The 68,025-nt window shown below is 49.7% G+C and overlaps 6 protein-coding genes across 15 annotated transcripts in view; all 6 read right to left on the bottom strand.

Annotated features, from left to right (window-relative positions):
* VCP (valosin containing protein) overlaps positions 1–8,846 on the bottom strand; it is a 16,843-nt gene extending 7,997 nt beyond the window's left edge. The window contains exons 1-5 of one of the 2 annotated variants that reach the window (XM_030920083.1): positions 7,824–8,846; positions 3,752–3,863; positions 3,382–3,554; positions 2,170–2,312; positions 767–897 (exon numbers count right to left, since the gene is read on the bottom strand). In XM_030920083.1, the coding sequence (XP_030775943.1) occupies positions 767–897; positions 2,170–2,312; positions 3,382–3,554; positions 3,752–3,863; positions 7,824–7,840 (576 nt within the window). In that variant the 5' untranslated portion in view covers positions 7,841–8,846. Of the gene's footprint in view, positions 1–766; positions 898–2,169; positions 2,313–3,381; positions 3,555–3,751; positions 3,864–7,244; positions 7,695–7,823 lie in introns of those variants that run through there. The other variant, XM_010385821.2, reaches the window with a different exon arrangement.
* Positions 8,847–9,311: 465 nt separating this feature from the next.
* Positions 9,312–15,569, bottom strand: FANCG (FA complementation group G). Its single transcript, XM_010385822.2, has 14 exons — positions 14,946–15,569; positions 14,656–14,746; positions 14,112–14,243; positions 13,648–13,850; positions 12,772–12,907; positions 12,481–12,611; positions 12,234–12,380; positions 11,942–12,093; positions 11,475–11,541; positions 10,937–11,226; positions 10,751–10,797; positions 10,399–10,554; positions 9,845–9,968; positions 9,312–9,690 (listed from the first exon to the last, which is right to left on the bottom strand). Exons 1-14 carry the CDS (start codon positions 15,027–15,029, stop codon positions 9,582–9,584), a joined length of 1,869 nt encoding a protein of 622 aa, XP_010384124.1. The 5' UTR covers positions 15,030–15,569; the 3' UTR covers positions 9,312–9,581.
* Positions 15,570–25,456: 9,887 nt separating this feature from the next.
* On the bottom strand, positions 25,457–33,380 carry PIGO (phosphatidylinositol glycan anchor biosynthesis class O). 2 transcript variants are annotated; one of them, XM_030920175.1, is made up of 12 exons: positions 33,301–33,380; positions 31,780–32,291; positions 30,993–31,136; positions 30,678–30,801; positions 30,186–30,345; positions 29,800–29,979; positions 29,313–29,537; positions 28,010–28,061; positions 27,236–27,442; positions 26,836–27,050; positions 26,149–26,219; positions 25,457–25,990 (listed from the first exon to the last, which is right to left on the bottom strand). In XM_030920175.1, exons 1-12 carry the CDS (start codon positions 33,351–33,353, stop codon positions 25,861–25,863), a joined length of 2,073 nt encoding a protein of 690 aa, XP_030776035.1. In that variant the 5' UTR covers positions 33,354–33,380; the 3' UTR covers positions 25,457–25,860. The 2 variants fall into 2 exon arrangements, with proteins under 2 accessions (XP_030776035.1, XP_010384125.2); XM_010385823.2 differs by having other exon boundaries at positions 28,010–29,537.
* Positions 33,381–38,399: 5,019 nt separating this feature from the next.
* On the bottom strand, positions 38,400–42,353 carry STOML2 (stomatin like 2). The gene is made up of 10 exons (XM_030919380.1): positions 41,543–42,353; positions 41,202–41,339; positions 40,610–40,709; positions 40,419–40,477; positions 40,225–40,326; positions 39,938–40,072; positions 39,647–39,791; positions 39,445–39,524; positions 39,109–39,237; positions 38,400–38,681 (listed from the first exon to the last, which is right to left on the bottom strand). Exons 1-10 carry the CDS (start codon positions 41,585–41,587, stop codon positions 38,544–38,546), a joined length of 1,071 nt encoding a protein of 356 aa, XP_030775240.1. The 5' UTR covers positions 41,588–42,353; the 3' UTR covers positions 38,400–38,543.
* Positions 42,354–42,602: 249 nt separating this feature from the next.
* FAM214B (family with sequence similarity 214 member B) lies at positions 42,603–55,137 on the bottom strand. Of its 8 annotated transcripts, XM_030919379.1 has the most exons (10): positions 54,579–54,752; positions 47,350–47,493; positions 46,461–47,118; positions 46,159–46,346; positions 45,312–45,370; positions 45,017–45,122; positions 44,731–44,889; positions 44,421–44,489; positions 44,162–44,337; positions 42,603–43,858 (listed from the first exon to the last, which is right to left on the bottom strand). In XM_030919379.1, exons 3-10 carry the CDS (start codon positions 47,050–47,052, stop codon positions 43,705–43,707), a joined length of 1,503 nt encoding a protein of 500 aa, XP_030775239.1. In that variant the 5' UTR covers positions 47,053–47,118; positions 47,350–47,493; positions 54,579–54,752; the 3' UTR covers positions 42,603–43,704. The 8 variants fall into 8 exon arrangements, with proteins under 8 accessions (XP_030775239.1, XP_030775235.1, XP_030775237.1 ...); XM_030919375.1 differs by lacking the exon at positions 54,579–54,752 and adding an exon at positions 55,037–55,137 and having other exon boundaries at positions 46,159–47,118; XM_030919377.1 differs by having other exon boundaries at positions 46,159–47,118; positions 54,733–54,771.
* An 11,921-nt stretch (positions 55,138–67,058) lies between these two features.
* LOC115893979 (60S ribosomal protein L19) lies at positions 67,059–67,707 on the bottom strand. Its single transcript, XM_030920078.1, has one exon. It carries the CDS (start codon positions 67,678–67,680, stop codon positions 67,090–67,092), a length of 591 nt encoding a protein of 196 aa, XP_030775938.1. The 5' UTR covers positions 67,681–67,707; the 3' UTR covers positions 67,059–67,089.
* Positions 67,708–68,025: the final 318 nt, after the last annotated feature.

The raw sequence follows: 68,025 nt of genomic DNA, 5'->3' as shown, positions 1-68,025 counted from the left end.
GAGTCCAGGAGTTCCTGGGCAATACAGCAAGATCCCATCTCATTAAAAATTAAATTTAAAAAAGAAGATTCTCCTCTAAAGGGATCCAGCCTCAAAGAACAACCACAAAAATCCCAAGGCAAAGATTTCCAGCACAGTCCTTGCCTCTCACATTACTCGTAGTCTTACTGAGAAGGGGTCTCTAAAATCTGAAGCTGGAAACCCTGGGAATGGGCAGAGGCCTGAAGCCACCATCAGCTTTACTTCAAAAATGGTTTCAATCACTTATATATTTTGGATTCAGTCTAGGTTTTAGAAATTCCTGACAGTAGGTACATCTAAGAAACAATTGGGCCCAGAAATGAATAGCTGGCAGGTCTCTCACCCTTGAAAGATGGTTAGTTCTCCAAAGAATACCCAGTCTCTTTTTTTTTTTTTTTGTCACCCAGGCTGGAGAGAAGTGGTACAAACTCAGCTCACTGCAACCTCCAATTCCTGGGTTCAAACGATTCTCCTGCCTCAGTCTCCTGAGTAGCTGGGATTCCAGATGTGCACCACCAGGCCCGGCTAATTTTTGTATTTTTAGTAGAGACGGGGTATCACCATGTTGCCCAGGCTGGTCTCGAACACCTAACCTCAAGTGATCTGCCCACCTCAGCCTCCCAAAGTACTGGGATTACAGGTGTGAGCCACCGCAGCCGGCCGAGCACCCAGTCTTGACAGTTACCACATGATGCCACACTGAGTAATCATGAAATCGGATACTAGAATCAGGGAGAAAACTCACCTCTCGTTTGATAGGCTCTCCTTCGCAGTGGATCACTGTGTCTGGAGCAACAATGCAATAAGGGCTAGGATCTGTTTCCACCACTTTGAACTCCACAGCACGCATCCCACCACGGACAAGAAAAATGTCTCCTATGAGAGCAAGCAGTACAAGCACAGTTAGGGGTGTCAACTACAAGACAAAGTGAGAACTCATCAGACCCTGGGGTCAAAATGCCAAACTCATTAGATATTGCCCTATCTCTCCCCAACTCCACCTGTGTTAATAAGCAGCAAGTAAGAGGAGAAAGGTAAACTGTGAAGAGTCCCTCTAATGCTCAAGAGGTCAGTCAACAAAACCCGACATGTCAGAAGACTATCGAGTTCTGACTTCTGCCATGTAAGTAGCCCAAGTTTTCACTACAACCACCAATGGTAGAACTGTGCACTCTGGACCCTGACCCAGCCAAAATGGACCACCTTCTCCTTCAGAGATCCATAAAGATAGCTTACTCTCCCAGAACAGAGAAGGGGAGAGATGGGAGCCAGGGAAGGATGGAGGAATGGAGCAGGGTAAGACATATGAATATGTGTGCAGAGTTTGCATGCGTGTGTATACAAATATATGAAAATGAGTCTAGTGGCCGGGCACAGTGGTTCACCTGAGGTCGAGTTCAAGACCAGCCTGACCAACACAGTGACACCCCATCTCTACTAAAAATACAAAAATTAGCCGGGCGTGGTGGCAGACGCCTATAATCCCAGCTACTCGGGAGGCTGAGGCAGGAGAACTGCTTGAACCCAGGAGGCGGAGGTTGCAGTGAGCCGAGATTGGACAACTGCACTCTAGCATGGGGGACAGAGCGAGACTCTGTCTCAAAAAAAAAAAAAGAAAAGAAAATGAGACTAGGCATGATGGCTCATGCCTGTAATCCCAGCACTTTGGGAGGCCATGGCAGGTGGATCACTTGAGCCCAGCAGTTTGAGACCAGCATGGGCATCACATTGAGATCCCGTTCCTTTTTTTTTTTTTGAGACAGAGTCTTGCTCTGCCACCCAGGCTGGAGTACAGTGGCCTGGTCTTGGCTCACTGCAACCTCCACCTCTTGGGTTCAAGCCATTCTCGTGCCTCAGCCCCCGAGGTAGCTGGGATTACAGGTTCCCACAATGGGGTTTTGCCATGTTGGCCAGGCTGGTCTCGAACTCCTGGCCTCAAGTGATCCACCTGTCTCAGCCTCCCAAATTGCTGGGGTTATAGGTGTGAACCACAGTGCCCAGCTGACCCCATCTCTTAAAAAAATAAATAAATAAATACAGGAGAAAAGCATAAAAGATTAAAAAAAAAAAAAAAAGAAAACGAGACGAAGATGTTCCAAGTTTTATTCCCTACAGTCAATAATCCTTAAGCTCAGAATTAGCTCTCACCTTTCCGAATGGGTCGATAAGCTTCCAGGAAGTACGGCTTAAGGTATACCTCAAAGAGATTACCAGTAATGCCTTCCACCGTGTCATCAATGGGCAGCACGTGGATACGTTTGCCGTACTTCACATCAGGGCATGGCTGGATGCTGAGGATGACAAGCAGACTCCATATTACCAACCACACTTCGGGCCCAAGCACTGGGTGTCCAAAAGGGCCTGGCTCAGATAGCTGATAGTAAGTGAAAAAGAAAAGGCAGGATGGCTTTAGGTGAAGAGAGGAAGGAGAACACGGTGGAAGTGAGGGCAAAGGAACAGCCCCACTCACTTCTAATCAGTGAGCCAAAATCAAGAGCCACACATTTAGAAACCCCACAAAGATATGCAAAGTCTTCAGTGAGATATCCAAGGATGATCCCCTTCTAGCTAATACTGGTGACCCAATATTCCAAGGGAAGGTCTTAAGCTAACAATTGTCAGAGTCAGTGAAACAGAAGTGAAAAAAACAAAATTATCTCAGCCAGGTGTTCAGAACACCTTGAGGAAGTGACTAAGCACCCCCAAGAAGAAAGCTACATGAAACTTAGACTCCATCAAAAAGAATCAAAAGCCTGAGATGATCCTGGCCAGCTGATGGTTGGTTGGGTAGGAGTGGCTAGAGATGACTCCAAGATGGGGTAACCTCTTGCCTAAAATTATGCAAGAACAAGCAAAATCACTCACACTGAGAACTATCCTGGGTCTGGCTCCAACTATTCCTCTCTCCCGGGTTCACTTAGGGGCTTAAAAGGCCTGCTAGCAGCTCACCTTCCATGTCCATATCCCCACCTCATTCCAACCCCAACACAAGCCATTAATTGGACATACTAGTGAGTAGTGAGGAGGTTATTTGGCAGATACATACACACCCTCGAGTGGTATCCTAAGCTAGGCTATAAGCATGATAAATTACACTTCTAGTAGGAAAAAATAAAGGCACCAAGAAAGTTACAGGAATGCCAATTTGTCTCAAGGGACCTGCAGAAATGGATTTTGAAGTCCCAGGAAGGCAGAACCAAAACCTAAAGACAATCCTGAAGCATAAGTCTTCCCATGACCAGGAGGCTTCCTGCATTGACAGGTTCCAAGAACTTGGTCCTCCCTGTAATACAAGGGTACTGCCTGTAATGCAGGCTATATCTGGCCTCCCATCCATGTGGAGCCAAAAACCCCACACACCTGATGACATCCCCCAGGCGTACACGAAGGTTATTCCGAACAACTCTATTCATCCGAATCTTCTCATCAGAACAAGTGTCATCAGAAAGGACGATGCAAACAGCTTCTCGTCTCTTCTTTCCTTTCAGCAACACTGTGTCACCTCGGAACAACTGCAATTCATCCATCTTGGGCTGAGGAAAGAAAGTTAAGGCCTTTGGGTCACTGGGCAGAAGGGGAGTAAGCAACAGCCCTGGAGATTGGGATTCCCAGTAAACCCCACTCTATCTGCAGTCTGCAAATAGAAATATCTGCAAAATGAGAAAAGAAACCTGGGCAAATCCCTCAAGTAAGTGCAGTAAAGAAAGACTAGTCTGTGGCCCCAGCTTACCTGGGACAAGGACACCACACTGTTGTCCTCATTGATGGCTTCATCAACAATTAACCGATTGGGACGGTTCTTCTGTTTGAGAATGGCTGTTGATAGGTCATCACCTTTTGAACTAGAAGCAGGAAATGGAGTCAGTCCCAGTAGATACTCCTGCCCCAAGGGCCTCACCAGTCTCTAAAACTCCTACTTAGGAAAGAAACAGTGAATAGATGAAGCTGTCCCTAGACCAGAGAGCTCAGATGAAGGAAAGGCAGCCAAGGTCACGAGGAGGAGTATCTAGTATACATTATTACAATACCCATTCCAGCAGCTCCTGGTATTTTGAGCATCAGTGTCCCAGCTATAAGGCTCCAAGTAAGTGATCCTGCCCCAAGAAGACATAATAGAAGTGGAGACTGAATAGTTATTAGAGAAATAAAAATAGTCTTAGACTTATAGAAGAGTTGTTAAGAGCAGGAACTCTATAATAGTCAGACCCATTGGGTCTGAATTCCAATTCTGCCACTGCTTAACTGTGATCTCGGGCAAGTTACCTAATCTCTGAACTTTGATGTCCTCCTCTATAAAAGAGAGACTATAACCCTTACCTCAGAGGCTTATTGTCTTAAGGGAGATAATGAATGTAAAATGCTTAACATAATAGCTGGCACATGGTATTAACAGTCACCATGATTAACAGTATAAAGCATAAGCTAACTTTCCAGGGAATGAAGTAAGCCAGACAACTTCCCTTGAGGCTCAGGGAGCTCTCAAGTCCTACCAAGCAAGCCTGGGGACAATGAAGCAGAATTACTGGCGCTACCCTCCTTATAGGCTAAACCTACTGATGCCAGGGCATTCCATAGTACCAAAGGAATGCCAAGCATAAAGACCATCATATTTGGAAACAACACTAACAGACATGAAACCGCCAGAAAGAGGCTCAAGGTCAAAAGGAACTTCACAGTAATTTCTGCAAAAGCACACAATTCCATAAAGTTGGCTCAAAAAACCAAAACCAAGAAATGCTGAAACATGGGGCAAATACAAATCCCTCTCACCCAAATCAAAGTTGACTGGGTCTATACTCAGTTTGTTATTTCCTACAAGACAGGGTCATTCACCAGACAGTGACACCAACTTATTACCTAGCCCATCTCCAGCTGTCACTTAGTAGACTCAAGTTCTCTCTTTTTTTTTTTTTTTTGAGATGGAGTTTCATTCTTGTTGTACAGGCTGGAATGCAATGAAGCGATCTCAGCTAACTGCAACCTCTGCTCTGCCTCCCAGGTTCAAGTGATTCTCCTGCCTCAGCCTTCCCAGTAGCTGGGATTACAGGCATGCGCCACCACGCCCAGCTAATTCTGCATTTTTACTAGAGATGGGGTTTCACCACCTTGGTCAGGCTGGTCTCGAACTCCTGACCTCAGGTGATCTGCCCACCTCGGCCTCCCAAAGTGCTGGGACTACAGGCGTGAGCCACCGCGCCCAGCGCTCTCTCTCTCTTTTTTAAGAGCTGCCTCCTGTTAGTAAGGCTCAGGAAAACATAAGCATTAACCAAAGTAGGAAGGCTAGACAATGAAGGAAGCCAAAGAAAATAAATTTTTAAAAGGAATTTCTTCATTCAACAAATTCATGAGTGTCAATTATGTGCCAGGCATTGTTCTAAGGGCTGGGGATACTGCAGTCAACAAAACAACACAAAATAGTATTCCCATTGGAAATATCCTCACAATTTCCAAGAGACAGAGAAAAGACACTGTGCTCAGCTAGGAAGCTGTGGGGTTCTTACATCTCTGGGTCCTGATACACCCAAGAGAAAAACAAACCCCATTCATCGAACAAAATGGTAGGCCTTCTGCTAACCCTCACACATAGGCTGCATTTTTAACCACTGCCTCTAAACTAGTTTCTAACGACAGTTTCCTCTGCTCAAATTTGCTTCCCCCATTCCAAAAGTGTGCCACTCTAGGCACGATGCTGCTGAGTAGGTAGACTTTTCCAATGCTTATCAACACACTGGAAGCCAAGCATGCTCAATGCGACAGCTGAGAGCAATGTAAACCCATGAGCTCTCCCACTCCTGTCCCATCAAAATACTCTTTCAGGGGTTGCCTTCTTCTTGCTTGACTTATAGAACTGGGACTGGAGAAAAATAAAATGCCAGATGCCTCTAGTCATCATAGTTTTTTATTTTTTGAAACGGAGTCTCCCTGTTGCCGAGGCTGGAGTGCAGTGGCGCCATCTCCCTCACTGTAACCTCTGCCTCCCTGGGTTCGAGTGATTCTCCTGCCTCAGCCTCCAGAGTGGCTGGGACTACAGGTGTGCGCCACCACCATGCCTGGCTAATTTTTGCATTTTAAGAGAGATGGGGTTTCTTCTCCTTGTTGCCCGGGTTGGTCTTGAACTCCCGACCTCAGGTGATCTGCCTGCCTCGGCCTCCCAAAATGCTGGGATTACAGGCCTGAGCCACTGTGACCAGCCAATAGTTTGTATTTTAATCTCAAAGTTGCATCCTAGGAAAACCTTCATTCTGCCTACCATCCCGTTAGGATGGGGATAGCCAGGACTCTGGCTCTGGAGATGAGTGGTATGCCCTTTTCTTAAGGTAAAGCCTCTAATTCCCCATCTATCTAGTGAGATCAGAGGTGTTAATCTCTAAAACAGTGAATTCGGCCTGACCATGGGCCAACAGCAGTTCTGGACACTCTTTGGGACCATTCTCCAGTCTTCTGTATGAGTCAATCCCTTTCCAGAACTGCACAGGGGACTCCAAGGGACTTGGAGGGGGTTCCGCTAAGAGTCATCAAGGTGACCAAGAAGTTAGAAACAGCTGGTGATTCCAGGTTCCAAGAATTTTAGATTTTTACTTTTGAAAATAAAGGCTGACTGCATATAAACCAAAAGAACACTTTCAGAATAAGTGACCCTTTTAAATAAGCAACTGAGTAATACTTTATCCCAATTCAGAAACTTGAGAAAAAGGAACACACTTCAAAAAACTACTCTCTTCAAGGAAGGAAGATAATTTGCATAGAAGAGTTTCCTTGGGCTGGTTGTTTTTTTTTTTTTTTTTTTAGCCTCTAAAAGCTCTATTCTAAATTGAATCGGCTGAGGTAGGTAGCCAAGTTTTATCTGACGCTTTCCTGGAGGATGGAGGTGGGGTCAGAAAGCCCCATAGCCCGGATAATTTCTCAATACAGCTAGCTGGGGAAAGCGGTGCGCGCACGTTTGTTTTTGAAGAGTTGGTGCAACTCAAAACTGCACATCACGAAAGCTGGAAATCTGGAAAGGCGCACAAAACACGAACTGAGATTCCAACTTTAGCAAGAAGCTAAAATGTTAAAGAAAAATTCTTTTCTCCCCACCCACTAATCATAACATTAAGGAAAACTGGCTCAAACTTTCTAATATGAACAACAGGCCTAAAGTAAGAACACCAGAAGCGAAAGGTAGGGCTCGCCCTCTCCCTAACAGTCCCTCACTACTCAGATCACACACAGAGGATGCCCACCTTGTACCGGCCGACATGGCTCCAAAAAGGCGGCTGTGAGCTTCCCTGAGCTCGCCGGGCCTTCCCCGACCCCGGCCTCCGCCTAGGTGGCAGGGCTCCTGAGGCCTTCACATGGCGCAAAGTCCACGCCCACCGGGCCCGGTTGGGGCCTCGGGCTCGTGGGGCCTGCTCTCTCCAGGGACCTAAGGCCTTCGGCGGGTGGTAGGCAGGACTGCAGACTGGCGCCCCAAGGCCCCGGGGTTCCGCGCCGGCGGTGTGGGCCGGAAGACCTCGTCAGGCCCGGACGGCCATTCCAAGAGAGCCAATCGGGCGGGCCGGGGCCTGCATGACACAGCACGATCCGGCCCCAGGCTCCGACCCGGGCCCAACGCAAGCCCCGCCTAGGGGGCGCGCGGGTGCGCAGCTGGCCCAGCCGGGCCTGCCGGGTCCACGGCCCCCCACTCGCTCGCTAGTTCCCCTTCCCTCTTTCCTGGTCTCCACCTCTCTGACGCGCCCACGGCCAGGCCCCGCCAGGCCTACCCAGCGCCGCGGGTCCCGGGGCGCGCCGCCGCAGCAAGCGGACGGCGCGCGCACACTCACTCGGCTCCAGAAGCCATGGCGCGCGCCTCTCCCGGCCGGCGGCTGTGGCGGCCCGCGGGTAACGGCTACGAGCGGTGGCAAGCGACCTACTGAGCCGGGGCTCGGCTCTCCCAGGCGGTGGGCGAGCAGCGGCGACAAACCCGCAAGCGGCTTCCTTCTCGCTTCCTCCCACCGGCAGCGAGGCGTCGGGCGAACAACGCTGGCTCCTGATCCGCGAGGTGGCAGTGGCACCGGCAGCGACGACTCAAACGACGGCCGCAGACGCTTCGCTGAGACTGAGCCGAGAAGAGCCGAATCATCGGAAGGGACGCTGTTCCCACCTCAGCCAATCAGCGTCTGTCCTGCGGACTCTCGCCCGCCTCTCCGTGCCTCTCCCCAGCAACCCGCAGACCGCAACCAATCAGGAAATTCGCTTGCGGCCTGGCTCCCGCCTCAGTGATGCGACACGCCTAGTAACGCCACGTCAATTGGCCGCAACGCTACGCTTCCTCGACGGATTGGAATTCTCAGCCAATCAACGAAAGGAATAGGGCGAGATCGACTTGTGAAAGGAGACCCTTTAATCCCTTAGAGGCGGACTCTCCCACTTGGCTCCAGTTCATTGGCTCCGGAGTTTATCCTCCTAGAAGAACGTGGCACAATAGACTGAACCCTTGTATTAGTCTAGTCCTGTTGTGGTAACCTATACATCCATCTTTTCCCAAAACCTGGGGATCCTCTAAGACGCCATCACCACCCTGACCCTTCTTGCTCCTTTCCAACGCTGCCTCCAACCAGCCCTACTCTGAACTTTGTGACTAGCACCCCACTCCTACCCCATTGTCACTGCACCCTCTGGTAACCCCAATCCCACACCTTTGCAGTTTCTCAGCGCTTGTGCCTTTCTTCCTCCCGTCATTAATATTAATACATTATAATAAGGCACTCAAATCCAGAGAAGTCAAAGGGCAACCAAAGAACACACAGCCAATTCAGTAGAACCCAAATTAGCAAGAAAACTGTGTATGTTGGGACTTGAAAATCCTTAAGCCCCAAATAACAGGGGTCCCTGTTTGCAGTCAACAGGCAGCTAGCTTTTGGTGGTATGCCAACTCAATTCACCTTTCACCTTCTAGCCACACAGACACATTTGACTGAGACGAGTCCAATTTCTAGAATTTGGAATTAGGAAGGGAATGAGAGTCACTCTGAGAGAAATCTGCCTGTCTCTAAGTATCAGGTACCTGCTCTTGTCCTGAGAAGCCTATCTAGACCACCCTTCAGACCCAACTCATTGTCACTGTCCTGGGCTTTGGGGCTCTGCATTTAGGCAATGTTAAGGACTAAAGCCACTGCCTCCTAAGGAAGGATTATTGTAGCCCTTTCCTCATACCCAGACTTCAAGTTTGTAAGGTAGACGATGTCAGGAAAGGGCATCATAGACAACTAGCACTGACCTAGACGGTCATGAGCCTTCCCACGCAAGTATATGTAGTAGGCAGACAAGAGATAAATATGAAATTTTACTAGACAAAAGAAAAGGGGAAACAGGAAAAAAGGTGCCTCGAGCGAAGCCAATGACTTGGTGGTGGCAGAGATTGTTTCCTCCAAAACCAGAATGGTAGTAACTAGGGCAAATTTCACAGGCCTACCACCAACCTCACCAGTCCAGAAATTATATAGGAATGGTCACATTCCTAATGATGGTGAAGCAGAAAGCCCTCCCCACAGAGAGACAGCCCAATGGGGCCCCAGCTCAAGCTCTTGGAAACGTGGCAGCTACAGGTCACAAGACTTTGGCAGAGATGTCCGAAACTCTTCAAGGAAGGCATCCCGATCAGAGGGGCGGATCCAGCTCAAATAGCTTTCTAGGTACAGGGGGAGAGACCTGGAGAGCAATAAGGATGATGCCTAAGGGTGAAACATTGGCAGAAAGCTGGGCAGCCATGCCCCCTCTTTCAGTGTTCACCACCCACAATAGGTCCAAGGACTCTAGGACACCAACTGCCCCTCAGCCCCAAGCCAGCAGGCCTGAGCCTCACCACATAGCATCTTCCTGTGGCCCCTTAGTTTGGGCCTCCAGCCTCCACCAGAGTGCAGTGGCCTCATCCCTCCGATCTAGCCTCTTCAGAGTCTGAAGCAGGTGAAAGTAAGTGTCTCCATTACCTGTAGCCCCAGCCCAGAGTACAGAATCTTAGAACTTGACATAATCTTAGGCATTGTTTTATAAAAAGGGAAACTGAGGCCTAGAGAGAGGAAGTATCTTGCCTACACTCACATATGGAAGCAGGGGCAGATCATTCACAACCATTCCCATCCCAGTGTCCATCATCTGTCCCCTACTCCTGTGCAACCCACCCCAGCAGAGTCATGGTCTTTGTGTCTGAGGATATTGGGGAAATCAGGGAACTCTTGGGAGCCCTGCATACACAGTGTATGTTTGAACACCTGGATATATCCCTAGGTGTATATAGCACAACCCAAATCACCCCTCCTGTCTGAGAACATCACTCGTACACTTATGCCTAAGTATTTCCCATGAGCTTCTCTGTCCTTGCACATCTATGCATAGCTGATGTCATGCAAGTATACGTACCTGGGCACATCTGCACACCGAGGAGGAAGTCCTGTAAGGCTTTGGTATCCTGGCCGCTGGCTACCCATTCCAGTCCACGACTAATGAGGGCGGCTGCCCGAAGCTGCTGCAGTGCCACATCTGACTTACATCCTTGCTCACAGTTGGAAGCTGCCCCTGGGGACCACTCCCAAAATCAAGAAGTGTCTTCCCAGCCTCACAGTCACCAAAACCCCAAATCCTCCTCTATTTCTTCTTGTGTCCACAGTCCCTTTCTCTTAAGTCTCCTGGTGGGCTGGGACACCTTAAAGGGAACCCCCTTCCACCACTACCACTTCCAGGAGGTAAGAGGAAAACTGAAAGTCTAGATCACCTTGTTCTTTTTCCTCAGGTGTGGTCCGGAAGAGCAGCTCGAGACACCTGAAGTAGGACACGGAACAGGGGTGAAGAGGAATCAATTTCAGAAACTCTAGGGTGAGTAGGTGAACATGGAGCTCACCAACTCAGGTCCCAATCAGAAAATCATCCCTCCACACCCCTTCTAGGACCCCGGGCCCACCTGCTAAATTCACTAATTGCCACTTTTTGGGCACCCAGTTGTACCCAGGCCTGGCCCTGAAGCAGGTGGGTGGCAGAGACCCAGAGTGGGCAGTATGGCAGTTCCTTGGTTCCTTTTCTGGCATCTTCCCACAGCCGGGACATCTTGGGTAGCAGAGATGATGTGCGGCTGAGCAACTCCTCACATAGAGTCAAGGCATCTTGGGCTCTGCCTGCCTGGATCAGTGCTACCGCTGCTTCCAAAAACACCTCAGGCATACAGGGCCCTGGAGGGGAGGGGGGTGGGGAGAACTGGAGTGGGAAGAAGAGGCAGTGTCTTCAAAGGCATAAGCCACCATCCCCAACCTCTTCACCAGGCTCTGGTACCATGCAGAGTCCTGGGCCCCCAGACTGGACAGACAGAAAAGAGGGAAAAACAAAAAATTGCAAAAAAAAAAAAAAAAAAAAAAAAAAAAGAGGGAAACACAAAATCCCCCTCTATTCCAAAGGGGACACCAACCCTTCTACCCCACTGCAGAGAAGCTTGAAGACACACTCACCCTTGGCTCCGAACTATCCAGCAACAGGGCCAGCAGGTCCAAGTAATGCTCTGCAGCGTCCTCTGCCCTAAGGAGTCAGAGCCCATAAGCCTCACCCTAGGCCCTAGCAGGGCCCTGCAAGGGTCCTGAGAATGTTCTCTCTTAGCTAACAGAGGGATGCTCATGGGCCCTGAGGAGGAGGAGGGAAGGGAAGGTCTTAGGGCTCCAATTCTGGCTCAGTATAGATCTACCCGTTACAGAATTGACTGGGGAAGAGACTTCAGAGTGTCAAAGATAGTGGGGGTTAATGTCTTAGTGAAGAGTCCTCAGTTCAGGTCTAGAAGCAAGGTAGGAGGCTGAGTAGTGGTGACCTATGTCCTTCCACTGCCTCATTCATCCCCCAAGTCACAAGAACAAAAGCAGAGTCACACCCCAGGGGAGGCATCAGAAGTGGGAAGAGAAGCTCAAGTGAGCAAGGGGAACCTCACCTCCCCGTCTGCAGGCACCTGCTTGCTAGTATGTGCTTGGCCTGGCTCTGAGTGCCACAATGAAGGGGTGAGGCTAGGTCAGGTGGTGGCAGTAGTAATTCTACCTCAATGAGAAACTGTGGGGCTTTGGAACTGTAAGGGACATTTAAGGCCTAAAAGAGAAAGAAAAAAATTGTATCTATAATCTTTGGGAACCATACTTCCTTATACTTGGATCTTGACTAGTCAAGTCACCCCAACACAAGCACCTCAGGAATTCTCCACCCTATATCTTCACCTGGCAATTCCCTACCTCAACTAGCAGCTCCAGACTTTCCAGCTCTGCTGGTGTGTCCCCCAGTTGCTGATAGAGTCTAGAGGCCTCCAGAAGCGGAGGACCCCAGGCTGATCCCTCTTTCAGGGCTGCAACCAAGTACAACAGCGCTCTCTGTGGATTTCCCTAGAGGGATAGGAGGACACGGGCCTCAGCTACCCTTACACAGCAAAAAGCTATACATAATGCTTGTGGTTTCCCCAATCCACCCTAGGACTGTCTTTACCATCTTACGGTGACAGGACCCCAGTGCTGTGTACACCTGGACCAACACAGGCCGTGGACACAGGCCTGAGGCCACTTCATGAAGGCTGCTTAGTGCCTTATCTGGGTTCCCTGTGATCAGCTCCTGGAGACCTGAGGACAATCAGGGTGTGAGCTTGGAGAGGCCTATAGAGCAGGGGTCATGATGGGGGACAAGGGTCTAAGAAGCCCATGGAACTGAATGGTACAAGAGAGGGCATGAGTCTGGAGGACCACTTAAGAGAGGAAGAGATGAGTCAGGTTGCTAGCTGACCTCGGCGGTAGGCAAATGCGGTCAGGAGGACATCCTTCAATCCCTGGGCATCCTGCAGGGTCAACGGAGCATCTAATTCCTCAGCTGGGGGACTCCAAGTTTTCAGAAGTAACAGCAGATCCTCAGAGGCTCCACTCTGGGGAAAGAAGGACAACCAGAAGCTCCAAGCCTACAACCTCCCTGTCTTCTCCTATCTCCATCATGGCTAGACCTTGAGCTCAAGGGTCCTCTTGATCCTTGAGGACACAGGCCTAAGCTACCCTTACAAAGCAAGAAGCTATGCATAATGCCTGTGGTTTCCCCCAATTCTAAGAGATAGACAGCTATGAGGCAAGGATTTAAAAAAGAAAGAAAAACCTGGGGCAGTGATGATCTACTACTCTAGCGTGGCTCCTCACTCAGGGCAAGGACCATATTTGAGTTACCAGTAAGGAGACTAAGGCTGAGAGGTGACTTCAGCAAGATCACTAGAGCCCTATCCCTATCCCCCCCAAAAAAAATTTTATTTTTTTTTGAGACAGGGTCTCCCTCTGTCACCCAGGCTAGAGGGCTGGAGTGCAGTGGCATGATCATAGCTCACAGTTCACTGTTGCCTCCACCTCTTGGGTTCAAGTGATCCTCCTACCTCAGCCTCCCGAAGTGTTGAGATTACAGGTATGAGTCACCATGCCTGTCCCATTTTTAAAAAATACTAAGAGAATCCCCACAATGAGAGACCAACCAGGGCAAGGTCACCCAAGAGTCCCAGAGAGAATCTAGGTTTTCTGACCACCAACCCAGCCGCCTGTCCAGTACATGATGATGCTACTGCAGCTGGAGAGAAAGGAGGAGGAAGGAAGGAGGAGACCCTCAGCTTCAGGTCACTTTCCCTATTACCTGGCTGTCATTCAGGGTCTCTAGCAACAAGGCCAAGTCCCCAAGACGGTCAGCGCTCAACCAGAGGGCAGCCTGCAGGCCAGCCAGGCGGTGCAGGGCAGATAGCAGCTCTGGCAGAAGGCAGGAAGCACGAAGGGCAGAGTCCCACAGCTCCCTGAGCCCCTGTTCCAACCTGGGCCCCCGCTGCTCCTGCGTCTCCAGCACTGTAGAGTATACACACACACACAGACACACACACAGCTGAGGTAGGACCTCATCCTCCATCTCCCCACACACTCTGGCTTTCCTCTCCTGTAGGACCCCAAAGGTCACAATAATAATACCTCAACCTGGTCTGAGTAGTACAGAGAAGGGCACTTCTCTCCATGGAGGTGACAGATGTTGTTGATCCTCCCATCCCCCTGCAATAACTTAAACCCAGACTGAAGCTGGCAGGGGAATCGGGAACAATCTCTGGCCCTCACCTCTCTCTAGGCCCCGCTGGATATCCTGGGCCTGATCCTCTGTGAAACCCTGGGCCAAGCTTGCCCTCAGGATAATGAAGTTGCAGATGACAGTCAGCTCCAAGGGGAGAACAGGAACTGCGGCAGGGAGCCCTGGAGCAACAATGTTGGTCTTACAGACTGCTCCCCCATGGAAGATCTTCCAAATAAGATCCCAACCCAGAGATCACCCCACTCCAACCAAAAATGGCCAAAATAAAGAACCCACCCTCCAGCCGATTAGCTAAGGATTAAAAAAAAGAACCCAACCTTTGGACAGAGAGTCTGGAAAGGGCAAAAAAGTTATCCAGATCAGACCATCCTGGAAATCATTTTTCAAATGCCACTCTGTGCGTAAGGAAGAGAGGGATTTGCCTGTACAAAGATGATTCACTCCAGTACCCTCTGTGCCTTAAACAGGACTCCCTGCCCCCTGAGCAATTATGTCAATGCCAGAAATGCAGGAGCAGATGAGTCTCTGGCTATGGAGGAGGGGAAGTGACCATCCTGGGGAGGACCTGCTTACCTTGCAGACTATGGAGGAGCCCTCTGAGACCTTCCAGTGCATCCTGAGCCAACTGTCGTCGCCTCAGAGTCAGATCGGAGTTCTGAGCCACCTGCCACATGAGGGAGAGGTTGTCATTGAGGATCAATCCTTTTTTCTCCCCTTGCAGCAGTGGCAAGGGATGCATTCTCCAGTCATTTCTGGCTCTTTGGTCAAGCTCAGCCCCTCCCCATCGGTTGGGGTAAATCCACTGCAAACCCGCTTTCAGGGATCTTGGGGCTGCAAACCGAGGGTGCCACCAACCGTGTTACCTTGGCCTGTCGAACGAGCCGGTCATTCTTTTCCCTCCACAGGTCCAGGCAGCTGGAGCCCACAGAGGTGGTCTGGCGGGACATGGTGGCCGAAGCTGGGCCCAGACACCTGAAGCGGACTTGGGAAGGGTGAAGCTGGCACGCCCAAGCTCTCAACCCCAGCGGGGAGGGGCCTGGGCACTTCCGCACCCCGCCGAGCTCCTCTGCTTCCCTCGGGGTCCCAATTCACCCGCCCAGGCTTTCCAGGACAGATGGGACGCTCTCTCAGCGCGGCCCGCCCGGCTCTCAACCTCGCCTGTGGTTGGCAGGGCCTGCGAAGCTCTGGGCTGCGGTTGGTCCTCTTCAAGAGTTAGTTCCCGCGGGAAACTCGGGGAGGAAGCGAGTCAGCAACCCCCGACAGGTAGGCTTAGGCGGGCTAGAAGCGGGGGCCGTGTCTGGGGCAGTCGCACGGCCGGCGGTGCGGCCCGCTCGGCCCTCGCGGAGGCCACAGCCTCGAGAAAGGGTGGCGGGAGCGAGTCTCGGCTCCACAGACCGTGGCTTGCCCCTTCCTCGCTGCCACACTCCCAGGTCTGCCTGGGTTCCCGCTTCCACCGAGGGCCGGCCGCGAGGTGCATGCTGGGAGTCGTAGTACCGCCCTGGCGTGGAACAGCCCCCGCGCCGCCCCCGGCGTGGAACAGCCCCGCCCTGGCGGACGGTGTTTCCAGAAAACGCTGACTGGAGACGAGCGCGCTCCGTAATCGTCCATCCTTTCTCTGCTCACTGTCGAACACCAACATGCTCACCACGGTCGGCTCTCTACCTCGTGTAGTCTGACTGCTGGCAGTGCCGCTCTGTACTTGCACTGCTCAAAGGTACCTGCCCAATCCTTTCAAATTAAATAGAATTGAATATTCATATGCAAAAAGAAAGAAAAAAGGCAGGAAAGAACGCTACCATACATACATACATACATACATAACATCAACTCAATGGATCACAAACTAAATATAAGAGCCAAAAATATAAAACTTCTAAAAGAAACGTAAACCAGCCTAGCCAACATGGTGAAACCGTCTTCACAAAAACACAAAAATTAGCTGGGCGTGGTGTCGTGCGCCTGTAATCCCAGCTACTCTGGAGGCTGAGGCGGAAGAATCATTTGAACCAGGGTGGCAGAGGTTGTAGTCAGCCGAGATCGTGCCATTGCACTCCAACATGGGTGACACAGTGAGATTCCATCTCAAAAAAAAAAGAAAAAAGAAAAAGAAAAAAAACGTAAGAGAACAGCTTTATGGCAACGAGTTCTTAAGACACAGCACTAGAAGCTTGAACAATAAACAAAAAAGTTAACTTTATTAAAATTAAAAACTCTTTTACTACAAAGGTATCATTAAGAAAAGTTGGCCGGGCGCGGTGGCTCACTCCTGTAATCCCAGCACTTTGGGAGGGCGAGACAGGCGGATCACGAGGTCAGGAGATCGAGACCATCCTGGCTAACACGGTGAAACCCCGTCTCTACTAAAAATACAAAAATTAGCCAGGTGCGGTGGCCGGCGCCTGTAGTCCCGGCTACTCGGGAGGCTGAGGCAGGAGAATGGCGTGAACCTGGGAGGCGGAGCTTGCAGTGAGTGGAGGTCGCGCCACTGCACTCCAGCCTGGGCGACAGAGTGAGACTCCGTCTCAAAAAAAGAAGAAAAGAAAAGTCATAGGCCGGATGTGGCTCATGCTGTAATCCCAGCACTTTGGGAGGCTGAGGCTGGAGGATTCCTTGAAGCCAGGAGTTCAGCAACAAAGATGGTGTCTTTGTAGAGACATTATCTCTACAAAAAATGTAAAACATTAACCCTGGCACAATAACACACCTGTAGACCCAGCTACTTGGGAGGCTGAGGTGGGAAAAGCCCTTGAGCCTAGGAGTTCCAGGTTGCAGTGAACCATGATCACACCACTGCACTCCAGCCTAAGTAACAGAGTGAGACCCTGCCTCAAAAAAAGAAAGGTCACAGTCACAGACTGGGAGAAACTACTTGCTAATTATATACCTCATAAGGGACTGGTATCCCTAACACATAAAAACTCTCAAAACTCAAGAAAAAGATTTTTAAAACAATTTTAGCTGGGTGTGGTGGTTCACACCTGTTATCTCAGCACTTTGGGAGGCTGAGGTGGATCATTTGAGCCTCAGAAGTTCAAGACCAGCCTGGGCAACATAGCAAAACCCCACCTCTACAAAAAAATACAAAAATTAGCTGGGCATGGTGACATACGCCTGTAGTCCCATCTACTCGGGAGACTGAGGTGGGAGGATCACCTGAGCCCAGGGAGGTCGAAGCTGCAGTGAGCCATGATTGTGCCACTGCACTCTAGCCTGGGCAACAAAGTGAGTGCTTCTCTCAAAACAAAACAAAAAACAATTTTAAGATGGACCAAAAAAAAAAAAAAAAACCATATTTTACCAAAAAAGATACACTAATGGCTAAGAAACACACAAAAAGATGCTCAGCATTATTAGCTATTAGAGAAAGGCAGTTAAAAACATGGCCGGGGCCGGGCCATGTTACACCTGTAATCCCAGCCCTTTGGGAGGCCGAGGTGGGTGGATCACTTGAGCTCAGGAGTTCGAGGCCAGCATGGCCAACATGATGAAACCCCGTCTCTACTAAAAATACAAAAATTAGCCCGGCATGGTGGCGCATGCCTGTAATCCCAGCTACTTGGGAAGCTGAGGTGAGAGAATGGCTTGAACCCGGAAGGTGGAGGTTGCAGTGAGCTGAGATCACGGCATTGTACTCTAGCCTGGGCGACACTGCGAGACTTCATCTCAAAAAACAAAAAACCACTACACACAGCTGGGCGTGGTGGCTCACACCTTTAATTCCAGCACTTTGGGAGGCTGAGGCAGGTGGATCACTTGAGGCCAGGAGTTTGAGACCAGCCAAGCCAATAGGGCAAAACCCTGTCTCTACTGAAAATACAAAAATTAGCTGGGCATGGTGGCAGACACCTGTAATCCCAGCTACTCGGGAGGCTGAGGCACGAGAATCACTTGAACCTGGGAAACAGAGGTTGCAGTGAGCTGAGACCGTGCCACTACACTCCAACCTGGGTGACAGAGTGAGACTCTATCTCAAAAATAAGTAAATAAAAATAAAAACACTACACACATACGTACATAAAATGACTACAATAAAAACAGATTACACCAAGTGTTGGTGAGGATGTGTATAAGGAACTCTCATGCATTGCTGGTGGGAATATAAAAGAGTACACTCACTTTGGAAAAGTTTGGCAGTTTCTTAAAAAGTTAATCATAGGCTGGGCATGGTGGCTCGTGCCTGTAATCCCGGCACTTTGGGAGGCCAAGGCAGGTGGATCACGAGGTTAGGTTATCGAAACCATCCTGGCTCCAGGTTTCAACACGGTGAAACCCTGTCTCTACTAAAAATACAAAAAAATAGCCGGGCATGGTGGCAGGCACCTGTAGTCCCAGCTACTCGGGAGGCTGAGGCAGGAGAATGCCATGAACCCGGGAAGCAGAGCTTGCAGTGAGCCAAGACCCCGTCGCTGCACTCCAGCCTGGGTGACAGAGCGAGACTCCATCTCAAAAAAAAAAAAAAAAAAAGTCAATCATAAATTTACCGTAAGACCCAGCAATTCCACTCCAAAGAATACTCCCAAGAGAAATGAAAACATACGTCCACACTGAGATTTGTTGCAAATATTCATTGTAGCTAAAAATGTTCATAATAGCTAAAAACTGGAAACAATCAAAATGTCCATCAGTTGGTCAAAGCCAATGATTTAGCAATGAAAAGGGGCAAAACAGTGCACCAACAAACTTTTTTTTTTTTTTTTTTGAGATGGAGTCTCGCTCTGTTGCCCAGGCTGGAGTGCAGTGGCACGATCTCAGCTCACTGGAACCTCCGTCTCCTGGGTTCAAGCAATTCTCCTGCCTCAGCCTCCCAAGTAACTGGGATTACAGGCGCACACCACCACGCCCAGCTAATTTTTTTGTGTTTTAGTAGAGACGGGGTTTCACCATGTTGCCCAGGCTGGTCTCGAACTCCTGAGCTCAGGCAATCCACTGGCCTCAGCCTTCCAAAATGCTGGGATTACAAACTTATAAAGACTGAAAACAGGCTGGGTGCTGTGGCTCATGCCTGTAATCCTAGCTTTTTGGGAGGCCAAGGTGGGTGGATCACGATGTCAAGACATTGAGACCATCCTGACCAATATGGTGAAACCTCGTCACTACTAAAAATACAAAAATTAGCTGGGCATGGTGCACCTGTAATCCCAGCTACTCAGGAGGCCGAGGCAGTAGAATCCCTTGAACCTGGGAGGCAGAGGTTGCAGTGAGCCGAGATCGCGCCACTGCACTCCAGCCTGGGCAACAGAGACTCTGTCTCAAGAAAAAAAAAAAAGAAAAAAAAAAAAAGACTGAAAACAGGCCAGGCGTAGTGGCTCATGCCTATAATCCCAGCACTTTGGGAGACTGAGGCGGGCGGATCACCTGAGGGCAGGAAACCAGCCTGGCTAACATTGTGAAACCCCATCTCCACTAAAAATACAAAAAATAGCCAGACGTGGTGGCATGTGCCTATAGTCCCAGCTACTTGGGAGGCTGAGGCAGGAGAACCACTTGAACCCAGGAGGCAGAGGCTGCAGTGAGCAGAAATCATGCCACTGCACTCCAGCCTGGGCAACAGAGTGAAACTCCGCCTCTAAATAAATAAATAAATAAATAAATAAATAAATAAAAGACTGAAAACAGATCATTGGTCTGGGGTGGGATTAGGGAATCAATGTAGGGAATTTTTGGGGGGGGGGTGATAGAAATGTTCTAAAATTAAGTTGTGGCATTTTGCAATAATTTATTTCATATGACACCAAAAACATAAGCAATGAAAGAAAAAAACAGGATAAATTGGACTTTTCTCAAAATTAAGAATTTTTGTGTAGGCTGGGCGCAGTGGCTCACGCCTGTAATCCCAGCACTTTGGGAGGACAAGGTGGGTGGATCATAAAGTCAAGAGATTGAGACCATCCTGGCCAACATGGTGAAACCCCATCTCTACTAAAAATACAAAATTGGCCGGGTGCGGTGGCTCAAGCCTGTAATCCCAGCACTTTGGGAGGCCGAGACGGGCGGATCACGAGGTCAGGAGTTTGAGACCATCCTGGCTAACACGGTGAAACCCCGTCTCTACTAAAAAATACAAAAAGCTAGCCGGGCGAGGTGGCTGGCGCCTGTAGTCCCAGCTACTTGGGAGGCTGAGGCAGAATGGCGTAAACCCGGGAGGTGGAGCTTGCAGTGAGCTGAGATCCGGCGGCCACTGCACTCCAGCCCGGGCGACAGAGCAAGACTCCGTCTCAAAAAAAAAAAAAAAAAAAAAAAAAAAAAATACAAAATTTAGCTGGGCATGGTGGCGTGTGCCTGTAGTCCCAGCTACTTGGGAGGCTGAGGCAGGAGAATCACTTGAACCCAGGAGGCGGAGGTTGCAGTGAGCCGAGACATTGCCACTGCACTCCAGCCTGGGCGACAGAGCGAGACTCCATCACAAAAAGAAAACCAAACGAATTTTTGTGCATTGAAGGATATTATCAAGAAAATGAAAAGACGCCGGGCGCGGTGGCTCAAGCCTGTAATCCCAGCACTTTGGGAGGCCGAGACGGGTGGATCACGAGGTCAGGAGATCGAGACCATCCTGGCTAACACGGTGAAACCCTGTCTCTACTAAAAAATACAAAAAACAAGCCGGGCGAGGTGGCGGGCGCCTGTAGTCCCAGCTACTCGGGAGGCTGAGGCAGGAGAATGGCGTAAACCCGGGAGGCGGAGCTTGCAGTGAGCTGAGATCCGGCCACTGCACTCCAGCCTGGGCGGCAGAGCGAGACTCCGTCTCAAAAAAAAAAAAAAAAAAAAAAAAAGAAAAGAAAAGACAACCCACAGAATGGAGAAAATATTTGTAAATCATATATCATATCATATATCTGTTAAGAGACCTGTATCTAGCATGTATAAAGAATGCTGGCCAGGGCTGGGTGCAGTGGCTCACGCCTGTAATCCCAGAACTTTGGGAGGCCGAGGTGGGCGGGTCACGAGGTCAGGAGATCGAGACCATCCTAGCTAACACGGTGAAACCTCGTCTGTACTAAAAATACAAAAAATTAGCCGGGCATGGTGGCGGGTGCCTGTAGTCCCAGCTACTTGGGAGGCTGAGGCAGGAGAATGGTGTGAACCAGGGAGGCAGAGCTTGCAGTGAGCGGAGATCCCGCCACTGCACTCCAGCCTAGGCAACAGAACAAGACTCCTTCTCAAAAAAAAAAAAAAAAAAAAAGAATGCTGGCCAGGCACACTGGCTTACACCTGTAATCCCAACACTTTTGGGAGGCTGAAGCAGGACGATTGCCTGAGCCCAGGAGTTCAAGACCAGCCTGGGCAACAGAGTGGGGCCCTGTCTCTACAAAAAGATAAAAAATGAGTCGACCATGGTGGTGCACACCTGTAGTCCCAGTTACTCAGGAAGCTGAGACAGGAGGATTGGTTGAACCCAGGAGGTTCTGGCTTCAGTGAGCCATGATCATGCCACTGCACTACAGCTTGGGTGACAGAGCAAGACCCTGGTCCAAGAATAATAATAATAATAATCCAATTAAAAATAGTCAAAGAATCTGAATGGACATTTTTCCAATAAGCGCAAGAAAAAATGCTCAGCTCAGCATCATTAATCATTAAGGAAATGCACACCAAAACCACAATGAGATATTACTTCACACCCACTAGGATGGTTAGAATCAAAGACAGATAGTAACAAGTGTTGACATGGATGTGGAGAAATCGTTACCCATATATACTTCTGGTAGGACTGTAAAATGATACAGCAACTTTGGAAAACAAGCTGGCAGTTCCTTGAAAGATTAAACAGAGTTACCTTATGACCCAGCAGTTGCTTAGTGTACAGCTAGGTATACACTCAAGAGAAATTAAAACATATGTCTCAACAAAAACTTATACACAAATGTTTATAGCAGCATTACATAATAACCAAAATGTGTAAACCCAAATGGCTTTCAATGGATGAATGGAAAACAAAATGTGGTATATCCATGCAATGGAGTATTATTTGGCCATAAAGAGGAATGAAGTACCAATACATGCTACAACATGGACGAACTCTGAAAACAGTAGGCTGAATAAAGGAAAATAACACAGAAAAAGGCACTACTATATGAGCCCATTTATATGAAATGTCCAGAACAGGCAAATCTATACAGACAGAAAACAGATGAGTGGTACCAGGAGTTAAGGGGGAGAAGAGAAGGAATGACTGCTTAAGCGTATAGGGTTTCTTTTTGGGGTAATGAAAACATTCTGGAATTGATACTGATGATGATTGTACAACGCTGTGAATATACTTATGGCCACTAAATTATACACTTTAAAATGGTGAATTTTATATGAATTTTACTTCAATTTTAAAAAAGAAAAAGAATGAAGTACTGCTGTGTGCTGCTATATAGATGAAACCGGAAAACATTATGCTAACTGGAAGATGCCAGTCATAAAAGACCACATATTATTATGATCCCATTTCTGTGAAATATCCAAAATGGGCAAATATATAGAGAGACAGAAAGCAGATTAGTGTAGCCAGGGGTTAGGGAGGGTTGGAGGGTGATACCTAAAGAGAAGATTTTCTTTTGGGGTTGATGAAAATGTTCTAAAATTGATTCTGGTGATGGTTGTACAATTCTGTGAATACACAAAAACCATTAAGTCTTACACCTTACATGGGTAAATTTTATGGTAAATTGTATTTCAATAAAGCTTTTTTAAAAAGGAATCAGTGCTGGGTGTAGTGGCTCACACCTGTAATCCCAACACTTTAGGAGGTTGAGGCAGGAGGATGGCTTGAGGCCAGTTCAATACCAGCCTAGGCAAGACAGCAAGATGCCATCTCTACAAAAAATTAAAGGAAAAAAAAAAAAAAAGAATCATTGAGTTAGTGTGGAATAGACTCTGATTTCAAGGAAAAGGCAGGGGTAAGAAATAATTTTTCTTTTTAAGAGAGACAGGGTCTCACTATGTTGCTCAGGATAGAGTGCAGTGGCTATTCACAGGTGTATTCATTGTGCACTACAGCCTCAAACTCCTGGGCTCAAGTAATCCACCTCAGCCTCCTACATAGCTGGGACGATGCTTGGCTAATTTTTTTGGCTAATTTTTTTATTTTTGTAGAGATGGAGTCTTGCTATCCTCAAGTGATCCTCCTGCCTCTGCCTCCCAAGTAGCTGGGACTATAGGGACATGCCATAGTGCCTGGCTAGAAAGAATTTTTAATAGTTTAAATCAAATCATACTAATGTCTTTATCTTATAGATATACCAGGAGAAAGAATAGACAGTGGTTGGCAGATAAGCAAATTAGTCTTAGGCTCCAGGCAAGGAGGCTACTGCAAAAAGTGCAGGGCACCTGGCTAAGAAGTGGAGAAACTAGGGCCTAAAATCCTTCCATGGGTGCTAGGGATGGAGGAAAGGGGCTTGTTTTTGTTTGTTTTTTTTTTCGCCTTTCTCACAAAGACACTATTTGCTCACCGAACCATGCTTGGGAGTTGTGTCCACCAGACTTGGGGAGAGGCGTTTTTCTAATTCATCTTACAGGCCAGCTGGGGCCAACTTCACCCCCTTGCTTTTTTTTTTTTTTTTTTTTTTTTTTTTTTTTTTTTTGAGACGGAGTTTCGCTCTGTCGCCCAGGCTGGAGTGCAGTGGCCGGATCTCAGCTCACTGCAAGCTCCGCCTCCCGGGTTTACGCCATTCAACTGCCTCAGCCTCCCGAGTAGCTGGGACTACAGGCGCCCGCCACCTCGCCCGGCTAGTTTTCTGTATTTTTTAGTAGAGACGGGGTTTCACCGTGTTAGCCAGGATGGTCTCGATCTCCTGACCCCGTGATCCGCCCGTCTCGGCCTCCCAAAGTGCTGGGATTACAGGCTTGAGCCACCGCGCCCGGCCACATTATTAAAACTCTTTCTACCATGGTTAACAACAAGCTATCCTTTTTCTCTGTTTTTTGAGAGGGAGTCTGGCTCTGTCACCCAGGCTGGAGTGCAGTAGTGTGATCTTGGCTCACCGCAACCTCTGTCTCCCAGGTTCAAGCGATTCTCCTGCCTCAGCCTCCCGAGTAGCTGGAATTACAGGTACGTGCCACAACAGCTAATTTTTGTATTTTTAGTAGAGATAGGGTTTCACCATGTTGTCCAGGCTGGTCTCAAACTCCTGACCTCAGGTGATCCACCCACCTTGGCTTCCCAACGTGCTGGGATTACAGGCATGAGGCACCATACCCCGCTGAAACATACTTTTCATCATCTTACTATTTGGCATCTGTAACACTAGGGACCATTGGCCATTAATAATTTGAACTTAGCCAGGTGCTGTGGCTCACACCTGCAATCCTAGTGCTTTGAGAGGCCAAGGTGGAAGGATCACTTGAGGCCAGGAGTTCACGAACAGCCTGGGCAATGTAGCTAGACCGTCTCTACAAAAATTAAAAAGTTAGCCAGGCATGGTCCCAGATACTGAGGAGGCTGAGATGGATTACTTGAGCCCAGGAGTTTGAAATACAGGGAGCTATGATTGCACTACCGCCCTCCAGCCTGGGCAACAGAGCAAAAATATGTCTTTAAAATGATAATAACATTAAAAATAATTTCAATTCTTCCCTTAGCTACCTACCACAGCAGTGAACGTTTATACTTCACAACCATTACTACTGAGCTTCTCTACTTTCTACCAATTAAAAGTAGGTGCTATCCCATGGTTTTAACATCTGTTCTGTTTTTCAGTGGTATCAGCTCCTCCTGTTCTAGGTATGGTCAAACCTCAAATCTCAGTCCTGACGCTTCTCTCCAGGGCCTCTACCCAACTCTTTTGATGGACATCTCTAGGAGGATTTCATGCCAGTATTTCAAACATGAAAGGAGTGGTGGGGTGAACAGAGGGCACAAAACATACACGAGAAGAGAACCAGTGGATTCACACAATTTTGACTTCAAGTCAGGAATGATGAATGGGACAAGGTGGAATGCTACATTAAGATGTGCATGTAGATCTGATAAAGAGTGGCACAGGTTGGGAAACAAGGGAGGCTTCCACAGAAGGGAAGGGCAAAGGGTGCTCTATAGTGAAAAGGCCCAGTGGAGTGGGGGCATAGCACTATTTGGGACCTCAGACAGTTAAAGTCGGTGCTGCCTGATGCCTGGGCTTGTCTTCTCAGTCTTCTCTCTTTATCAGACAAAGAATAGGAACTTAACAAAATGTGTTGCATGGCAAAGGAAAATCGTGGTGGGATAATAGGATTGATTTGGGAAGAGGTGGAGGCAGTGAATTCAGACAACTCCAACCACTTCCTAAAGGTTCTCAGGCACAGCCAGGCACCTGATGACTGATATCATCTGTGCCTGGTGGGAAGAGAGACTGATCCTCCTCACAACCCCTGTAGAACAGTGGGGCTCCCCCACATCTCAGACACACAAAATTGTATTATCATTTTATTCCACTTTTTTTAAATAGTAGAGACGGGGTCTTGCTATGTTCCACAGGTTGGTCTTGAACTCCTGGGACCAAGCAATTCTCCCGCCTCTGCCTCCCAAAGTGCTGGGATTACAGGTGTAAGCCACCATGCCCAGCCTATTTTATTCCACTTTTAGAGACCACCCGCCTTGTCCTTCAGATGCATCCAAATCAGGAGTTAGGGATCATACTCCACTGTGGTCCTGAATTATAGAATAATGAAGTCCTAGAAGTCAGCAGCCCCTGGCTGCATGGTAGTAAGAGGTATGGCTGAGCCTGTCTTGCAGATCATCCAGTACCTGTACAGGCCAGGCTACACTGTTCTCCAGCACTCTCTGTAGCCATGTGCCAGTAACCAAAGCCTAGGCTACCTCTGCTGGGCCAGAAATAGCTGCCTGAACCAGGAGCTCACAGCACCATCCACTCTCATCACCAAAGCTATGCCCAGGAGAAGTCCCACGCTGCTCACAATGAAGCCCACAGCCTCAAAAATGAACCTGCAAAGAAAGGTGGAGAATCTCAGGGAACAGAGTAGTTCTACTGCCTTTTCCCTGTAGAGGCAAAACCTTGGCCATCCTGGATGTTTGGGATCTTCATACTTTGTTCCAAGTTTCTCCCTCCCCACCACCTCTACTTCTCAAGCAAATCTACTCACTTAGGGGCAAACACTTTCCAGACCATGAGATGCCTGCGAAGGATGGAGGCTGCCAAGGCACAGGCCAGAATCTAGAGGAGGAGAGGAGGGGCCACGTTACTTGTGAAGGGGAGGAGGAAGCAGGGCAAAGGGAGAGTTGCTATAGGCCCCTGTAAAAAACGGAAATAGGAGAATAGTGCGTGTCAGTGGAAAAAATAGTGCATGTCCTGGGCTAGGAGTTAGGAGACCTACTTCCCATCCTGCCCCAAGCACTGACTCACTATGTGACTTTAGGCAAGTCATTATCCATCTGTAATGCTAACACTCAGGCTCTGGCCCCAGGGTGGAGGAAGATACCAGTGCCACATCTGCCTCTAGAGGAAAGGAGGAGGATCCATGACCACAATTTGGGAAGAAAATCCTGGCTATCACCTCAGTTTTTCCAGTCTGTCCACTGATAGAGTAATCCTCAAATGCAACTAGCAGGGTCCAGATCTAGGTTGTAGAGAGGAAACAATCTAGGACTAGGATTAAGGAGACCCAGGTTCAAGTCTCCGAGTTGCCATTTGAGGCCACTGGGCTTGAGCAACCACTTCACTTATGTGTACCTCAGTCAAGGCTCTCTCCCACGGTTTTGAAGGTCTGAAAGAAACTGATACACACCCATGGAGAAAGAACACCACTTCCTGATCTCTCTCCTACACCCACCTGAATACCAAGGATAAAGAGGTACTTGAGGCCCAGCTGCAGCAGTGCTGCATAGAAGTGGTGAGGCGCATCCCGGAGACGCATCTCCATCAGTGGCTCCTCTTCCTCCTCGGGTCTGACTCTGGCTTCAGCTTCATTCCCTGGGGGCTGCTGTCTCTTCCGCAGCCCTTGACTCTCACACAGGAAAGGCCAGAGCAGGAGCAGTGGGCAACCTACTGCCTCGGGAGAGGGTATGACTAGAATCAGTGGGTCACCCTGGCTGGCTCAGGTTCCAATTAGCCTAGGCCAAGGGGTGCCAAAGATCCAACAAACTCACATCTCTCCATTCAAATCCAGGGGTTTCCTTTCTTTCCCCAAAGCCAGAGTAAATAATGGAAGCAAGTGAAGGAGGAGTGGGTACCTGCAAAGAGGAGGTGGGAGGCAAAAGTGTTGGCTCCCACTAGCAAAGCAGGCAGCCAAGTACAGGAGCCATGACCCTCTGGGAATCCCACGAAGGCTGCATGCCAATGGATGGCTGGAAAGACAGGCTGGTGGCCCGTGGAGTAGAAGGTCTGTGTGGCCATGAGGGCCCAAGCTGAGACTGCCCGCCATGGCACAATAAAAGGACCTGGAAGAAAAGATATGCCACTTTACAGTCACTTCTTATTCCCTAATCCATAGGCTACTGCTCTATAGTCATATACTCCTACTACTTCAGTATCAATTCTCATACACACTCACATGCCCATCAGCCCAACATCCTCACAGTCCACACTCTAATTATTCTAATTCTCTCTGTGGTACAAAAGCACCATCACGTTTATCTAAACCCTGCTGTGGTCAATCTCTTTCTTTCTCTCAAACACATACAGCTCACTGTACCATTATATATTCACAATTCACTACTTCCATCACTGGAAAATCAAGAAATGTGCTCGTAAGGATGCAGCATTTCCACAAGGAATCTTAGAGGACTCCTTGTCTCCCCTCTCCATGAACCCTGGGAACCAACAGGAGGAATCAATTCACTTGGCTATGGCAGATAAGAGAGAGGACACCAAGACCTTCCCAGCTGTGTGGGGTATGGGACCCTCTGTCAAGCTCAGGAACATCAGGAACAACACCTCCTTGAAAACAAGAGGGGCTGAACTCACATCACTATTGTCTTTAGGTGAATCAGAGCTGAGATATTTACCAGGGGTGGTGATGGGTATCCCAGCAGCAAGCAGATGTAGGAGAAGGAAGCTCTGCAGAAACAGAAGCAGGAACACAAGGCTGATGCGCTCCGCATGCAACAGCAGGAGTGGGAAGGCCAACAGGGTGAGGGCTGTGACCATAGCAGCTGAGTAGACACTCCCCAACTGATAAGCAGCCACAGTCAGGGTACCCTGAGATTTGGTCCTCTCTAGCCGGCCCCGGAACTCCTCCCGCATGTGTCGGTAGATTTGAGGGACCACATAATCCAGGTCAGCTTGAGAAGTGGGGGGGCCTGAGAAGGGAGTGAGGACAGTCCTGGTCCTTGGAGCGCCTGCCCCAGCCTTCACCAGCACCGTCACAGGCTTCCAAAGCAGCAGCGCGAGCCCTGAAGCAGCCAGCCCTGCTACAGCCCAAGGCAGCACCATGGATGCCCCAGAGACCAGGGCCCGGAGACGGGGGGGAGCCTCATCTGCCCCTGATGCCAATGCCCAGTAGGCAGCAGTACCCAATGCCATTAGGGGCAGTCCCCAGCGCACAAAAAGCATGGGTGGCTCGGGGCTCTTGAGATTACCATAGTGGCAAAGCCACAAGCGCACAGCAGCTAACAGGGCCACCAGTGCTGCCACGCAAGCTCCATACCACAAATTCTTGGCTCGACCACCCACCATGGATGCCAGAGGACTCAGCCAGGGAGAGGAGTGGCAAACAGGTGTCTCTTCAGGGCAACGATGAAAAAGCCCAGCTAGCCTTGTGCATAATAGCAACCCAATTCCAAGCCTCAGGGCATATGCACTACTGTGCCGTGGGGGGTTTGTTGTGGCCGAAGTGCCACGGCGGGGCATTGTGAGCAGCTTAGGTGGAAGCAGCTGGCCCTCCCAGTGAAGCTGGACAACCAGGAGCAGGATGAATGAGCCCAGAAGGAAGGGGGTGGCCCTGGCCTCAGCTACAACAAAACTATCAGAGAAGAACACAGCCAAGCGAAAGAGCAGGAGTAACAGGACGGGCCCAGGGATAGGAAACAGGGTTGCCAGAGGTCTCTTGGACCCCCAGCCAGCCCAGGCTTTCCACAGAAAAGGCAGGAATGAGCTCACTGCAGCCACAGCCCCTAGAAGCACTAGATCTAGCTTCAGCTCAATAATTCCCAGGAGTCCAGCATACGCTATGGTCCCAACAAGACCCCAGGCCACGGGTATCAGAAGTAGAGGGTGGAATGGAAAGTCTGGGGATATTGCCCACTGAGATGCCAGCAGGCAGATAAAGCAGGCAGCAACCAAGAGAGCAGCACCCCCTGCCATGCGGACCAGAGAGAAACGAGCCCAAGACTCGATGCACATGGCCCGAGCTCCCCGCAGGAACTGCTGCAGCTCAGCAATCACAGTCGGCAGTGTCGCCTCAGCCCCATTGGGACTCTGCAGAAGCCACTGGTAGTCAGCAGAGGCCTTGGAGAAGAGGTTCTGCAGCTGATGAAGCTCCTTAGCTTGAAGGTCCCGAGTAGCAGTGGAGTAGGTATGAAGAAATCGGGACACCTGGCAGAAAAAAGGTCAGAGGCCAAGGGGAACAGGTCAGAGACATAAATTGGGGCAGAGGCAAGAACAGGTATTACAAAAGGGGGTACGTGGAAGTCAAAGACCCAAACTCTACCCAGGATGGGGGAAGGGAGGGATAACAGAAGAGGGATAGGTATGGAAGGTGGGACTAAGACTAGTCAAAGGACAATAGAGTGGTTCATTATGCTTCTTTCATGCCCACCCTAGCTCTGTCACCTGGAAACCCAGCCCACTTACCTACCTGCTGAGCATTGAGATGGAGAGCTGAGGCTTGGGCTAAAGCAGAGGAGTGGGGCTGGGAGTCCTCACCCCCTGAGAATAGCTCAGCCATCACTTCCCCGATGTTTCCAAATGGGATGGGCAGGCCCAGCAGTAGGGCCAGTGTGGGCACAAGGCTAACTTGAGGAATCACCTCTGGCTCCTAAAGGGAAATGACAGTGGTCAACAGATTCATTACAAAGCTGAAGTCAATGGGATGGGAGACATAGGGGCCTAGGTAAGAAATGAGAGTGAAGGATACCCAGGATAATGAATTTGGGGGCCTGTAATAGAGGTATTCATGAGGATGCTGTGATGGTAACATGGGCTGATTACTGGGAGAACAGATGAAGAACATCCAGGCCTCACCTCTGGTGGGGTGCTGGGGAAGAGTGCTGTGGGGCTATACAGAAAGAGTGCAGCTGAGACCTCCAGCTCACTGTCCCCTCCATGGTCTCCATTTGTGGTCATTCCATGGTCCCCAGCCACTACCAGCAGTGTGTCATTCTCCAGACGCTCCACAAGTCCCCTGGGGGCCAAGAAATGTGTCAGGAGTAGAAACGAGTAAGTATTTTTCTCAAAAAGAAAAAAGATTTTTCTCGGGGCCTATTCATCCCCAGCTATAACTCCATTAGTAAGGCCTAGACCTTTGGCAGAGAGACATGTCTTCAGCCATGATCCTAATGCACAAAGCTACACATTGAGTTAATCAAGATGGATGGGGCCTCTAGCTTTAGCAGAAGGCCTAGAGAAGACAGAATTCAGCCAGGAAAGAAGCTCTAAGAGCTTCTTCTCCTGGGACCACATATCCTGAGATTCTCAGATACAAACCCACTCCCCCAGCCAATACCCCACACTCACTGGATCACCTGGTCCATCTGGCTAAGTTTCTTGGCCATTTCAGGGTGGTGAGGGCCATGCTTGTGGCCACAGTGGTCCACACCCAGGAAGTGAGCAATCAGCACGTCCCATTCACCACTGTCCACTGTGAAGGGGAGAACAATGAGCACAGAAGACTAAGACCCACTCCTCAACCCCAGCCAGGCTTTGACACTCCTCTATGTCCAGGGATACAAGCCCAGGCTGTTACACCCATTGGAGGCTCGGAATTTGTGGACTAAAGCAGTCCTCCCCAGCTCCCAGTCTTAGAACTACGTGCTCTGGCCCCATGCTCACTGGTGGGGTGGAGGTGTTCCAGGATGCCATTGTCCACTGTGTCTAGGTCTCTGACATTGAAGGATGGGAAGAAGAAAGCTTTGGAGAAAGCACCAGGGAAAAGGTCTTTCCAGGTATCATCTCCCATGAAGACTACACGCCTTCCTACAGGGACATGAAAGAGAGGTCAGAGCCTGAGCAAACGTCAGGGTCAGGAGAAAACAGGAAAAGAGGCCCTTGAAAGACCCATCAGAAGTTCCAAACATGTAACCTAAGAAGTACAGCAATTCCATACAGCAATCTTTATCCTTCAGGGCCTAACATTTTCCACCAGGAAGCTTTCCCTGATAACCATACTCCACCCAGACCTCACACTTAGCCTTCCTACAAAACGCTCTGCTAGTTCTGTCTCTGGGTATCTCTACTGATTTGTTTTTCCTGGGTGTATCCTGCTTCTTCCAAGCCAATGAATAAACAGGGCCTGTATTTCTCTGCTTTCTTCTCCACGCTTGCAAGCCAAGATCCACATCTTCTCTTCTTCCCTTCTCCCTTTTACTGAGAGGTCCCCAAGAATAAAACTTGCACTCCATTCAGATTAGAAGCTTCATAGGACCAAAGCCCAGATCCCTTCTCCTCTGTCCCCCAAACTGAGCTCCACACAAGCAGGGCCCTGGCCTCTTTCTTCTCTTCTGTTCCCCTACACCATAGTCAAGTGTGCATCTGGGCACCCAAAGGTCTGACTCCCTAACTTCAAATTTTGAAGAAATTTGCCAGGGTACTTCTGGCCTTCAAAGTGGCCCACACTGACCTGCGCTGGTGAGCTGCTTAATGAGATTGTCTTCCACTATGGCGTGGCTGGCAAAGTTACTACCAGCATCAATAAAAGTAGGCAGTGAGCCAGTGGTGAGGGCCTTGAGGCGCTGCATGGTGGTGGTAGGAGGGTCAACCTGAGATCGGTAGAGCCGGGCATGGTGGGGCTGAGTCTCCAGGATCCTATGCAGGGAGCTTAGTTTGCCCAGGAAGGGTAGGGAGACAGGAGGCTCTCCAGGCACATGTGAGTGCTGGGGCTGGGCGAAGTCAAATCGCAGAGCATCTATTAGCACCAACACAACCCGCGAAAATCGGGAAGCCATCCAGCAGGCCCCAGGTTTCCCTTGGCTCCCCCATGGCAGGGACCCAGGGCCTGGGGGCTCTTGGCAGCTGCTATAGTTGGTGAGTTCCAAACGGGTGAGCAGGAAGCCACTGGTGAAGAGGGCAATGCCAGCGTAGAAAACGAAGCAGACCCAGGCCAGGAAGAGCAGCACTGAGGCTTTCTGCATCCTGATAGGGGTGGGGAAGGAAATTCATTACTGTGGGGCAAAGAACCGATGGATAGTCTAGTCCCTGAATACAAGCCCAGCTAGAATCACTTCCTCCCGGAAACTTTCCTGGAGATAAACTGTCCCATAGCCAACCCCTCGCAATATTACTCTCCTGCTATTTCCAGGCTGGGTGTGGTGGCTCACGCTTGTAATCCCAGCACTTTGGGAGGCAGAGGCGGGTGGATCACCTGAGGTCAGGAATTCGAGACCAGCCTGGCCAAATTGGTGAAACCCCGTCCCTACTAAAAATACAAAAATTGGTGGCAGGCACCTGTAGTCCCAGCTATAGGGGAGGCTGAGGCAGGACAATTGCTTGAATCGGGGAGGCAGAGGTTGCAGTGAGCCGAGACTGCGCCACTGCACTCCAGCCTGGACAACAGAGGGAGACGCCATCTCAGAAAAATAAAAAAGCTATTTCCAGGCCCCACCCCAGATCTACTGAATCAGGATCTTCGAGGGGTAGAGCATAGGAAAGTTCACATGTACAGGCAGGAAATGCTAATGTTGAAAACACAGTCATGAGGGAAAAGTATTCCAATTGGTAGCCAGGCTCTTACAGGCCGTTCCTGCACCTCTCCCCTCGCCAATCTCAACACCCATTAGGGCGGAAATGGATCAAAGCCGCAGGGAAACCCGGGCCCAGCCAACGACGCCGCCTGGCGGGCACCGAGGGGCCGAAGGGGAGGAGTCACTCTCCGCTTCCGGAAGGCTAGGTTAGCCAGGAGACCTGAGGCACGACCTTCGCCACGCAACGAGGCTGGGGCGCGGGTCGAGAGTCGGTTGGGCCTCGCTGGAACCCAGGCGTGCGACCGGCTCTGCCTCCTCCGGTAGCTACCCAGCCTCCCGCTGGGCACCCTAGCCGCGGTACTGACCACCCTTGGTTGGGAGCTAAGGGAAAGAGGAAGACTCCCTTGTTTCAGGGTGAGGGGAATATGTGGGGTTGAGGTTCTCGGCCGACCCTGGCTCACCTGCAATGGCACCCGGAAGTGCTGCGGCGGCGGCGGCGCCTGCGGCCTGGCATCACAGAGATGCGCGCGCCAGAGAGGCCCGCCGGTGGCTCCATCGCCATCTGCCGGCATCTCGGTGGAAGTTTGGCCAGGAGCGTGGGGCTGGCCAGAGAATTTGATGGGAAATTTAGTAATTGAAAATTGGGGACAGGGGACCAAGCTGGAGGAAGAGTTCACGGAACCGCTGTCCATTCATGGTTACGACTAAGAGCACGGCTGCTGGAGTCAAACTTGACTTGAATCCTAGCTCGGCCGCACATATTGTTATTATTAGGCATTACCTCATCTGTGAAATGGAGATAATACTTATTTTTTCCCTTTTTGCTTAGCTGAGTCCAACTGAGATTTCATTCTCCCCTCAAAGCCTCTGAATCTTACAACTGGATAATTAAGCAAATAATCTTTCGGAGAGGAGGAGGGGAGGCTGGGCGCGGTGGCTCACACCTGTAATCCCAGCAATTTGGGAGGCCAAGGCAGGTGGATCACCTAAGGTCAGGAGTTCGAGACCAGCCCGACCAACATGACAAAACACTGCGTCTCTACTGAAAATACAAAAGTTACCCGGGCGTGGTGGCAGGCGCCTGTGATCCCAGCTACCTGGGAGGCTGAGGCAAGAGAATCACTCGACCCCGGGAGGCAGAGGTTGCAGTGAGCCGAGACTGCACCACTGCATTCCAGCCTGGGCGACAAAGTGAGACCTTGTCTCAAAAAAAAAAAAAAAAAAAAAATGAGTGGAGGAGGGAAAAACAATCCAATTAATGGGCAAAGGATTTGACTAGACATTTCTCCAAAGAAAATATACAAATAGCCAATAGACACATGGAGAGAGGCTTATTATAAGCCATCAGGAAATGCTGGAGATACTGCTTCGAACCCACTAGTATGGCTATAATCAACAAGTGTTGGCAATGAGGAGGAATTGGAACCCTCATACACTGCTGATGGGATTGTAAAAACAGATAATTCAAAACAATAAACATAATTATCAAATGACCCAACAATTTCAGTCCTAGGTATAAACCCAGGAGGAATTAATACTTATGTCCAAACAAAAATTTGTACATGAATGTTCATAGTAGCCTTATTCGTGGCTGGGTAAATGGCTCACACCTGTTATCCCAGCACAAAATTTACCCAGGGGTGCTGGCATGTGCCTGTAGTACCAGCTACTCAGGAGGCTGAGGTGGGTGGATCACCTGAGCCTGAGGAGGTCAAGGCCGCAGCGAGCTGTGATCTCACCACTGCACTCCAGCCTGGGTGACAGAGTGAGACCCTGTCTCAAAAAATAAATAAATAAAATAGTAGCCTTATAATAACCAAAAGGTGGAAACCCAAATGTCAATTACTGACAAATGGAAAAATAAAAAATGGTGTATTTATACAATGGAATATTGTGGAGGGGGGCTGTGAAGCAGTCTAAAATCATGGTGGTAGCACAATTCTGTGAATATACTAAAGGTTACTACATTTATATTTTAAATGAATGAATTGTATGATGTGTGAGTTATATCTCGAACTCCTGGGCTCAAACAACCTTCCAGACTCAGCCTCCCAAAGTGCTGGGATTACAGGCGTGAGCCACCATGCCCAGCCTGATGTATGAATATTTCAATAAAGCCACTATTAAAAACAAAACGGACTCCCAGCACTTTGGGAGGCCAAGGCAGGTAGATCCCCTGAGTCCAGGAGTTCAGGACCAGCCAGGCCAAAGTAGTGAAATCCCATCTCTACAAAAAATACAAAATTTAGGTGGACATGGTGGCAGGAGCCTGTAGTTCCAGCTACACCAGAGGCTGAGATGGATGATGGCTTAATCTGAGAGGTAGAGACTGCATTGAGCCTTGATCAGGCCACTGCACTCCAGTCTGGGCACCAGAGTGAGGCCCTATCTTAAAAGGCCAGCCAGGCACAGTGGCTCATGCCTATAATCCCAGCACTTTGGGAGGCCAAGGTGGGCAGATCACCTGAGGTCAGGAGTTCAAGACCAGCCTGGTCAACATGATGAAAACCCATCTCTACTAAAAATAGAAAAATTAGCTGGGCATGGTGGCGGACGCCTATAATCCCAACTACTCAGGAGTTTGAGGCAGGAGAATCACTTGAACCTGGGAGGCAGAGGTTGCAGTGAACCAAGATTGTGCCACTACACTCCAGCCTGGGCAACAGAGCAAGACTCCCTCTCAAAAAAAAAAAAAAGCCGGGCATGATGACTCACACCTGCAAGCCCAGCACTTTGGGAGACTGAGGCTGGAGAATCAGTTGAAGTCAAGGATTGGAGATCAGCCTGGCCAACATGGTGAAACCCCAACTCTACTAAAAATTACAAAATTTAGCCAGGTGTGGTGGTATGTACCTGTAGTCCCAGCTACTCAGGAGGCTGAGGCAGGAGAATTGCTTGAAGCCAGGAGGCAGAGGCTGCAGTGAGCCGAGATCATGCCACTGCACTTCAGCCTAGGCGACAGAGCGAGACTCCGTCTCAAAATGAAACAAAGCCTGTCCACTGGTTTCTCATCTCAGAGTAAAAGTTCTTGCATTGGCTCTACATGGGCCTGCACACTGTCTGCCTCTTCCCCTTCTGATTCATCTAGCTGCCACTACTTTGCTTCACTAACTCTGTTCCATCCATAGCAGCTCTGTCTCAGGGCCTTTGCATCTGCCATCTCCTCTGTGAGCTTCAATTCCCAGTGCTGAAATGGATCTCCATCACCTTAATATTGAAGCTCAACTGTAACATCAGGGAAGCTTCCTGGAATCCCCTGCTTTACTAGTACAGCACCCCCCACCACCACAACCCCTGGAAAAATTTCCCCTCTCACTTCCTTAATTCCTTCCATAGCACAACTCATCAGCATCTGAAATTCTACACGTATTTACGAAATTTATGAATTTCTACACATTATGAAATTCTACACGTATTTGTCCCCTCCAAGTAGAATGTGAGCTCATTGAAGTCAGGGAATTTTGTTTTCTTCATTACTATATCCTCAGCACCTAGCATATATTTGAGGTTCAGATACTGACCAAATGAATAAAGAAATACGTTAATTCAAAAAAATGTTGAGTTATTCTTCTACCTTCATCCCCACAGCCCCTTATCTCAGTTCAGGCCTCATCCCTTCTCCAGGATCACTGAGGCAGCCTTCTCACTGTCCTCCCAGCCTTCTCTCTCTCCCTACTACCCCTTCTCCACATTGCAGCAAGACAGCTCTAAAACATTGATATGATTACTTTTCTTTTTTTCTTTTTTGTAGAGATAGGTTCTTACCATGTTGCCCAGGCTGGTCTCCAACTCCAGGGCTCAAGTGATCCTCCTGCCTCAGCCTCCCAAAGTGCTGAGATCACAGGTATGAGTCACTGTGCCTGGCCAATGTGATGTTTTATCTCAAAATTCTTCATGGGAAGGGAAAAAAAACCCTTCATAGGCTGGGCACAGTGGCTCGTGCCTGTAATCCCAGCACTTTGGGAGGCTCAGGCAGGCAGATCATGAGGTCAGGAGTTCGAGATCAGCCTGACCAATATGGTGAAACACTGTCTCTACAAAAAATACAGAAATTAGCCGGGCATGGTGGCGCATGCCTGTAATCCCAGCTACTTAGGAGACTGAGGCAGGAGAATCATTTGAACCCGGGAGGCGGAGGTTGCAGTGAGCCAAGATCGTGCCAATTCACTCCAGCCTGGACAACAGAGGGAGACACTGTCTCAAAAAACAAAACAAAATAAAACAAAAAAAACCTATTACCCTAACGTCCAACCCCTTCAACAAGAATCTCGCTCCTTGTGACTTGGCCCTAGCCATGTAGTCACATCCCCCTTAACACTATACCCTTCAGCCAACTTCTTCAAGCAGTGAGCCTTTGTATATAGTCAAGGACCTGACTTGGTGAAAACTTGCTAACTTTTCCAGCCTCAGCTCAATAGCAGTCAGCAGCGCTGCTACTCATAAGCTGATATGCTTCTCCCACCAAGATCCCTCAGCCAGAACGTTCCTCTACCACAGCATTTATCACTTTTTTTTTTTTTTTTTTTTGAGATGGAGTCTCGCTCTGTCCCCCAGGCTGGAGTGCAGTGGCGCTATCTTGGCTCACTGCAAACTCCGCCCCCAGGGTTCACGCCATTCTGCTGCCTCGGCCTCCTGAGTAGCTGGGACTACAAGCGCCCGCCACCGCACCCGGCTAATTTTTTGTATTTTTTTTTTTAGTAGAGACAGGGTTTCACCGTGGTCTCGATCTCCTGACTTTGTGATCCGCCTGCCTCAGCCTCCCAAAGTGCTGGGATTACAGGCGTGAGCCACCACACCTTTTTTTTTTTTTTTGAGAGTCTCACTCTGTCGCCAGGCAATGGAATGATCTCGGCTCACTGCAGCCTCCACCTCCCAGGTTCACACAATTCTCCTGCCTCAGCCTCCCAAGCAGCTGGGACTACAGGCACATGCTACCACGCCCAGCTAATTTTTGTGTTTTTAGTAGACAGGGTTTCACCACGTTGGCCAGGATGGTCTCAATCTCCTGACCTCATGATCCGCCCACCTCGGCCTCCCAAAGTGCTGGGATTACAGGTGTGAGCCACCGCGCCCGGCTGCATTTATCACTATCTATCAATGTCTCCTTCCTGTCTGTCTTCCCTACCTGACCTTGTATTCTGTGAAAGCAGGGACCACTGGGTTTCAGGTATTTTTGTAATCCAGTGTCTAGTAATGAGCTTGGCACTTGGTAGACATTTAATGTTTTTGAATAAATGAATGTGGAGTACCCTCAGTCCCTGAAAACCCTTTAAGTATGCCAGTGGAGGGTAGTACTTTCCCATGAAAAAACCCCACACACCTGCCTCAAACGTACAGCCCCACACTTAGCAGGAACGGGACTTCACTTCCCAGCCAGCAGTTTAGTGAACATGTGGTTTAACTTTTCCACCCTATCCCACAGTTTCTCTTGAAGGCAAAAAATATAGTTTCACTTTACAAGAAGTTCACTCTTGTTCATGGAGGCATCATGCTGACAGGACTGGATCCAAGGAAAATGCTAGTGACTTTACCAACTTCATTCCCCAATCAAAGAGGACAGTTTCTGGTTTGCCACTGGTGAGTTTATTACATGACTAAAGTTCAAATAAAAAAATAAAAACCAAAATCTTGGCAGGGAAGCTAGAGCCAGAATCAGGAAAATCTGCTTCCTTATCCCCAGACTCCCTGGCCAAGCCCAGCTCCACTAACTCATCTTGACTCGATCAAGTTCCTCATCAAGACTTGCATCTGTACCCTGGACATCTCTGCTGTTCCCACTGGAGACCGAGTCTGGAGTCCCTGGCACTGGGGGTTTGGTGAGGGCTCCATAGACACCCATGGCCTGAGGAGAGGAACAGAGAGAGTACCATGAAGACACTTGACAGAGTGCTGCAGCCCAGCCCACCAATGGCTAAAAAGGAAAAGATGGCATGGAGGCCAGTGAATTAGTTTTCCTTTCTCCCTCTATCAAACCTGTCTTGTAAGCTCTGGAGTTGATTTTAGGAATCTTACAAACCATCAGAGTAAAGTGACTCTCAGAATACCAGCACAGGTATCTACCAAAAAAAGGTATCTCAAGAACTTCCATATTTGCAGGACTGAGTGGAGATGTTTCATTCTTAGATTCCATCTCTACAAAGAATGAAGGGATGTCTAGGACCAAGGCATTCTGAAGACCTTTATGGTATGTAAGTGTTGATGACGGTGGTGGGGTCTCAGTTCGGTCCCTGGCACTGGTGCTCTGTGCTGGGTCCTCAGAAAGCTCTAACCTGAGCCACCATGCTGGTGACATCGCCGGGATTGGAGGGCAGTAGGATAGTGTTGGAGTCCTTGGCCAGTTTGGAGAACGCGCTGACATACTGCTCTGCCACAGTCAGTGAAGCTGCTGCATCTCCATTCTGTGACCACAGAGGGATAAAAATCAGAGATTACAGATATAGAGAAGAAGGGGTGGATGGGGAATGAAGAAAGCAGTTCACAATAAAAAGGACTATGTAATCTGGTTCAACAGAGCCCACAGAGGCAGGAAGTCTCCTTAAGCATAGATAAGAGAACCCCTTCCACTGTCAATTCCTGTCCCCCATTCCCACCCAGGGGCCTCTCACATGTTGTGTCAGAGCTGCAGCCAGGATTCGAATAGCTTCAGCTTTAGCCTTGGCCTTGGCCAGAACTGCACTGGCCTCTCCTGCAAGAGAAGGGACAGAGCTTGCTTGACCCATGAAGTCAAAGTACCCAAAGATTCTGCCCCAGCACCAATCTTCAAAGGCCCATGCCTTGCTCCTCCCTCAGCCTCTACCCTCTCCTGACCTGCTGCCTGATTTATCTGTTCAGCCTTTTCTGCTTCGGAGGCCAGGATCTGGGCCTGTTTCTTCCCCTCTGCCACATTGATGGCCGACTCTCGGGTCCCCTCAGACTCTAGAACTGTGGCCCGTTTCCGCCGCTCTGCCTCCACCTGGAAGCCCACAACAATCCCAATCAACAAGCCAAGGGAAAGTTACACAGACCTGCAACTCTACCCATCACAACAGGAGGGAAGTCTGGATCCTCCTGGGACTGGAGCACCCTAAGGTCCTTTTCCCACCCCTCCTTGGCTCCCACCTGCATCTGCATAGACTCTTTCACCCGGGGTGGCACATGGATATCCTTGATCTCATAACGGAGGCAGCGGATACCCCAGCAGTCAGCAGCTTGGTTGATGGCATCCACAATGCTGGCATTCAGGGACTCCCGTTCCTGGAAAAAGAGAGGTGTAAGCCCCACAGATTCAACTTACCTATCAAGGGCCTACACTGAGAAGAAGGGCCTGGGACTGATCTTGTCCTTCAGAAAAGATTGAGTGTCAGGTTTGTGTCTTCAAACCCTAACTCTGGCTCAGATCTGCTTACCCGGAAGACTTTGTCCAGAGAGAGTTTGCCAAGCTCTGATCTCATGGTTGTTTGAGCTAGCTGGGTGACGGCATACTCAGGGTCCTCCACACCATAGCTTGCCTGAAACGGACACGGATAGTGTAAGAAGCTTGGGCACAAGATTTTAGTGAAGAGGGCAACTGAAAAGGCTAGATAAAGTAGGGGGCAGATACCTTGTAAGGGTCCATGATGCGCAGGTAAAGGACTCCATCAATTTGCAGAGTTACATTGTCTGTAGAACCAGGAGAGAAAAGGAGGAAAGTCAGGCCTCTAGGTCCCAACCAGTTCTCTCTCCTAAGCTGTGGATCTACAGCAACCACATCCTAATAGCCTCAGAGCACCCATGTCACCCTGAACCCCTCACCGAGAGTCACAGCCGACTGCTCAGGCACGTTGATGACAATTTCCTTGAGACTCTGCACATATCGGATCCGGTCTAACACAGGGATGAGGATGTTCAAACCCTGGGAAGAGGAGTCATGGGTCCTCAGAAGGATGGGAACTATTGGGTTGAGACCTAAGCTAGTCCTGGAGTATGTAGGGAGTCAACACATGGAACATGCCCAGAAAAGCAGCAGCTCCTACCAAGAAATAAGTCCTCATAAGGCTGAAGTGTCACTGGTAAGAAAACCCAAGAGAATAGGAATGCAAGACTAGGCCCCTGAATGGAGGGGGGAGTCATGAGAATCAGAGCTGGCAGAATAGCCATCTCAATGCAGACAGAGAGTTAGTGCTGAGAGAGGGGGCAGAGGAGATTCCCAAGAATGGGGACTGTGAGATGCATAGGAAAAGGTGGTAACATGGGGATGATGGTCAGCAGCCTCAGCCCTGTCAGGTCTGGCCTACAGAGTCGGGAGCTAACAATGCGGGCAGGCCCAAAAGAGGTCCTCCCGACACTCCATGTCGTGAGGGATTGGTCATCTGGCTGGCCCAGGGTGGGCAGAAGAGGTTCTCACAGGCTCCAGGATCCGGTGGAATCGGCCCATTCGCTCCACCACCCAGGCCTCCTGCTGCGGCACGAACAGTACCACGGTGTTTCGGGGCAATCCGGAGGAGGCACGGCGCGGAGCGCGACCAGAAGCCTGTAGAGAGCCCTGAAAGAAAGAAGAGGGTGAGCAGAGATCCCATCTGGCCAAACACGCCGCCCCTCGGTCCTCAGGATCCTCGGAGAGAGAATCACATGGGGACCATGACCTCTGACCCCAGTCCTCTCCGAAAGTTGGAAGTTCGCTCTTTCCCAGCGGAGGACCCAGGTGATCTCTGTCCCGACCCTCTGGATAGGTTGCCTCGCTCTCACCCTCAGCAAAAGGGCCCCAGTGCCCCGCGCTGCGCGCGCCAGCATTTCCCACCGCCGCAGCGACCTCCGGAACCAACGAGACGAGCGGAGCGGTCGCTCCCAGAAGCCTACCCGAGCCTTTCCTCTTGCAGTTCCGCTCCCCCGAATGTACTTCCGGTCGTTCCCTACTCCTTTCAACACTCACCCAATCAGCGTTACTTGGTCGAACGGCGCATCAAGTTGTTCCCTGGGAAACGCAGACCTTCAAGAGAAGGCCGAGGGCTGCGGTTGTTCTGGGTTTAGCTGTTCGCGACCAAGATCCCCGGCCTGATGGCCAAACTATTTTTCGCGTGCATATCACTCAGACACCACACACTGAATTCTTCACCCTCACCCGAGACTCAGTTTGCCCACCAGAGCATAGAATCGCCCCCATCCGTCACCATAGCAACTAGTGGATTAAGCAGACTCGTTGCCATGATTGCCATAGTGACATTCTATAGTAGTCCCGCGGTGTTGTGCCCAGGACTCCCACTGGGGACTGACCCCAATCCCGTTGCCATGGAAACTGGGCCTAACATTGCCTGGCGATTGGGCCGAGAATTTCCCCTCCCCTCTTTCCTCAAAGACACTATAGCTCCTTCCCTCTCTTCCCCAGCAAGGTTTGTTATGCCCGGTCTTAAATACCGAGTCCAGGAAACAGCCTCAACCTTCAACCTTGTCTGGAGCACATCACCTTGCACACATCCCTGATGTTCTGGTAGTCAAGAGACTTCCGTAGTCAGCTCCATTTTACATATGAGGGCACTGAAGTTCTGAAGGGCTAAAGTCATTAACAGAAACAGTATCAGAATTCTGATCTACAATTCAGAATTCAGCTTCTACGTCTCAACTTTACCCACCAACCCCTCCGAAAGGAGCAAGACCAGGCCCCAGGAATCAGCAGGGACTAACCTAAGACCTCATGGGCCCAGGCCTGTTGCCTCCTCTCTGGTAGAAAGGGCTGAGTCCCAGCTCCAGGAATGCCCTCTATCCCCCTTCACACCCTCTCCCCAACAACAACAACAAAAGTAGAGCTTAGTTCAAGTTTCCAAACAAGAATTTATTCTTTCTTTTTTAATCTTTTTTTTTTCTAAAAAAAATTACCAGGTACAATTTTTTCCTGTTTCTGATTTGCTTTGTTTTTTCAAGTTTCAGCAAATGCTTGTTCCCCTCAGCCCAGCCTCAGGAGTCAGGACTGAGGCTGGGTCAGAGTCTGGAGTGGGGAATGGGGTAGTTTGGAACCACATGACTGAGTTTGAGGGGTGCCCCTTACCCCAGCTGAGGTAGGTGGGTCAGAGTCTGGCCAGGTGAGTGGAGGCACCCCAGTGCTTGGCCCTGACTCTGCCCCCTGGACACCTTCTTCAGTCAGGACCCCAAAGCAAGGAGACACAGGCAGGAGGAGAGGGACAACTGGAGTCTGGAGCCCTAGGTGAGGGGTGGTTAACCCCTGTGTGTGTGCATACATGTACACTCTCTCACACACACACACACCACACAAAGACAAGCTTGTGTACACACACAAACACATAACTTGGCTTTCAGAGATAGGTCAGAGGGTAGGGGAAGTGAAGGGACTAGGGGAAGGACAGGGAAAGCTGAGTCTTTGGCTACTGACTCAGTCCCTCTGGAATAGCCCCTCTTCCCTCAGCTGAGAGAGAGCAGTTCTCCTCCTGCCCCTGGCATAAGCCTCTTCAACTCTTGAGGTTGGAGCAATATCTGAGAGTGGGAAGGGGGGGAGTGATGCCAATTATCAGGTGTGGGAGGTTACCAAGGCAATCCAATTTGAATAAATTATAAATTAAAAATAAATAAAATAATAAGTGGCCCCTGCCCAGGACTAGGAGGCAACGCTGGCATAACTTGCCTGGGAACTTGGGACAACCTCAGGGTAGCTCCAGTTCCTCCCTACCTAAGCTGGCCTGGGAAACCCAAGGGAGGGGACAGGCACATCGAGTACCCGAGTAGGGCAGGGTGTAGTAAGGATCAGAAGCTTTAAACACCCAAATAATCCATTTGGGCAAGAGCATGGTGAGGGCTTTAATTCAAGCCTGAAGGGTCTCTTGCTGTCTCTCCATATATGTTCTCTAAGATGGAGCAGGACGGGCAGGTCGTTAGGCCGCATGGATTCAGAGTGCTGGCAATCAGGGCAAAGGTGAATAACGTGGATTATGAGGGGCCTCGGTCACAGCCTGCAGTTCGTAAGGGAGCCCTGTGTCCAGCTCCAGGCTCCGGCGGGAAAAAAGCAGGCGGATATCTCCATGCAGGCTTAAGCGGCCTGAGCGGGAGCTCCGGAACCTGGAGGAGGATAATGTGATCAAAGTAAGAATTCAGGCTGGGCGCAGTGGCTCATGCCTGTAATTCCAGTGCTTTGGGAGGTCCAGGTGGGAGGACTGCTTGAGCCCAGGAGTTGGAGACCAGCCTGAGCAACATAGCAAGACTCTGTCTCTAAAAATAAATAAATAAATACATATATATATACATACATAAAAATTTAAAAATAAACTAAGCAAGAATCCAAACAGTATCGAAGCAAGGAGAGATCCTCTTCAGGGAAGGGTTACCTGGGCCTCCCCAGCCATCCCTGGGCCCTCTCCTCACCTGAGGTGCAGCAAGTAGCAGAGGAGGCGGTGGGTGGGGTTAGCATTTCCCTCCTCACCCACAGGCACCAAAAAGAGGCGATGGCGCAGGAAGGTCATGTGGGCAGCAGGCATGTCCGAGAAGTCAAAGGTCACGAGGAACATCTTTACCACAGTCTGGTTGGGGTTAAATAAGGTCTGGGGACAGGACAGTCAAGGTTGGTACAGCCTGAGGGCTGCTTTCCTCTCTCCCCACTCCCACTCCCTCAGGGCAAACTCACCACTTGGACGGTGCCCACCTTGGGCACGCTGTAACCCTTCCTCCCCAGGGGGTTCAGATCCACGATGCCCTGGGAAGGCCAGGGAGCCATCAGTCAAGGTGGGGACTAGGAAAATTCTGAGCCCTAAATACATGTCCCTCTCCACAGTCTCTCACCCTGAACCTGCCCCTGCCCTACATTAGAGTTCTCCTCACCTGGCCCTGACTCACTCCTAGGTGAGGAATAAGTAAAAAATACCTCTTGCCCCCAGCCCCACCCCAATTCCTTATCCTCCTGATGAGCTGACTTTGGGATTGGAGTCAAGACATACCAGGAAGGGAGCCGGGGCATTTTGCTCAGAAACATCAAAGAATGTGACAGTGACAGGCAGCGTGACATGCTGGGGGCAGTATGACCCACTAGCTCCAATTTCTGCTGTGAAGCCCTCAATGTGGCCAGATGGTGCAAAACGTCCTCGCAGCAATGATTCCTGGGATCAGGGTAGGGAAAACACATTATGAGAGAGATGCCAATTCTTTTACTTATCCATCCAAGCCACGTTCTACCATCCCACCTCTCCCAGGATCCCCACAATCACAAAGCCCGAGAGGAGCTACCTCAAAGTTGCCCAGCAGGGTACGGCTGACAGCAGGGGTAGGAACAGGGGAGGCACTGGGGGGGCTCAGCAGGCCTGGCCCCTTCCGGAGGCTTCGAAGGGGGCTCCTGGTAGAGGAAGGGACACACAGGGGGTTGGCTTGAGGTATTCTGGGATTCCTGCTCATGTCCTTGAACTCTACCCTTTGCCACTATCTAGGGCTTCTGCCCTGGGGTCCCCTATTTCGATGCTAGAAAGATGACAGACTTCTGTCCCCATTCTCAGGGACAGGGTAGAGGACAAAGCTGGTCACTTACAGCTTCAGGCGACGGGCTCCTTTCAGCCTCTGCCCCGTGGGACTGCAGTCTGTTGGGTCCTATGGAGAGAAATGATTGGGAAAAGAGACAGGGTGAAAGCCACGTATGTTTTGGGGCAGAAGCTCATCACAAACTCTCAAAGGAACACCCTGCCCCCTGGGCCTCCACCTTTACCCACACAAATATCCACGTAAGAGTACATGAAGGACAGGCGCGGTGGCTCAAACCTATAATCACAGCACTTTGGAAGGCCGAGGTGGGTGGATCACTTGAGCTCAGGAGTTCGAGACCAGCCCGGGCAACATGGCGAAACCCCATTTCTACCAAAAATACCAAAAATTAGCTGGATGCCATGTCATGTGCCTGTGGTCCCAAATATTCGAGAGGTTGAGGTTGGAGGATTACTTGAGCCTGGGAGGAGGAGGTTGTAGTGAGCTGAGATTGTGCCACTGCACTTCAGCAATGATGGAGTGAGACCCCATCTCAAAAAAAACAAAAAAACAAAAGAAACGGCCGGGCGCGGTGGCTCAAGCCTGTAATCCCAGCACTTTGGGAGGCCGAGACGGGCAGATCACAAGGTCAGGAGATCGAGACCATCCTGGCTAACCCGGTGAAACCCCGTCTCTACTAAAAAAAAAATACAAAAAACTAGCCGGGCGAGGTAGCGGGCGCCTGTAGTCCCAGCTACTCGGGAGGCTGAGGCAGGAGAATGGCGTGAACCCGGGAGGCGGAGCTTGCAGTAAGCTGAGATCCGGCCACTGCACTCCAGCCTGGGCGACAGAGCGAGACTCCGTCTCAAAAAAAAAAAAAAAAAAAAAAAAGTAAATGAACTCCTTTATTGGCTTACCAAAACAGGCTCTTTGGGCCCAGGCAGCAGGTGGCTCCAGAAGGATGTGGCTTTGGCATCAGAACTGTTGGCAGCAGTAGGGTGGCCCAGGGATCCCCGGCGCCTCCGGGGGGCTGGCCCCTCTTCCTCAGAGCTGACATCTGGGGCTTCTCCAGCAGGAAGCAGCCTTCGCTTGGTGGGGCAGGGGCCTGGAGGTCCAGGGCCAGGGGGTGTGTGCTCGGGACTGTGCCCATTGGCAGTGCCAGGGGACTCCCTAGGCCAGAGGCTACCCCCATTGCCCACCCCAGCCACTGGGCTCTTACCCCCTATTTGTGCAAGACTGTGCAAATCAGTGTCAAGTGTGTGCAGCTGGCCTGGAGGGGCTGGCCCTGGGGACTCCCCCAGGGACCCCTGTCCCCCTGGATCTGGGGAGGCCCAGTCTCTGGTGTGCAAAGTATTGCAGGAAGCATTTGATGGGGGGCAGGGGAGACTCCAGGCCCCTGAAGTCCAAGATGAGGTGACACTACTTCTCTGTTCCACAACACAGAGGCCACGGTGGGAGAAATGCTGGCTGGCCACACCTAGTCCCAGCCCCAGTCCCTCTGGGCCCAAGAGCCCCACAGGAGGTGGTTCTTCAGGGGGTAGTCCCTCTCTGGCCCCCAGCCCAGGGCCTCTCTTCAGCTCCCGGGGACCCTCAGTGGGTGGGGCTTGTCGTTTCAGGGCCCTATGAGGCTCAGAGGTACCAGCCGGAGGGGAAAAGATGGATACCTGGTAGACCCCGGGGGATGTCGCCCCCCCTGCTGGGCTGTAGCCCATGAGCAGGCCACCCTGGAGGGCCCCCTGCCTGACTGGAGGCTGTGAAGGGCCAGCCTCTGGCTCTGAGGATGGAGACAGCTCCGCCTGCACGTGGCGCATGAAGCCCCCCTTGGGTCAGGGGGGCCCCCCAACACGGCCTTTATGCTGGGCCTGGGCTGGGGACATCTGTGTAAGAGAAGAGAAGAAAAGGTGGTCAGGGGAATCAATGAGTATTCTTCCTTCCAGCTGAGTTTCAGACCCTCTCCTTGCCTGAAGGGGTGACTTTGATGGGTTCCCAGGGATGAATGTGTACAAATCCCTGGATGGACTAATGGAATATAGAGACCACTCTTAGAACTCCTGAGAGGGTGACAGGTTTAGCTCAGGCTTCTTCCCTGCCTTCTCCCTGGTACTCACCCCGATGAAGAGGCCTCAAGCCTAGCTGTGCATCCCCTCTTCCCAACTGATGCCTTGTGCCCTTAGCTTGCAGTCTGATCCATGCCTGCTGCACTGGCAAGGTGACTGCCACCATTCCGTGCAGCTCCTGAGCTCAGCAGGACCCTGAGGAGGGAAGAACAGACATAAGCCAGGATCACTGGAGCCAGCAGTAAGGCCTTTCACCAATTATAGGCTAATATAGTATACCCCAGGACATCCTTCTCCCATGTGAGAGGCTCTTCAGGAACAGAAAGGGTACGTTTGGGATCCAGGGCCCAGATGGCAGAGTTGGGCTACCTAAGGAGTCAGAGAGGCAGGTCTTGGCTCAGTATAATAAGGATGTGACAAGTGAGTTGATGTAGAATAACTACTTGTCAGGGCCACCATTTGGGGACTCCTGCCCTACATGGAGGAAGGGATGAGAGACCCCCAAGACCCAAAAGACCATGCCAGCTGAGAGGTGGCCAGGGGAAGAATTCAGCTGTCTTACTCAAAGCCACCAAATTGCACAACTGCTTCTTATATGTCTATCTCCAAAGAGACAAGTGCCATCCTAGGGCACTAAGGGCAGAGGTCTCACACACAGTTACACCCCATCAGCGGTCCTCAGAGGTACAAAGTCAGCTCAAGTCAGCTCAAAGCTGGCCCTTCAGCCCTGAACTCCAAATTACCTCCAGCAAGCAGCCTGTCTCTTTAACAAGAGGCAACAAATCCGACCAAAAACAAGAGGGGGAAGGGGAATGGGTCACTGCCAGAAGGCACTTTCCAGGGCCCTCCTGCAAGGCCCTGCAAACTAGAGATAAGGCCTCAGCAGTCAGAGTCAGCTGGAAGCAACCAGGGAGTACCTCTCCACGCCCCTCCCCCAGTGCTCACACACCCAACACCAAAACCCCAAACCACTGGTGCATAACATGGTCTTCACTAACTATTCCAGCCCATACTAGGGTGAGGGGAATGTCAAGTTGAAAGCCAACTGCCCCCAGGGTCAGCCTTCTCCTTTGCACATTAGCCTATGCTGTCTGACATTCACAGAGCCCTTTCCCCTTCAAGGACTGCCCTTTGAATGCCTACCCAAGACTCTTCCTCCTTGGATAGGCCAAATGCCATCTCCTCCAGAAAGTCTGCTCTGTCCACCCCAGACCATAAGCATCTCTCCCTCCTCTGAGACCTCACCTACGGCAGCGTTACTACTTCCTATAAGCTCAATAACAGTTCTGCTCACTCCTGTGGGTAAGGCATCTTCTAGACTGACCATAGAGGAGGTCCTGAGGACAGATCTGTGTCTCACCCCTCCATCTAACCCCAAGTACAGGGGAAAGCACACAGTAGGGCTCAAAAAAGGTAGAATGTAAGTCCCAGAAATCTGGGCAGCAGTCCTGTCAGTGGAGAGAAAAATTTCCCAGATGAGAGAAATAGAGAGATTAATTGTACAAGGGAGAATCCGGAAAAGAGGTGGAGGTGCGGGGTGGGGGGCAGGCAGAAAGGAGAGATTTGTACCCAGGGACTGAAAAGCTCTCCTACACCAAGTTCCCATCATTGTACCCCACTATCCCATTTCACCAAATTCTCCTAAGAATTGGGATCCCCAAGAAAATCCTGCTTCCCTGTGGTGGGTGGGATGGCTGGAAAGGGCAGAACACCAATGGCAACCTGCACTAACCTATCTGCAAGCAACTTTGTCAGAAGGTACAACCTGCACTAATTTCTACCCCTTCTTTCCTCCACCCAAGTCACACAGATTCAGGAAGGGCCTTTTCCTTAGCACTACCACTTCCAGGTCATCCCAGTTGCCCTCTTGACCCCTTGCCCTGAGGAAGCCAGGGGATGACATGATGCCCTACTTGACCCCAGCATACCTGGCATCTGCTCATTAACCCCAGAGCCCTCTCAGTTCCCACCCTGTCAACAAGACGCTCTAAGATTCACTCCCCTGCCACCCAGCCAGTCTGGCTGTAGACCATGGCTTCAAGCTGACTCATGGGGCAGGACTGCAGGGGAGGGGGGCAGGGCAGAGTAAGCCAAACCTCACTCTTTGTGCAGGGGGTGGGCAGCAACTGGCATCAAACAGCTGTGCCAGGCTGTGGCTGGCAAGGACTACAGCTCCCAACATGCCAAGGGAGCAAGGCCAGCAAAAACAACAAGTCCCAGAATACGTCTGTACCTTCAGACACTTTTGAGGCCTGGGAGGTGGGTGAGGTGGGTATTGGTATAGGTATCAGCTTCGAGGCTCATTCTCCCCTTCCCTTCAGTATTAAAGATTTCCATTTCTACCATGCCATGATCAAGGAGAGTGACAGGAAGAATTCCTATCCATGTGCTTTCCACCCTCATCCTGTGCAGACAGAACTGCTTCCAGCTGCTCTCTATTTTGTCCCTACATACATCCACACAAGCTAGGGGGGCTGTTCCCACGGGCCACCACTGTGGGTAGGAAGGTCGACCTCTTCTCTCTTACCAACCCCTCGGCCCCCAGCCTAGAGCCCTCTACCCTCAGAGGGGAGGGAGGAGACCTTAGCAGCTTCTCTAAACTATGCCGGGCAGACTCACCTGACTCTTGGACTCCTTGTTCTGGACGATCCCTTACCCCCTGCGCAGCCTCCCAGGTCCTTTCTCACTCCTCTCCTCCCCACAGCCTGGGACAGGCCCCATACTGTACTGGAGCTTCGGAGATTTGCTCTTTCCCTCTAGCACACTCACCCCGCTCCCAAATTGGCTCCGCTGAGGTGGCCGCTGCTCCGGGCCCTTCCGTCCCGTCCCGGTCCCTCCCCTTGGATCCCCGGTCCTCCCTTCCACGGGCCCCCAACCCAGACAAAGGGTGGCTCAGGCTGAGCCCTGCTCTGCTAGGCTCTTCGCTGTTCAGCTTCGTGTGCAACACTAGCGGGCCCTGGCGCCCGCAGACCCCCAGCCGCTGCCGCGCCCCTCCCTGCGACGGTCCCTCCCCGGGGCCGCCCCGGCTCCGCGCCGCCGACTCCGCTGCCCCTCTGACTCACAGGCCATTTCCTACCAGCTGATGGGGCCGCCCGCCCCGCCCAGCGCCCCACCACCCGCGCCGCGGCGGCCACGGCCGCCACGCCCCCCTTAGGCTACGCCCTCCCTGGAAAGCGACCATGCTCATTGGTCCACAGGAAGCCAGCCTCCTCGCGACCTCAAGTGCGAGGCACGCCCCCTCCAAGAGGCACACGCCTATTGGTCCACAAGGGTAGGCCTACCCAAGGTCGCTCCGCCTGTCTCTTTAACCCGTCAGCTGCTGGAGTCCAAAGCAACACCCTGCCCTGCCATTTAACCCTTTCAAAGGCGTAAGCCTCCCACATGTTACCCCTCCATCCTACTCCCCCGCCCTTCCTCCTTCCAGGCCGATTAATAGGAAACCCGAGGGCTTTAAAGACACAGTTTGACAACCCTCAAAGTCTGCCTGCTGTCTATACCAGACCTCAGACCCCAAATACCTTCACTCCCATTTCTTTCCCCACCTTCCAAACCAGAGCTTAAGAGCTGGAGAACTAGTGAAGCCCAGGAAGCTTCCTTCATGCCAGAGAAGAAAAAGGCCTGAGGTGGGATCCTATCTCCTTCCATGCTAAGAAGTGGCATTTTTCCCACTCTTACTCTTAAATTGATGTTCTTTTGCCTTCTTTAGAGGAGCCCCCGGATTCCTAAGATAGGGATACATTTTAATTTCAGGGACCAGCATTATTCTTTGTGCCTGTAAACTCCCTTTCTGAGATCAGGCTGCCCCATCCCTTCTGCTAGCACTCTTTTCTACTCACAGGCCCATGTTCAAGGAGACAGAGCACACAGGGAAGTGGGATAGGAGGGCTTCTGCCCAGAATATGGGAAATGAGCCCAACTTTTGTGATGGAGCTTAACCCCATGACTCACAGCTCCCTCAAAACTATCTACCCTCCCACTGAGTCACTGGGCCCCAGCCCAGTTCAGACCCAGTCAAATCAAATTGCAGCAGAACCAGCATCCTTAACCCTTGTCCTCCTACTCTTTAAATGACCGGGATGGAAACTTTTGCAAGGATTGAGCATTCAAAGACTCTTTCTAGAGGGTACTCTGGAGGCAACCTAAGAAAATCAATAGTCCTGTCTCCCCTGCCCTCTGCACTTGTCAGCAAGTCAGACAATTTGGGTCTTAGGAAGCTTTTTCTCCCGGTCCTTCACAGAAGTAGGAGGCAAACATCAGAGCCAAAGAGGGAAAAGTCCATTCTTCTGCAGTTCAGAGGCCACAGAGAGCCCAAGGTCCTTGTTTCTGCCTTGCCTGTGTTGTGGACCCCCCGGGGTCCTGAGGTTCTATCACTAGATAGTAAAAAGAGGCTCCTTCCTCTTCCCCCTAGTCCCTCATTCCTAGACTTAGGAGACACAAGCAAGTAACAGTCCCTCTAAGCTCCCTTCTCTTTACCTCACCCTACACCACCTTTTTCAAGAGGACTGACTTCCTTGCTGGTTCCCTAGTGTAAGGAACAGGATTAAGGAAATTTTCAATGCCCTTGTCAAAATTACAGTGTATCAATGTAAGAGCCTACTTGCCTTAATAAAAACTTACTAGGAAAACAGAAACATAGAACACTGTAGGAAAAAAAAATCCCTTAGCAACCCCACCTTATTCTATCTTTCTGCCACTACCATAGGCCAGGCCTTAGTTACCTACAAAGGTCAGAGGACAATAGTTCAGGGTGAAGGATCAAAGATGTTCCAGGCCTCAATGTACCCTGGGAAAGCAGCAGGGTACAACCAAGAGGCCTTACTAATGGGCACGGTGGCTCACGCCTGCAATCCCAGCACTTTGGGAGGCCAAGGTGGGCAGATCACAAGGTCAGGAGTTCGAGACCAGCCTGACTAACATGGTGAAACCCCATCTCTACTAAAAATACAAAAATTAGCTGGGTGTGGTGGTGCGCAACTGTAATCCCAGCTACTCAGGAGGCTGAGGCAGGAGAATCGCTTGAACCCAGAAGGCGGAGGTTGCAGTGAGCTGAGATCATGCCACTGTACTCCAGCCTGGGCGACAGAGTAAGACTCTGTCTCAAAAAAAAAAAAAAAAAAAAAAAAAAAAGAGGCCTTACCTTCCTGCCCTAAATTTACCATGTTTTTTTTTTTTTTATAGCAGTTATCACTACCTGACTTCTCCTTCCCCCTATGTAATTTCTTTCTCCCCTTATTAGAATGGAAGCTCCATGAGAGCAGCAACTTTGTTTCATTTGTGCTCATATTCACAGAGCCAACATTAGTCCCTGGCAATGTTCAATAAACACTGACTGAAGAAAACAACAGGCCCAGGGCTGAGTGAACAGCAATCAGGCGATCTGGATCCTATCTTCTGCCCTTTCACTGTGACATCTGGGGAATCACAGTCTCTTTAGCCATAGATTTCCAAACCTGTAAAATGAGGGGTTTGTATCAACAATGACTGCTGAGGGCCTCTGCAGCTCTATAATTCCAATGACTGTTGTTCACTCATATCCATATCAGAGGATAGCCCCAGGCATTCGAACGCTCTGCTGCCTTGTACCAAAGCAGAAAGGCTATATCCTCCAGTCTCGGCACAGCAAACTGATGCCCTTTCTCTTCATGCCCCACCCACTCACACAAACGGCCCCAGTCCTGAGGAAGCTGGAGAGTCTGCCCTAGGCCCGCCCTCTCTGAGAGACTGTCTGGGAAGCAGTGTTGCCATAGCAATCAGCTCCTCCTCAAAAGGCTTCAGCCTGCCCTTTTTTTACCCCACCCTACCCCAGGGCTTTGTCTGTCCTCAGCACAATCCCCCCCCCTCTCCAGCCAGTCTCTCAGCTCCTGGGTGGTTGTGTGAGGAGGCTGGCTTGGGGCCCCTTTTAGCAACACTGTCACACTCATTCAGCCACTGTGTGGAACTCAAGCCTTTCCCACCCTCTCCCAGCCAGCCTAGGGGCAAAAGGAATTCTAGCACTCCATCAAATCCCCTCAGGGAAGCAGAGGAGCCCTCAAGAGAACGAGGTCCTAGTCTCGGTTCTGATAGTGCTTCCAAGCCTGGAGTGTGGGGAGCTACTCCCTCTTCCTTCCCTGAGGCTGGAACCTCACAACCCTTACTGGGTTCAGCTTACAGTCATAGCCCACCTCTCAAAACAGACGGAAGATCCTCAATACTCCTCATCACTTCCCCCCTCCCACAGAAGCCCTAGGGTTCCCCACCCAGGGTAAGGACAAGGGTGGGGAAAATCAGTTTGTGGCAAGTGGTTAAATGTGGCTACCAGTCACTTAGGGGTCTATGCGAGAGACCTGGGTGGTAGTGGTGGGGTTGGGGTCTGAGCCCTGCTGCTGGTTACCATGGTCTCTGGTTACTGAGCACAAAGTCCCGGGCAGGGCACAGCTCCTAGATGGGCAAGGGCCAGGCCAGGCCCTGGGGCAAGGAAGGAAGTGGGAAATGAGCACACCCAGAGTGTAAGGGCAGGGCAGGGAGGGGGAGGGGGAGACAGAGACCAAGGCTGGCTCTGGGAGGAACAGGAACTAGGATGGGGGGTTGACAGGAACCCAGTGGGGGAAGGGTCCCCCGGGACATCAGCTAGGGGAAGAAACCCCAGTCTCAGCTGGACAGATCCAAAATAGACTGAGGAGACAGTCACACAAGCCCTGGTGACAAGCAGGGTCCGACTCCTCTCTGAGTGCTCAGGCCAGGGGGTGAAGTTAAAAGCTGAGCAGACAGGAGTGCAACAGATTGGCCTCTTCACCCAACTAACCCCATCACCCTTGCTCCTAGAACCCAGAACACAAGTATCTTCCTGCAGTTACTACAATGCCCTAAACTGTTACTTTCTCAAAGTACTGGGGGTTCTGTTCTCCCGCCTCAACTGGGGCCTACAACCCCTTCCCCTAGATAGTGCCCGCAGACCCTCTGACACCGCTACACTCTGGACCACCAGCCTTTCTCCATTAAACAGTCCCCCTTCTGTCAAAGCGCCTCCAAGTCCCCTCCCCCTCATGTACCTCCTCCAACTCCCCACATCAGACAGCAACACAGCCCCCTCAGTGTACCTCGCAACACCCCCCCACCCACAACGAAGCGCTCCCGCCCTTCCCCCATAGAGGCCCCTAGAGAATGCACCTTGTTGCCCACACATTGAGTCCCCAACTGCTCCCCCGACTCCGTGTCTTCCCTCAACATACAGCAGTCTCCAGATTGTCTGCAAAGCGCACCCCCATCCGCGTCCCTTCTTCCACGCTCACCCCGCCCCACACCTGTAGTTCCGTGGATCCCGTTGCACTCGACGAGGTGGTAGTGGTTGGGGCAGTTACTGAGCAGTCCTATCTGTAGTCTCGGCCTGCAAACCTCGCCCCTTCGGTTCGAGCCCCGCCCCCGCAACGCCCAGGCCCACCGTCTCCCTTGTCCCACCTTCCACCTTCTCCGGACTTGTCCCTTTCCTCGTTTAATTTCTCGAGCTCCTCCCATGTAGCCCGGGCCCCGCCCCCTTCTGTCCCCGCGCCTCTTTCGCGTTTTCTTTGCATTTCCCCAGGATCCTCAGCTTTTCCCAGGCCCCACCCGCGATCCCCGCCTCCTCTTGGTCTCTCCGCCTTTCACCGGGATCCGCCCCCTCGGATTCCAGCCTGGCAGAAGTCGCGCCAGACCCCCTTCCACCACGATCCCCCTCCCATCTCAGAGCCTCTCCTCCTTCCGCCCCTTCTCCCTCACGCCTCACCCGGGCGGTCGCGCTCCAACCAGGATCCGCTGGCTCTGATTGGCGGTGGCAACCCCAATGGATGACGGAGGAGACAAAGTGATGGCCGCAGGTCGCCTGAGGTCCCACCCCGGCCACGTGCGGCTTCTGTGATGACAGGTCTAGAGGGGCGGGGCTTCGGTCGAAAGGCTGCTAGCCTGAGCGGAGCGGATCAGGGAGCGGTGGGGAGCCGGAGCCAGGGCGAAAGCCACAAGCCTGAGGGCTCTGAGCCGGGTTGGGGCTCTCTCGCTGCTTTCGCGCCGGTGTGAGCTGCTTGCGAAACTTGAGCCTCTTTGTAGGGATGTCTGGGTTGGCGCGTGCGTTTGCACTAATAGGGGAGGTCCGTAGGGTTTGCAAGGTAGTGCAAGGAATCTCAGGGGTCTGTGAAAATAAGGGAATCTGGGCGGTCGGGTTTAGGTTTGCGAGGTTGAGCAGTTTCTGAAGCCTACGCTGTGCAGGCAGGTGTGAGTTCTGGGATGGACACTAGGAGTCAGATCTGTACCTATTGAGACAGGTCAGCGAGAAGATCTGTGAATTTTACGAGATGAGTGTTGATAGGGAGTTAGGATGGCCCGCAATTGCTGGAGAAAAGTGAGGCCTTTCCCTGGCACAGGTGTCGAATGAACTGCATTACAGTTACATATGTTCTGCAATTTAAGTGGCGCTTGAATCTCTTCTCTCCAACCTCTCCCCATGAGATACAATAAGGGAGGGCGACGCTTTCCAGACACCGGTAGATGGCAGCACAGGACACTTGCAGAACTGAGAGAGCCCAGCTGAGCGCCAATCTGTGGCCTCTCTGTGGAGCGGACCGTGTGGGTCTGATTTAATCAAGTTCTCCAAAAGTCACATTCTTTTTTATTTGTTTTGAGACGGCGTCTCGCTCTTTCGCCCAAACTGGAGTGCAGTGGTGCGATCTCGGTCACTGCAGCCTCCGCCTACTGGGTTCAAGCAATTTTCCTGCCTCAGCCTTCGGAGTAGCTGGGATTACAGTCGCGCGCCACTAGGCTGGAATAATTTTCGTATTTTTGGTAGAGACAGGTTTCACTATGTTGGTCAGGCTGGTCTCAAACTCCTGATCTCAAGCGATCCACCCGCCTCGGTGCCCAAAGTGCTGGGATTACTGGCGTGAGCCACAGCACCCGGCCAAATCTCAGATTCTTTAGGTTCTGTGACTTTATGCCAGTAGTTAACTTAAACTGGTTTACTCAACGTCAATGGTGTGGAAGGCGCAAAAAAAAAAAAAAAAAAAGGAAAGAACAAAATATTTTCTCTGCCCATAAGGAACGTATTGTTTAGACAGTGATACAAATGCCTACATAATCCCAGAAGGGTAAACTAAGAAAGGTTTTGTGTAGTGGGAACAGCACAGAGTTTGAAGTCATCTAAACTTCTTCAACTTAAACTTCAAACTTCAACTTATGGGTTCAACTTATGAGTTTGTCTCATACCTTTGAGTATTTACTAGCTGTATAGATTTGGGTAAATTACTTGACTTAAAAAAATTAATTGTAGAACAATTTTAGATTTACAGAAAACTTGTAAAAATAGTGCAGAGTTTTCAGATATACGCTATACCTATTATTCTCCTATTATTCTCCTATTATTAACATCTTTCCTTATATGGTTCATTTATTACAATTAATGAGCCAATATTGATACATTAACAATAACGAAAATCCACACTTTATTCTGATTTTCCTTTTGTTTTTTTGAGATGGAGTTGTCACCCTTTCACCCAGGCTGGAGTGCAGTGGTGTGATCTCGGCTCACTGCAACCGCTGCCTTCTGGTTGCAAGAGATTCTCCTGCCTCGGCCTCCTGAGTAGCTGGGATTACAGGCATGTGCCATCACCCCTGGCTAATTTTGTATTTTTTTTTTTTTTTTGAGACGGAGTCTCGCTCTGTCGCCCAGGCTGAAGTGCAGTGGTGCGATCTCAGCTCACTGCAAGCTCCGCCTCCTGGGTTTACGCCATTCTCCTGCCTCAGCCTCCCAAGTAGCTGGGACTACAGGCGCCCGCCACCTCGCCCGGCTAGTTTTTTTGTATTTTTTAGTAGAGATGGGGTTTCACCGTGTTAGCCAGGATGGTCTCGATCTCCTGACCTCGTGATCCGCCCGTCTCGGCCTCCCAAAGTGCTGGGATTACAGGCCTGAGCCACCGCGCCCGGCCATTTTGTATTTTTAGTAGAGACGGGGTTTCTCCTTGTTGGTCAGGCTGGTCTCGAACTCCCGACCTCAGGTGATCTGCCCGCCTTGGCCTCTCAAAGTGCTGGAATTAGAGGCATGAGCCACTGCTCCCGGCCTATTCTGATTTTCATAGTTTTTCCCTTATGTCCTTTTTCTGTTCCAAGATCTGATCCAAGCTGGCACATTACATTTGGACATCATGTCTCCTTTGGCTCCTCTTGGCTGTGACAGTTTCTCAAAGTTCCTTGTTTTTGATGACCTTAACAGTTTTCGTTTTGTTTTGTTTTACCTTGAGACAGTCTTGCTCTTTTGCCCAGGCTGGAGTGCAGTGGTGCGATCTTGGCTCACTGCCACCTCTGCCTCCTGGGTTCAAGCGATTCTCCTGAGTAGATGGGACTACAGGTTCATGCCACCACACCTAGCTAATTTTTGTATTTTTAGTAGAGACAGGGTTTCACCATGTTGCCCAGGATGGTCTTGATATTCTGACCTTGTGACCCACCTGCCTCGGCTTCCCAAACTGATGGGATTACAGGCAAGAGCCACTGTGCCTGGCCTTTTTTTGGTTTGTTTTTTGTTCTGGGGGGGGGTTGTTTTGTTTTGTTTTGGAGACGGAGTTTTGCTCTTGTTGCCCAGGCTGGAGTGCAGTGGCGCCATCTTGGCTCACTGCAACCTCCGCCTCCTGGGTTCAAGCGATTCTCCTGCCTCAGCATTCCGAATACCTGGGATTACAGGCATGTGCCACCATGCCTGGCTCATTTTGTGTTTTTTGTAGAGACGGGGGTTTCTCCGTGTTGGTTAGGCTGGTCTCGAACTCCTGACCTCAGGTGATCCGCCTGCCTCGGCCTCCCAAAGTGCTGGGATTACAGGCATGAGCCACCGCGCCTGGCCTAGTTTTGCTTTTTAAGAGACAGGGTCTCATTCTGTCACCCAGGCTGGAGTACAGTGGTGCAATCATAGCCATGGTAACTTTGAGCTCCTGGGCTCAAGTGATACTCCTGCCTCAGCCTCCAGAGTAGCTAGGACTACAAACACATGCTACCAAAAAAAGAAAAAATAAATAAATCTTTTATTTTTTAAAAATGTTTTATTATATTTTATTTTATTTTATTTGAGACGGAGTCTCACTCTGTCACTCAGGCTGGAGTATAATGGTGCGACCTCAACTCATTGCAACCCCTGCTTCTCAGGTTCAAGTGATTCTCCTGCCTCAGCCTCTCGAGTAGTGGGATTACAGGCATGAGCCACCACACCCGGCTAATTAATTTTTGTATATTTAGTAGAGACACAGTTTTACCATTTTGGCCAGGCTGGTCTAAAACTCCTGACCTCAAGTGATCTGCCCACCTCGGCCTCCCAAAGTGCTGGGATTATAGGTGTGAGCCACCAGCGCCTGGCCTTTAATCTTTTATATTGTAGAGATGAGGCTTGCTATGTTGCCCATACTGGTCTACGACTCCTGGTCTCAAGTTATTCTCCTGACTCAGCTTCCCAAACTGCTGGGATTACAAGTGTGAGCCAGAGCACCTGGCCTCATGTTGCAGTTTAAAAAAAAAAACAACAGTGGTACTAAGCAGTCTGAGTCTTTATTTTTCTACAAGATTTTTAGAACTTCTTTATGAAATACTTGAGGCATACAGGAAGCTCTAAAGAATATTATAACAAATATCCATCTGGCAGGTGGATCACTTGTGGTCAGGAGTTTGAGACCAGCCTGGCCAACATGGTGAAACCCCATCTCTACTAAAAAGACAAAAACTAGCTGGGTGTCATGATACATCCCTGTAGTCCCAGCTGCTCGGGAGGCTGAGGTGCGAGAATTGGTTAAGCCTGGGAGGCAGAAATTGCTGTGAGCCGAGATTGCTCCATTGCACTTCAGCCTGGGTAACAGAGTGAGACCCCGTTTCCAAAAAAAAAAAAAAAAACAAAAAAACCATACTTTTATCACATAGCTTTAGCAATCTTAATATTTTACATTTGCTTCAAGTTGTCTGTTAAAGAAATTAGTATTTCAAATAAAGTTATAGCCCTTACATACTCCTCCCTAATCTCATTCCCTTTTGTTCCCAGAGTTGACCACTATCCCAAAATGGTATTTATTTTTCCTATTAAAAAAGAAAACTAGGCCAGGCACAGTGGCTCACTCCTATAATCCCAGCACTTTGGGAGGCCGAGGCAGGTGGATCACCTGAGGTCAGTAGTTCTAGACCAGCCTGGTCAACATGGTGAAACCCCATCTCTACTGAAATAAATACAAAAATTAGCCGGGTGTGGTGACATGTGCCTGTAATCCCAGCTACTCTGGGAGGGGGGGCCAAGGCAGGAGAATCGCTTGAACCCAGGAGGCAGAGGTTGCAGTGATCCGAGATCGCACCATCGCACTCTAGCCTGGTGGACAAGAGCGAGACTTTGTCTCAAAAACAAAACAAAACAAAAACAAACAAAAAACAACTATGATTGATGTACATGTATTTCTACTGGGTATATACCTAGGAATCGAATTGCTGAGCTCCTAGTCATGTGTATGTTTAGCTTCAGTAGATACTGCCAATATGTTTTCTAAAGAGATTGTTACTGTCAGGCCTCTGAGCCCAAGCTAAGCCATCATATCCCCCGTGACCTGCACGTATACATCCAGATGGCCTGAAGCAGCTGAAGATCCACAAAGAAGTGAAAATAGCCTTAACTGATGACACTCCACCATTGTAATTTGTTTCTTCCCCACCCTAACTGATCTATGTACTTTGTAATCTCTCCCACCCTTAAGAAGGTTCTTTGTAATTCTCCCCACCCTTAAGAACGTACTTTGTGAGATCCACCCCCTGCCCACAAAACCTTGCTCCTAACTCCACCGCCTATCCCAAACCTATAAGAACTAATGATAATCCCACCACCCTTTGCTGACTCCTTTTTCTTTCGGACTCAGCCTGCCTACACCCAGGTGAAATAAACAGCCTTGTTGCTCACACAAAGCCTGTTTGGTGGTCTCTTCACACGGATGTGTGAGACACTTAGATTTTGAATTACTTATTTTCACATATTGTAACTAAAATGTCAGTTGGGGTCACCCTTTCTTTTTGAGATTAAATAAAATTGCATATAATGTTTTACCTCACATTAAATGGGAAGTCCAGTGTCATCATAGATCCTTTTGTGAATTCTAGGATTGAGAAGGAGCTTGATTCCTCTTGATTGTTGACCATTCTTGCTGGCCCTTGCTGAATTTACGACTCACTGATTTCACCCCCTGCAACTGTTCTTTCTCTCTTTCTTTTTGATTTTTTGAGTCAGGGTCTTGCTCTGTCACCTAGGCTGGAGTGCAGTGGCACAATCATGGCTCGCCACAGCCTTGAATTCCTGGGCTCAAGTGATCTTCCCACCACCACCTCCCAACTAGTGGGATAACAGACATGTACCACCACGCCCTGCTAAGTTTTTCTGTTTTTTTGTATAAATGAGGTCTCATATATTGGCCAAGCTGATCTTGAACTCCTGGCCACAAATGATCCTCTTGCCTCTGCCTACTCAAATGCTGAGATGACAGGTGTGAGCCACTACACCTGGCCCCTTTCTTTTTTTTCTCTCTCTAACCTAGAAATATAATTATTTCTTTATTTCCTACCCTCCCCAAACTTCTTATGGAAGGCATCTGTATGAGTAGCAGGCATTACCGAATATTTGGGGGTAATATAAGGAAAAAAATATACCTATATAAACAACTCAAAATTGAATATTTGGACAGCAATGTTCTTTAAATATGTGTGTGTATATATATATATACACACGCATATATGTGTATATATATGTTTGTGTGTGTATATATATATGAAAAATACATTTTTCTTTTGAGACAGAGTCACGCTATGTTGCCTAGGTTGGAGTGCCTAGGTTGGAGTGCAGTCCAGCTTGCTGCAACCTCCGCCTTCTGGGTTCAAGTGATTCTCCTGCCTCAGCCTCCTGAGTAGATGGGATTACAGGTGCACACCACCACACCTGGCTAATTTTTTGTATTTTTAGTAGAGATGGGGTTTTGCCATGTTGGCCAGGCTGGTCTCAAACTCCTGACCTCAAGTGTTCTGCCCACCTCGACCTCTCAAAGTGCTAGGATTACAGGCATGAACCATTGCACCCGGCCATTTTTTGAATACTTTTTATTTGTTTGTTTGTTTTCTGAGACAGTCTCACTCTGTCACCCAGGCTGGAGTGCAGTGGCATGATCTAGGTTCACTGCAACCTCCGGCTCCCGGGTTCAAGCAATTCTTCTGCCTCAGCCTCCCAAGTAGCTGGGATTACAGGTGCCTGCCACCACGCCCAGCTACTTTTTTTTTTTTTTTTTTTTTTTTTTTTTTTGAGACGGAGTCTCGCTCTGTCGCCCAGGCTGGAGTGCAGTGGCCGGATCTCAGCTCACTGCAAGCTCCGCCTCCCGGGTTTACGCCATTCTCCTGCCTCAGCCTCCCAAGTAGCTGGGACTACAGGCACCCGCCAACTCGCCCGGCTAGTTTTTTGTATTTTTTTTAGTAGAGACGGGGTTTCGCCGTGTTAGCCAGGATGGTCTCGATCTCCTGACCTCGCGATCCACCCGTCTCGGCCTCCCAAAGTGCTGGGATTACAGGCTTGAGCCACCGCGCCCGGCCTACTTTTTGTATTTTTAATAGAGACAGGATTTCACCATGTTGGCCAGGTTGGTCTCGAACTCCTGACCTCGTGATCCGCCTGCCTTGGCCTCCAAGTGCTGGCATTATAGGCATAAGCCATGGCGCCCAGCCTCTTTAAATATTTTTAAAAGTCCTTCAGCCATCCCATAATATTATAACTGCCCAAGAGGTTCACCTTGCCCGCTGCCTAGACAGAGCAGATTTCTCAAAACAGGGGAACTGCCATAGAGAAAGAGTAATTCACACAGAGCCAGCTTGTGGGAGATTGGAGTTTTATTATTATTCAAATCAGTCTCCCCAACGTTCTGGGAGCAGAGTTTTAAGGATAACTTGGTGAGTGGGGGAAGCCAGTGAGCCGGGAGTGCTGATTGGTCAGGGATGAAATCACAGGGAGTCAAAGCCGTCTTCTTGCACTGAGTCAGTTCCTGGGTGGGGCCACAAGATCAGATGAGCCAGTTTATCCATCTGGGTGGTGCCAGCTGATCCATCAAGTGCAGGGTCTGCAAAATATCTCAAGCACTGATCTTAGGAGCAGTTTAGGGAGGGTCAGGATCTTTTAACCTCTAGCTGCATGACTCCTAAACCATAATTTCTAATCTTGTGGCTGTTAGTCCTACAAAGGCAATCTAGTCCCCAGGCAAGAAGGAGGTCTGCTTTGGGAAAGGGCTGTTATCGTCTTTGTTTTAAACTATAGAATCAGTTTCTCTCAAAGGTAGTTCAGCCTATACCCAGGAATGAACAAGGACAGCTTGCAGGTTAGAAGCAAGATGGAGTCAGTTAAGTTTGATCTCTTTCAATGTATATCATAATTTTGCAAAGGAATTTTGATATTTTTTACCCCTTTTCTTATTATTCTCACCCACATCTCTCTATTCCCAGTACTTAGTCACACCAAGTAATTTCTCCACACACATTTCTTCTAGGAGTTATATTTCCATATCAAAAAGGGTCACTTTTGCTGGGCAGGGTGGTTCATGCCTGTAATCCTAGCACTTTGGGAGGCCGAAGTGGGAGGGTCACCTGAACCCAGGAGTTTGAGACCAGCTTGGGCAATATAGTGAGACCTCGTCTCTATAAAAAATTTTAAAAATTAGCTGCATGGTTGCCTGCACCTGTAGTCCCATCTACTTGGGAGGCTGTATTTCAAATAGAGCAGAATTATAAATGTATGTCACTAAGGAGAGGCCTCAGTTTTGCCTCAGGAGAGGCTGCAAAAGGCATGAGAACACCTGATACCTGCCCTGTTGCACCCACTCATGATTTGGAATTACAGGCCACTAGCCTACAGGCACCAGGCTGCAAAGTACAAGCATACCCTTTGTATCTGTTCATTCCAAACCCCAGTGAACACCAGTTTAGCATCCAGAATGATTTGAGCAATTGAAGAATCTCATCTTAATGTTTGTTGGTACCCCAGCCCCAAATACATTATTGATTGTTGCAGCCAAAAAAATGTGTCCAAGGAAAATAAGCTTGCTTAAGACAATTTGCCTTTTGGTGATAACAGTTGTTTGTAGAGCTGAGGACACTGGGAGTGTAAGGATAAACAAAAGTTATTTTCTCCATTTATAAAGGGCAAATAAACCATTTCCCCTCTTTCATTTTTTTTTTCCTTTTCTTTCTTTCTTTTTTTTTTTTTTTGAGACAGGGTGCTGCTCTGTCATCCAGACTGGAGTGCAGTGGCACAATCATGGCTCATTGCAGCCTTGACCTCCCAGGCTCAAGGGATCCACTTGGCTTGGCTTCCTGAATAGCTGGGATGATAGCCCTGTGCTACTACGCCCAGATATATATATATATATATATATATATATATATATATATATATATATATATATATACTGGGTGCAGTGGTTCCTGCCTGTTAATACCAACACTTTGGGAGGCCAAGGCGGGCAGATCACTTGAAATCAGGAGTTTGAGACCAGCCTGGCTAACATGGTGAAACCCCATCTCTACTAAAAATACAAAAATTAGCTGGGCATGATGGTGCGTGCCTGTAATCCCAGCTACTTGGGAGGCTGAGGCAGGGGAATCACTTGAACCCAGGAGGCGGAGGTTGCAGTGAGCTGCGATAGTACCACTACATTCTAGCCTGGGTAACAGACCGAGACTTCATCAAAAAAAAAAAAAAAAAAAGAAATTGTAGAGATGGGGTCTCACCATGTTGCCCAGGGCTGGTCTCAAAATCCTGGGCTCAATCTCCCAAAGTGTTGGGATTACAGGCCTGAGCCACTGCACTCAGACTCCTCCCTTAGAGTTCTTAGAGTTACTCCTTGGATACAAAATAAATTTGGGTCCTTACTTTAATATTTGGAATTTCCCTGGGGATTACGCCTAGACTCCAGCTTTTACAATACGGATGTAACTCCAAGGTTGTGTGCCAAATGACCTCTAGATATGTAAACAAGGGTCTCTTGAAGGACGTACAGGAGATTTTCAGGAGGTGCAGTCCTTTGTCCCTTGAGGAGATATTGCTCGCTCTTCTGCTTTGCTGTATAAGTTATGTGCAATTTTGTCTTAACCTTGTAGTCATTTTCAGGCTACCTTACATGCATGTAAACTGTTATTGCTTAGTCAATAAGAAATTACATTCTCTTACTCATCTATATTGACAGGGAGGAATCTTCTTGCGGCAAGATTATTTCATTTCCCCAAGAGCAACACAATTGTCCATTAAAAACGAAGGCACCTATAATCCTGGCACTTTGGGAGGCTGAGACAGGTGGATCACTTGAGGTCAGGAGTGTGAGACCAGCCTGGCCAACATGGTGAAACCCTGTCTCTACTAAAAATACAAAAATTAGCCAGGCATGGTGGTGGGCACCTGTAATCCCAGCTACTCAGGAGGCTGCGGCAGGAGAATCACTTGAATCCGGGAGGTGGAGGTTGCAGTGAGCTGAAATCCTGCGATTGCACTCCAACTTGGGTGATAGAGTAAGCGACACTCCATCTCAAAAAAAAAAAAGCAAATGATCTGAAGTGGATTTCCTTGCTCTTGATGAATGCATGTTACCAGTACTATTCAGTTGTTTTTTATTCAACAATTCAATGATGAATATGAAGTAAGTAAATTATCCTCTGTGAGTAGTCTGCATGAAACAATTACAGGTGAAAATATTTTCAAAGAAGTTGAGAAAACATTAGTTCAGTACAACCAGAAGTGGAATCTATTAAATTGTGTTACAACTGATGGTGGCAAAATATATGCAGAGCAGAAAAAATTTTTAGTTCAAAAAATTTGCAAGGCTTCTTAAATTGTAATGTGTTTAATGTTGTGAAAGGAAAATATCTTGGGCCCCCAAAATCACTAAGCTAAAGGAAAAATTCCAGCTGGGAACTGCTCAGGGCAAATCTGCCTCCCACTCTATTCAAAGTCATCCCTTTGCTCACTGAGATAGACACATATTCTGTTTGCTTCCTTTGGAAAGGTTCATCAGAAACTGAAAAGAATGCAACCATTTTTCTCTCACCTACCTGTGACCTGGAAGCCCTCTCCTTGCTTTGAGTTGTCCCTACCTTTCTAGATGGAACCAGTGTACTTCTTATGTATATTGATTGATGTCTCACATCTCCTTAAAATGTATAAAACCAAGCTGTGTTCTGACCACCTTGGGCATATGTCATTAGGACTTCCTGAGCTCGGTCATGGGAACATGTCCTTAACATTGGCAAATAAACCTCCTAAAATGAGTGGGACTTGTCTCGTCGTTATTCTCAACTGACATCTGGTAGCCACAGAGGGATCCTGAGTGAAGGTGACCCGGCCTGCAGCAGCTTGCCTATTGGTGCTTGGTACTCACTTGGGCATCTTCTAGCCCAAAATGATAGGATGTTTGCTGAAGTCTAGGACCCCTTTCCTCCAGGAATCCCCGATCTTCCAACGTTTTTCAGCTGGGGGTCTGAGATTTAATTGCCATTAATAAAATCTCCTTTTTTGGAGGGAGTTTCGACTCACTTCCATCAAGGAAGACGAGCCTGCCTGTTTCTCCACTGGCAGAGAGCAGTTTTCAGCTTGGGCCCCATCACTAGGTAAGATAACTGATTTAGGATTCTGTCTTGCACATTCTTTTTAAAAAACTAAAGTTAGCATTAACAACCAGTTGGTGTTAATTTCTGCTTACACTTAGAGCGCTCAGAAATCATATAATTTTTGTGATCATTGTTAGTTTTGCTTAACTGTTTTGTTGTTTGTTTATGTCCTGTTGGGTGTGTGTGTGTGTGTGTGTGTGTGTTTTGGTCCTTTCCCTTATTGAATTGGACTAACTCCAAACCTTCTAACTCATGAGTGTGGAATCTTCCACGCTGAAGAAATAAGAGCACCTTGCTCCCCTCAGCCTTTCAGGGCATTCTCAGGCAACTGAGGACCATGTGAGGGTGTCTAGGAGGAATACTCCCTAAGACGTGCAGCGGCCCTAAATGTGTTTCCCCTTCAGAAGAACATGCTTAGGGTCTAATCTCAGCTGGCAGGTGCATATAAGGGGCTGACCCCTCCCACACCTTGAGCCCCTGACACACTGTGCCAGGTAGCCGTCACCCGGGTGGACTGAACCGGTTTGGGGGTAAGGGCCCTGAAAAGCTAGACCTGCAAGCAGCACGTTTTGGATCTGACACATGTCCCAACTTGGTCAAATCCAAAGGGCAACTCTAAATTATGGGGAACAAGGCCTCTGAAGTGGGAAGAAAAGAGCCAACAAAAGGAAAAAAAAAAAAGATGAAAGATTTTTAATGTTGACTACTAAAGGGGCTTTATTTACATAATGAGGCAACCTTTTTTGCCAGCCAGACCAAACTGAAAGAGTAATGGCTGTACTTCTGAAATGGCAGCATTATGTCCTAGCTGAACTATGGTAATAAAATTTAAAAAACTTTTTTTTAAGGACCTCAGTGGTTACAAGTCAGCTTAATTAAAAGGCTAACATCCAAAATGTGTGTGCATGTGTGCATGTTTGTATTTAAAAGGCCTTTATGTTTTTGTTTGTTTGCTTCTTATTTGTTTGTTTTTCTCTCCTAGGAACTTGTCATTTTTTTGTTTTTTGAGCAGAAGTTTTTTTTTTTCTTTCTTTCTTCTCAGTTGACTGAATTCTGTTTTCACCTGATTTTTTTTTTTTTTTTTTTAACTAAAATAGTTGCAACAGAGTTTTCTCCCTTTTTTTTTTTTTTTTTTTTTTTTTACAGACAAAGGGGGAGCTTTTATTTCTTGGTCTCTTCCTCCTTGGACAAAGTCTTGATGATCTCCTCCTTCTTGGCCTGGAGGCGCTCTTCACGGCGCTTGCGTGCTTCCTTGGTCTTAGACCTGCGGGCCTCAGCCTGGTCAGCCAGGAGCTTCTTGCGGGCCTTGTCTGCCTTCAGCTTGTGGATGTGTTCCATGAGAATACGCTTGTTTTTGAACACATTCCCCTTCACCTTCAGGTACAGGCTGTGATACATGTGGCGATCAATCTTCTTAGACTCACGGTATCTTCTGAGCAGCCGGCGCAGAATCCTCATTCTCCTCATCCACGTGACCTTCTCTGGCATTCGGGCATTGGCTGTACCCTTCCGCTTACCTATGCCCATGTGCCTGCCCTTGCGGCGGGCCAAGGTATTTTTTCGGCATCGCGCCCGGGAATGGACTGTCACAGGCTTGCGGATGATCAGCCCATCTTTGATCAGCTTTCGGATCTGCTGACGGGAGTTGGCATTGGCGATTTCATTGGTCTCATTGGGGTCTAACCAGACCTTCTTCTTGCCACAGCGGAGGACACTAGAGGCGAGCCTCTTCTGAAGCCTGAGCATACTCATGGCTGCGGCCGCAGCAACGAAAGGAAAGAGCCGAGTTTTCTCCCTTTTATTAGAGAACCAGGATTCAGTGTGGACCCTCCTGGGGGCTCAGAGATTCAGTTAAAAGATAGATAGTCCCGGCCGGGCGCGGTGGCTCACGCCTGTAATCCCAGCACTTTGGGAGGCCGAGACGGGTGGATCACAAGGTCAGGAGATCGAGACCATCCTGGCTAACACAGTGAAACCCCATCTCTACTAAAAATACAAAAAATTAGCCGGGCATGGTAGCAGGCACCTGTAGTCCCAGCTATTAGGGAGGCTGAGGCAGGAGAATGGCGTGAACCCAGGAAGTGGAGCTTGCAGTGA

The sequence above is a fragment of the Rhinopithecus roxellana genome, chromosome 16, assembly GCF_007565055.1.
Source record: "Rhinopithecus roxellana isolate Shanxi Qingling chromosome 16, ASM756505v1, whole genome shotgun sequence".
Taxonomy (NCBI): Eukaryota; Metazoa; Chordata; class Mammalia; order Primates; family Cercopithecidae; genus Rhinopithecus; species Rhinopithecus roxellana.
Note: the sequence above shows the minus strand (reverse complement) of the source record. Positions and strands in the feature narration are given on the sequence as shown.

Bases quoted from the DNA above. Each gene is read 5' to 3' on its own strand.
- LOC115893979 (XM_030920078.1), bottom strand. From the start codon at position 67,680: ATGAGTATGCTCAGGCTTCAGAAGAGGCTCGCCTCTAGTGTCCTCCGC.
- STOML2 (XM_030919380.1), bottom strand. From the start codon at position 41,587: ATGCTGGCGCGCGCAGCGCGGGGCACTGGGGCCCTTTTGCTGAGG. The intron at 40,073-40,224 runs GTAAGCAGATCT...CTCTTTTTCCAG, and splicing joins CTCTGGACAAAGTCTTCCGG to GAACGGGAGTCCCTGAATGC. The intron at 39,525-39,646 runs GTCAGGAGAGGG...CTTCTCTTGCAG, and splicing joins ACAGATAAATCAGGCAGCAG to GAGAGGCCAGTGCAGTTCTG.
- FANCG (XM_010385822.2), bottom strand. From the start codon at position 15,029: ATGTCCCGCCAGACCACCTCTGTGGGCTCCAGCTGCCTGGACCTGTGG. The intron at 12,094-12,233 runs GTAGGGAATTGC...TTTCTCTTTTAG, and splicing joins GTCTGGAGCTGCTAGTTGAG to GCCTTAAATGTCCCTTACAG. The intron at 9,969-10,398 runs GTACGTATACTT...CTGGGGCTACAG, and splicing joins CGGTGTGCAGATGTGCCCAG to GTAATGGAGACACTTACTTT.
- PIGO (XM_010385823.2), bottom strand. From the start codon at position 33,353: ATGCCAGGCCGCAGGCGCCGCCGCCGCCGCAGCACTTCCGGGTGCCAT. The intron at 31,137-31,779 runs GTCAGTGTGGGC...ATGTCCCTGTAG, and splicing joins TAAGCAGCTCACCAGCGCAG to GAAGGCGTGTAGTCTTCATG. The intron at 26,220-26,835 runs GTGGGTGTAGGA...CTCCTCCTCTAG, and splicing joins TCTTTATCCTTGGTATTCAG to ATTCTGGCCTGTGCCTTGGC.
- FAM214B (XM_030919375.1), bottom strand. From the start codon at position 47,052: ATGCGCCACGTGCAGGCGGAGCTGTCTCCATCCTCAGAGCCAGAGGCT. The intron at 45,123-45,311 runs GTAAGTGACCAG...TTCCTCTACCAG, and splicing joins GGAGCCCGTCGCCTGAAGCT to GAGCCCCCTTCGAAGCCTCC. The intron at 43,859-44,161 runs GTGAGGAGAGGG...ATCCTCCTCCAG, and splicing joins TGCTACTTGCTGCACCTCAG to GTTCCGGAGCTCCCGCTCAG.